General features: G+C 37.9%; 6 protein-coding genes across 8 annotated transcripts in view; 4 read left to right on the top strand and 2 right to left on the bottom strand.

The window, feature by feature from the left end:
* The window catches only part of LOC309504114 (uncharacterized protein), a 600,323-nt gene extending 590,830 nt beyond the window's left edge, over positions 1-9,493 (bottom strand). The window contains exons 1-5 of one of the 3 annotated variants that reach the window (XM_082177137.1): positions 9,200-9,493; positions 6,947-7,282; positions 6,272-6,391; positions 5,649-5,711; positions 2,498-3,993 (exon numbers count right to left, since the gene is read on the bottom strand). In XM_082177137.1, coding sequence (XP_082033263.1) covers positions 3,842-3,993; positions 5,649-5,711; positions 6,272-6,391; positions 6,947-7,282; positions 9,200-9,245 — 717 coding nt within the window. In that variant the 5' untranslated portion in view covers positions 9,246-9,493 and the 3' untranslated portion in view covers positions 2,498-3,841. Of the gene's footprint in view, positions 3,994-5,648; positions 5,721-6,271; positions 6,392-6,946; positions 7,283-9,199 lie in introns of those variants that run through there. The other 2 variants (XM_082177136.1, XM_082177135.1) reach the window with 2 other exon arrangements.
* A 3,924-nt stretch (positions 9,494-13,417) lies between these two features.
* ints10 (integrator complex subunit 10) lies at positions 13,418-27,589 on the top strand. Its single transcript, XM_082176987.1, has 17 exons — positions 13,418-13,670; positions 15,140-15,207; positions 15,292-15,395; positions 15,985-16,124; positions 16,536-16,617; positions 16,703-16,843; positions 17,073-17,244; positions 17,759-17,928; positions 18,805-18,935; positions 19,200-19,353; positions 20,772-20,854; positions 21,472-21,630; positions 22,300-22,408; positions 23,145-23,224; positions 23,607-23,769; positions 23,953-24,046; positions 27,103-27,589. The coding sequence occupies exons 1-17, from the start codon at positions 13,542-13,544 to the stop codon at positions 27,257-27,259; spliced, it is 2,136 nt and encodes a 711-aa protein (XP_082033113.1). The 5' UTR covers positions 13,418-13,541; the 3' UTR covers positions 27,260-27,589.
* A 497-nt stretch (positions 27,590-28,086) lies between these two features.
* Positions 28,087-33,092, bottom strand: tlr1 (toll-like receptor 1). Its single transcript, XM_082176977.1, has 2 exons — positions 32,675-33,092; positions 28,087-31,840 (listed from the first exon to the last, which is right to left on the bottom strand). Exon 2 carries the CDS (start codon positions 31,819-31,821, stop codon positions 29,443-29,445), a length of 2,379 nt encoding a protein of 792 aa, XP_082033103.1. The 5' UTR covers positions 31,822-31,840; positions 32,675-33,092; the 3' UTR covers positions 28,087-29,442.
* Positions 33,093-35,905: 2,813 nt separating this feature from the next.
* Positions 35,906-48,828, top strand: klb (klotho beta). The gene is made up of 5 exons (XM_082176886.1): positions 35,906-36,744; positions 38,386-38,893; positions 40,698-40,954; positions 41,818-42,937; positions 46,892-48,828. The coding sequence occupies exons 1-5, from the start codon at positions 36,058-36,060 to the stop codon at positions 47,323-47,325; spliced, it is 3,006 nt and encodes a 1,001-aa protein (XP_082033012.1). The 5' UTR covers positions 35,906-36,057; the 3' UTR covers positions 47,326-48,828.
* An 8,357-nt stretch (positions 48,829-57,185) lies between these two features.
* LOC309504281 (microfibril-associated glycoprotein 4-like) lies at positions 57,186-59,870 on the top strand. The gene is made up of 6 exons (XM_082177326.1): positions 57,186-57,411; positions 57,545-57,603; positions 57,673-57,876; positions 58,141-58,237; positions 58,623-58,790; positions 59,373-59,870. The coding sequence occupies exons 2-6, from the start codon at positions 57,598-57,600 to the stop codon at positions 59,627-59,629; spliced, it is 732 nt and encodes a 243-aa protein (XP_082033452.1). The 5' UTR covers positions 57,186-57,411; positions 57,545-57,597; the 3' UTR covers positions 59,630-59,870.
* Positions 59,871-61,406: 1,536 nt separating this feature from the next.
* Positions 61,407-69,401, top strand: ube2ka (ubiquitin-conjugating enzyme E2Ka). Its single transcript, XM_082177533.1, has 7 exons — positions 61,407-61,558; positions 62,968-63,061; positions 63,933-63,991; positions 65,507-65,589; positions 65,676-65,775; positions 67,116-67,244; positions 68,555-69,401. Exons 1-7 carry the CDS (start codon positions 61,487-61,489, stop codon positions 68,627-68,629), a joined length of 612 nt encoding a protein of 203 aa, XP_082033659.1. The 5' UTR covers positions 61,407-61,486; the 3' UTR covers positions 68,630-69,401.
* The last annotated feature ends 2,688 nt before the right edge of the window (positions 69,402-72,089 follow it).

Genomic DNA, 72,089 nt, shown 5'->3' with positions numbered 1-72,089 from the left:
CATTATTAACATTATGTTGCTTAACTGCAGGACTCAAAATGAGCATCACTGAGCATCGACCGCAAGTACAATGTCTTTGATGATGAGTAGATGAACAAACCGTCTAATAAAGAAAACATCTGTCACGATTTGCACGTCGTCTAACAACTTTTACCAAAGTTTGAAGAGACAGGTGTTTTTCTGTGGAGATAGGCAAGTTCTCTTCATCTTCTGCTCCTATTATTAGTGGAGTACCTCAGGGCTCTATTCTAGGTCCGCTTCTTTTAAACTTATAACTTAAAAGTATAACTTATACTTTTAACTTGCGTCCGCTGGGGGATATTATTAAGAAGCACAATGTTTTATTCCATTTTTATGCCGATGATACACAGCTGTATCTGCCATTGAAAGCTGGCGTTTCCATTCAGACCTTGATGGATTGCATCCGGGACATTAAGGAATGGTTATCAATTAACTTTCTCCAACTTAATTGGAGGACAAATCAGAAATTATTGTCTTTGGCCCTCCAAAACTGAGGAATAGTCTCATTAAGGAGCTGGGTAACCATTTCCCCTCAGTTTCCTCGCAGGTCAGGAACCTTGGTGTCATTCTTGATTCAGAATTATGTTTATCCAAAGAAGTTAATTATGTTGTAAAGAATAGTTTTTATCAATTGCGGTTAATTTCCAAACTTAAATATTTTTTGTCATTCTAAGACTTGGAGAAGGTTATTCATGCTTTTATTACCTCACGCTTGGACTACTGTAATTCATTGCTTACACGCCTCCAGATGGTGTTCAGTGCAGCTGCAAGGCTACTGACCGGGACAAAGAAATACGATCATGTCACCCCAATTTTAGCTTCGCTTCATGGGCTTACGATCCATTTTAGAATTCAGTTTAAAATTCTGTTGTTTGTGTTTAAAGCTCTTAATGATCAAGCTCCATCATAGAGCTCTTCTTACTCCTCTTGTCATCCACTAGATCTTGAAGAGCTTCAGACAGGGCTCTTTTATCTATCCCTCGCTCCCATCTGAAAACTAAGGGAGATTCCCTTATTCCCTGGCATTTTAATATTATCTTGCTTCTGTTTTCTGTCTGTTCTGTTTGGTTGTTTTCTGTTTAATTAGATTCTTTCTTTACTTTGTTCATCATTTTGGATAGTTCTGCTATGTTTAAAAGTGCTAAATATAAATCAAATTTACTTAGTAAAGCATTTCACTCAATGGAGACACAATTGAGGAACATGATGTCAAAGTTTAAATTTGTAAGTTGTTACATTTGCAACATTTCCTTTCAACTGACGTGTACATGTTTCTTGTGCACTGTTGGTAACAAGTCAGTCAATCAAACACTAAAACACAACTCGTGATCTTCTGCTTCAGCGCTCACTAAATCCTCAGTTTCTCTCAACCAAATGTATGAATCACACAGCGCTTCAAAACCAACACTGGATCCATTATTTGGTTCTTGTAATGTTTTGTGAAGGAAAAGACAGAACAAGCGTGCAGGAAAACCAGGTGTATTTTACTTGCATTGTTTGACAAAGAAAAACAATGAAGAACAAACGATTAGGGGAGACCGGTGGATGGTTGTAACATTTTTTACCTTTCCGTCTATATCTTGGAGTACTTTTAAAGGGGTGGTGTAATGCCCTTTTCACAAGATGTAAAATAAGTCTCTGATGTCCCCAGAGTGTGTGTGTGAAGTTTTAGCTCAAAATACCCCACAGATATTTTTATATAGCATGTTAAAATTGTCACTTTTTGAGGGTGAGCAAACACGCACCGTTTTGTGTGTGTCCCTTTAAATGCAAATGAGCTGCTGCTCCCGGCACAGAGGGCGGAGCTACAACAGCTTGTGTCCTGAAAATTTCAAAAACTTTTAGCCTTTTATGTTCAAACCGGAGTCAGACAATGATGGAGAGACTCAAGAAGAAGTGACAACATGTAGAAGCAACAGGACATTTCTGAATGGTTAGTTGATGAATTTATGAAGCTGATGTGTAGTTATCTTCTAGTCATTGATTAGCATATTCTGTCATGATAATCTATAAATCGTGTTCCGAGGGCGGGGTTTATGTAAATTCTAGGGTTGGTGATGTCACTAACCCGGGAGGAATGTGGTGTAGTCTCTACCAGCCGTTTGTTGTAGTCCTTAAAAAGTGATTTCTGTAAAAGCAAATATCTCCCTTTGCTTTGAACTTTGAGTGTCGTAACTTTGCAGATGTTGTTTATGATCAAACAGCAACATTACACACTAACTAAAGTTAGAGAAGTCAAATCATAATCAACCACCCCTTTAAGCCAGTGTGTTCAAAATGTGATTCAAACTAGTTACAAGTGTCTGCTATTAAATGACACAGCTATTATCTTTGCAACACAAACAGAAAATGCATGGTTTAGTTTCAAACACAAGGAGGGAAATGTTACAGTTCAGCCCATAGTCTGGGTTAGTTGTAACACACCCTGGGTGAGATGTAACATTATGAAATAAGGATTACGACAAAAAAAAAAAAAGATTTTGAAAGCTTTTTATTCAACACTGACTTTTCAGTATAACTGATGTGTGTGTGTGTGTGTGTGTGTGTGTGTGTGTGTGTGTGTGTGTGTGTGTGTGTGTCACTCTCAGTCATAGTTATTGACCATTATAAATTTAACTTGAACATAAACATTGTTTATGTGTAAGCATGTTTGTTACTGTCAGTCATTGTATTGGCCATAATAAAATTGAAATTGAACATTGTGTGTGTGTGTGTGTGTGTGTGTGTGTGTGTGTGTGTGTGTGTGTGTGTGTGTGTGTGTGTGTTGTGTGTGTGTGTGTGTGTGTGTGTGTGTGTGTGTGTGTGTGTGTGTGTGTGTGTGTGTGTGTGTGTGTGTGTGTGTGTACGTGTAAGTTTGTTACTCTCAGTCATAGTAATTGACCATAATAAATTGAAATTGAACACTGTCTTGAACATTAAATTAACTTGAACATTTAGCACTAAAAACTTGCATGAAAAATATCTACACAGACACACAATAAACATAATTTAAATTTGATGAGTTTAACTATAAAGCAGAACTCTAACATCTGCTGTGTTTGCTTTACTTGATCACATGTGAGCCCCTTTCACACAGCGCTTTGAACCCGGGAAATTGCCGGCAAATTGCCAGAGCGCCTTCTGTGTGAACGCAAACTCGACCCGGGATTTATGCTGGGATCGATGCCGGGTCGGGACCTAGTAACATTGCCGTGTTCAGTCCCGGAACGCGCGCTGTGTGAACAAAAGCCGTAATAATGCTGTGTCGTAGTGATGACGCTGAAGCCGGGATCGTTCTCCAGCTGTGAAACGGTACGTAATGCGCAAGTTTATGATCGAATCAGAGGAAAAAAATGCACAGGCGTGGTTTCTAGAGAGAGAGATCGCAGCTCATAAGCAAACTTAAGACGCTGCTGAGATTACAAGTCGATGTCACATCGATGTCACGTGTCTTTACGGCATTTTTACGGGTTGTGTGTGAACGCACTCTCTGATTCCAGAAAATCACTGGCAGTGTGAATGAACCAAAATCAAACGAACCCGGGTCAAATCCCGGGTCACTTTATCCGTGTATTTTCCGGGATCTCTGTGTGAAAGGGGCTGTGGAGAGAGGACTAAACTGAGCATGTGCGAAGGGAATCAGGGGATTTGTAACTAGTTCCTGATTGGACAGATTGGAATTGTTACAACTTTATTTGTTCACATCAGTCAGGGTTTGTCCAGTTATGTTTGTGGTCTGGATGCATCAGACACTCAATAACCGGAGCATTGCATCAGTCGGCTCATGACGGGGCCGTTGTGTGTTCAGACTCCCAGTCTGTGGGTTTGTGTTTGATACACACTAGCGTGTCTGAACCAGAGAATACACACACTCGTCCTGCGTCTGACGCGGCCACTGAGCGCTGGAGCTGGTGAACGTCACTTCTCCATAATGAATCTCTTCCTCCTTCCTCTTCCTCTTGTTCTGAGAGTTGACGGTGGCATATTGTACATCTGCAGACACAGAGGACAACGAACAGATGAGGTTATACACAAGATCTATGTTGCGCTAATGTTGAAAGTAAATGATGATGAAGTACCAGGAAAGACTTATCAACAGGGAAAACTACAAAACTACAAACATGGCCACAGGAAGAGGACACAGAAACAATAGGAACAAACTTCAACATAAAAGTCTCTACAAAACAAGCTCAACACTGGGATTGTGACAATAACTTATTTTAAATTATTTAACATATTTTTTATCCCTATGACAAATAAGTTACTGTATTTGTTTATTTATATATTTACTTTATTTGTATACTTATTTATACTGTATTTCATTTATTCAAACTATTCATTATTTATTCTTTCCTTTATTTATTTATATTGTATTTAAGTTGTTTATACTATTTATTTTATTTGCATATTTATTTATTTATTTATAGTCTTTATTTGATTTATTTATACTGAATTTTATTTATCCTATGTTTTATTTGCATATTATGTATACTGTATTTATTTACAGATTCATTTATTTGCTTATTTATACTGTATTTTATTTATTTTTACTATTTATTTTATTTGCATATTTATTTGTACTGTTTATTTATTTATACTGTATTTTATTTATTCATACTATTCATTTTATTTATTCTTTCCTTTATTTATTTATATTGTATTTAAGTTGTTTATACTATTTTTTTGTTTATACAGTATTTTATTTATTTTCACTATTTATTTTATTTGCATATTTCTTTATACTGTATTTGATTTGATTTGACTTTATATTTAATTTGCATATTTAATTACACTCTTTATTTATTTATTCATTTATCCTGTATTTGATTTATTTTTATGCCTATACCTATACTTATTTTATTTGCATATTTATACTCTATTTATTTTTTTACTGTATTTTTTTTACTATTTATTTATTCACATATTTATTAATATTCTTAATTTTATTTGCATATTTATATATAAATATATATGTATAAGTAAATATGCAAATGAAATAAATAGTAAAATGAAATAAAATACATTATACTGTTACCATTTATTTAATTTGCATATTTCTTTATACTCTTTATTTTATTTGCATATTTGTCCTCACACACTTTCCTCCTTGCGCTGGATTCTGTGACTCAGCGTCAGGACTGTGTGACAAATGGTGTTACAGCATTGACAGAAAATAAGCTTTCGGCTTCCTTGTTGGTGGAGTTTCTGCCGAGCCGGTCGTTTTCACTGAAGCCACAGATGCTGTTTTTATCACACAGTCTTTCACTCGACAGTTTTTGTTTTTATTAAAAGCATGCAGTTCAGCTCTGTAACTCAGATATAATATCACAAATCAGACTGTGACTTACAGATGTAGAGTCTGACCTCCAAAACCTCTCAAATCCTTCAATTATTATAATTTTTTCTGTAAAAGGTTTGCATAAAATGTGCCGTTGCTGATATTTCCTATAGTGTTGTTTAGCCTACAACAATGAAGGCAAGATTTACATTTTCACATTGCTACTGTAAACCATAATGCATTATGTTCAGTTCCTAAAACTGTGTGTTATTTACTCGTCAAAGCTCATTTTGAATATTTGTGTGAATATTCTTTCTGAATCTGTATTAGAGTCCAGACGCTCATTAAAGCCTCCCGATGTGAATCTCACCTTGTTTCTTCTGTTCTTCCTCTCTGAGGAGTTTCTTCTGAGCGACGTGTTCATTCACACGCTCTGAAACATCTGAGAAAATACTCACATTAAGCATCTTAAAAAAAATATTAAACACCAATATTAAACTATGAGGAAATGTCAGTCATTTAAAGCTAACCAATAAATAGCCAAACTGTTTCTGCTTTCACCTGTTTTCTATTAATAACTTGTAAGATGTTATATTTGATGTTTTTCATGCATAAATATAAATATTTGTCATTATTTACTCTATGAAAAATATAAACAGGTTTGGAGCAACATAAGAGTGAATAAATTATATTTACTGTAGCCTACATATGAAGAGGGCCATCTGAAATTTTCTTCTAGAATAGATCATTTTCATTGCCATTTAAGTGAAATCACTGAACTTAAATCTATGAACTTGATAAAAATGATCATTCTAGAAGAAAATTTCAGATGGCACTAAGAGGCTTTAGCATCTGAACTCTTCATATATTCATTTATCGGATTGTTTAATTTAAACAAATGTACAGAAAATAAGAGAATAAAGTGATGAAGCCAATAATTCAGCAGTGCTGTGATACTAAATTTCACAGATTGATGAACTCAACCGGACTCACTCGCTGTGGGTTTGAGCTGGTTCTTCTTCTTGTAAAAGAAATACGCCACGATGACCAGGATTATAAGAACTGCAGCGAGACATCCCAGAACAACCGGAAGGACTACAGGATCTACAGGATCTGTGGAAGGAAAACACAGGACGAGGTTATTGAGAGTTACACAAAAATAACAGCAAAATATTCATTCATAACAACACTATAAAAAAAAAGTTGCTGCCTTAAGTTTTTAAGTATAATCAACTTGAAGGATTAAGTTATTTCAACTTAAATTACATTGAACTGACTTAAAAAAATGCTTAACTTATTGTAATGAGTTAAAGCAATGTAAAAACATATGTTGTCATAACTTACTGATCATATAATATTCTACAGTGAACAGCGACTGAATTAAACAACTGTTTTAATAGAAATTAAAATCTGCTGTAAACACACATTGATCAAGCCGTTATCTGAATATGTTGGGCGGGCTGACACGTCGTTCTCTAAACTGGTTACGGCTCTGATTATAGTATCAGACTATAAATATTCCAATGAGAGTTTCTGAAGATATGTAGATGTTTCTGTTTTCTTATTATCATTCATCTGTTCTTTATGTGTTATTAGCACTGATTTGCATGAGAGTGAGATCTTTGAGAACATGAGATTGTAATGAGTCTGATGAGAGAGTTACTGTACCTTTAATAATCACTTGTAGATCTGCTTTAAATATTTCTGTGCCGCTTGAGTCAAAGGCTTGTAATCTGTAATTCCCTGAATCTGCTCTGATCACAGTGTTTATGATCAGAATCCCATTACTGACTGACACTTCATGTCTGTTATTAAAGAGATCACATTCTTTCTTATTTATACTGTCATTCTTTATTTTACAAACTGGATCCTTATCTTTGCTGCTTATATTCTTTTGTATCTTCAGGTCATTTTTACTAGCATCCACCATCATCAGACTGAGTCTGTCTCCGAGAGCAACGTAACAGGGATCAGACTGATTAAACCAGCAGTTAACCTCCAGACCTGAAGAACAAAACACACACACACACACACTGTAAAACTATCTGTAAAATATAAATATCATTTTTTAAATGCTGGACATTCAGAAGAATGCAAACATCATGTTATAAGGCAATAATCACCAGTGACTCTTTCAGCATAAATTAAACTCAGAAAAACAGTGACACAAATATTTTCACAAAATTAAACTTCTACAGTATAAATGTGAATAAACAGACACTTGATCTGATCTCAGTGAAACATCTCCGATCATCATCAACCTCAGACATCAGCGGACGATCAACGCTTTAGTCGGGTTTACACTTTTACTCACATATTACAATATTTAAGTGCATACTAATAATTCTACGGTGTTTTGTAGTGAAATAACACTGAAAATTCTTCAAAAAGATTATGCACTTAATTAACCCGAATAAAAAAATTAAACAAAACTTTATATAACCATCAATGCTAATAAACAACCTTTATTTTTCAGATGATGGCACTTATACTGTACACTTTATTTGTCTAATGTATAAATGTTATGTTAAGAAACATCCGAAAGCTAAGACCTGATCACTGAAAGGTTCTTGGGAAAACCAAAAATGTTTCTTCAATGCAAAAATCCCCTTTTGAAATCTTTATTTTTAAGATAGTGTGTCATTTGAGACACACCTACTATTACCAGTTACTGTCTGACAACTAAACTTGCTTTTGAAACCCGTAATGTTACAACACAAAGGTTCATTTGTCATCTCTGGGTGTCTCTTCAGTCTTTCTAGATTAAAAAGCTATTTTAAATGACTATGTTCACTCTCTCGCTGTTTAAATCGTCTGCTAAAACATACACACATCACAGGAGGATTATAATTTTAGGATTTGTTTTCTGAACCACATTTCACACTTGGTTTAGATCAGAATAGATTTTAAAGATAATAATTAACCTGTACTTTACCACTTCTACAAATAATAAACCACACCACAAACATTAAACCAAGAGACCTACCACCAAATCAATCCTATTTCTCTATTTCCTGCTGTCCACTTCTACTCTTACTTACGCTACGAACATGGTTGTGACAAATTGTTTATGTTCCTCATTTGTAAGTATAATGTAAATAATATAAATGTAAATATCATGTATTTTCATTGTTATTGCTATAAGTATAGGGCAAGTTTAAAGTCCCCCTGTAGTCAATCATTTTATCCCTTAAAACTCATCTTTGATCACCAAAATGACATATTTAAGCTTTTTTTACATTGAAAACAATTTCTTCATGCCTTAAAATATCTTGAGTGTAACTCGACACCCTTGCCTCATTTAGTATACGCGGTTCTATGAATATGCAAATGAGCCCAAACACTTTATTTTTACAGTGTCCTTGTTACATTACATGTCCTTATAACAGTTAATTACAGTACATTATTATTACTCAGTACTTAAATATATAATTACACTGTAACAATGACACCTTAAAATAAAGTGTAACCAAAGGTTATTTTAGAAATCTAGGGTTCTTGACTCAACGTTAAAGGCGATTTATGTCAAAAAGGTTCTATATAAGGAGAAATGTCATGATTGCGTGATACTTTCATGCTTAACAGGTTATTTCAGTTTTTATAGTGATAAAGTATGATAGCGAGCTGTTTAATTTTAATCAAAATTAAACAAAATTGACTAAATTACACCCGTGCCTCATTTAATGTAAGGTTCTATGAATATGCAAATTAGCCCCTTCATAAGGCCATAAAAGTGCTGGATTTTCACCACAGGGTGACTTTAAACAATAAAACACATATTTAAAAATAGATAAAAATAAAAGAAGTATTAAAAGCCAGGTAACCGATTCTAAGGCTGCTGTAAAGTGACCTTCATATAAGTTGGAAAAACAAGTCCTAGGCCTTAAAAGTGCTTTGAGTTTGAGCTGAAAGTCGACTCACATGCAGCAGTTTTCAGCATCAGCGTCAGTCCAAACATGAGCATCATTTCTAGAGTCCAGAAGAGCCAGTAATCCAGCAGAAGAGAGAAGATCCTGACTTCAGTCCGTCTGTGTTCTGGCTCTCACTGAAACACACCAGAAAAACATCTGACTTTTACAAAGAAAGAAAGAAGGAAGAGGAAGTTTCCTCATCTGGGGGGAAGACCGGGCAGACGCTGTGGGTCAGCAGTTTCCTCTAATACACTTTCAAACAATGGAGGCTAAAACAATAATAACAAACAAGCAACTCTATATCTTTATCGGCTCAAACGTGCAAATGCACCTTTTTTATGTTCAGAGATTATTCTTAGTCTGAAGAATCATATAAACGTTCATCTGTTCTAGTTCTAGTTACAGAAAAGCAATACTATTTCTGCCAGACGTTAAAAGCAGAAGCGCAGAACGGCAGAAGCTTCACCAACCACAAAATAACTCGTCTATAAAAACATGCATGTCACCAGCGTTTAGTTTAAAACCACTTAATCGGGTAAAATAGACCGAAGCAACAGACCAGAACCTATTACATCAGATGCGCAGAAAATAATGCACTCAATTCAAATTGGCATTGCATTTTTACAGAAACATATGCAGCAAATATGTTCTAGATATGACCTCACACGAACCTAAGAACAAGTAGCCTATTAATAGACGCTTTACAACGGCATTAAATTGTAAAATTATATCTTCCTGTCGACATCAACGTTCATGCTGATTTTTTTTTAGTCCCTAGTTTTGAAACTGGAAGTGGGCAGCGGTGGCGCTCACAAATACACCTACAAGTTTGTTATTGGCATAATATGTATTTATTTACGCATTTCTCACATGATGCAGCACAAGTGTGTGGACTAGTGTTATTGCACTGTATTGTTAAAAGGCAGTATTTCAGATACATGCATTCACAGTAAAATACGTATTTGAAATAATAATTTAGATACATTTTAGTTTTGTTGTTGTTGTATTTAGTATTTATTTGTATCGCAGCTTTTAGTGGGCAGGAATTATTGACTCAGAGTGATAAAGAAACATGGACGAATGAGTAATAAAGAGTGGGACGTGCTTGATGTTAAAAAAAGTTATTAAAAGTGCAATATTCTTGAAAAGAGAACTCAAATTCAGTATTTGCACACTGGAAAACAGCTTTCTGTGCTGGTTAAACGATCAAATACACACACAAATATGTAAAAATCAGAGTTTTATTGTAAACAGTCGGGTTATGTCTTGAATGTAAACTGGTGGGAGGACCGGATAAACTCTTAAAGGGGTGGTTGATTATGATTTCACTTTTCTAATTTTAGTTAGTGTGTAATGTTGCTGTTTGATCATAAACAACATCTGCAAAGTTACGACACTCAAAGTTCAAAGCAAAGGGAGATATTTGCTTTTACAGAAATCACTTTTTAAGGACTACAACAAATGGCTGGTTAGTGACATCATTAAAGGAACACTCCACCGTTTTTTGAAATAGGGCTTATTCACCTTCTTTCCCACATTTAGATAGGTGGGCAAATGCATTTTTGTCTCAGTGCATGCATTGTTTTAGTTTGACAGGGTCGGCGTGAGCTTAGCTTAGCATAATGAATGGAATCCTTTGTTGCCAGCTAGCATGTCCTGAGTAAAAGTGATATAAAAAATAAAAAAAAACCACCTAATTACTTCTTGTGGCCTGCGTATTCACAACAAGTACAAATAGCGATGCAGATTAACACTAGGCGATTTCCTAGGCAGATATTAGGGGGAAGCACAGGCGAAGCACTGCTACTTGGGCGTGATATCTCTGCGCCCAAGTAGCAGTGCTTCGCCTGTGCTTCCCCCTAATATAGTCCCAAGTCAAAATCTGCACAGGAAATCGCCTAGTGTTAATCTGCATCGCTATTTGTACTCGTTGTGAATACGCAGGCCACAAGAAGTAATTAGGTGGGGTTTTTTTTTTTTTTATATCACTTTTACTCAGGACATGCTAGCTGGCAACAAAGGATTCCATTCATTATGCTAAGCTAAGCTAGCGCCAACCCTGTCAAACTAAAACAATGCATGCACTGAGACAAAAATGCATTTGCCCACCTATCTAAATGTAGGAAAGAAGGTGAATAAGCCCTATTTCAAAAAACGGTGGAGTGTTCCTTTAACCCTAGAATTTACATAAACTCCGCCCCCGGGAACGCGATTTATAGATTATCAAGACAGAATATGCTAATCAATGACTAGAAGATAACTACACATCAGCTGCATAAATTCATCAACTAACCATTCAGAAATGTCCTGTTGCTTCTACATGTTGTCACTTCTTCTTGAGTCTCTCCATCATTGTCTGACTCCAGTTTGAACATAAAAGGTTAAAAGTTTTGACATTTTCAGTGTGTGTGTGTGTGTGTGTGAGGTAAAAGGACACGAGCTCTTGAAGCTCCGCCCACTGTGGCGGTTACAGCAGCATATTTGCATTTAAAGGAACAGACACAAAACTGTGTGTTTTTGCTCACCCTCAAAAAGTGACAATTTTAATATGCTATATAAAAATATCTGTGGAGTATTTTGAGCTAAAACTTCACATACACACTCTGCGGACATCAGAGACTTATTTTACATCTTGTGAAAAGGGCATTATACCACCCCTTTAAAGTGACAGCAGCCTAATAAACCTGCGGCCTTAATCTGTGTCATTAATGTTAATCAAACGACAAGAGACAAAGAGAAAATCACTCACTCTCGACTTAATAACCTTTGTAGCTTTAATAAATATCAGTGTGTGTTTAATTCGTACAGTGAGGACTATGCACTGTTTCATTTTAAAGTTTTTCAACTGATTACTTTATTCAGTTTCTGTATTTCTTCCTTCTGTTAGGTAGACCTGAAAAACTTAGCACTCTTTATTTAATTTTATATCTTTTGTTCTATTTTATTTATTTGTCCTATTGCTTGTCATTTGTATAGCATACAGTATTAGTATTAGCTAAGTGTATTAGCATAATTAAAGTCATGTTGAAAAGGCTTATTTGTTCTGCTTCTAAAGTGTTAAAACCGCAATGTTTGTGCGACACCAAGAAGCCAGAGCTGATTCTAAGAAAAGATAGTTTTTGACATGATTAACAAACACAGGCTACTATGATATATAAAATATTGGCAAAGCTCATATACATTGCTTTTTCTCGCTCATAGGGTCCTTCTCTGCTTTCTTTACTCTCCTGGCAATATTACTTTACTCAGAGATATTTGATTAAAGACTTGTTTACTGTAACTTTGTTACTTATACTGTTAAAAGCTGATTATAACTTACACATTTATCTAAATATTCATTGTTTTATTCTTTTTTATTATTCATTTTAAAAATAATCCATCACTTTTCATTCTGACCGGATCTCACTAAATACATAAAAAGTATGTTCTTGCAATAAAACATTTGCAATTGGTTTGTACTGTAAAATTAAGTAAAAATATATATTTTTCTATTTCTGATTCTTGATCAGTAATGTAAAAGGTGTTTATGCATGTTTGATGATCAGCGCCTGGCGATTGTAACACCAATAAAAAATAAAGAAATAAAAATCGTCTCCTGTGGCCTCATAGTAAAGTAATAATCATTGTATTACACTTCATAATCTCGTCGGAAGTAGTACTAGTGCTAGAAGTAGTAGGCTAGTACAGGTACTAGGCTACTTTAGGTACTTTTTACCTATACTCTTTTATGAGTACTGTGAATTCAGACATACTTCTTTTGTCACATAGGCCTACTGTTTTTGCCTACTATAAAAACCCTGGATCACAAAACCAGTCACAAGTAGCACAGGTATTCGTGGCAAAAGCCAACAATACATTGTATGGGTACATTTTTCTGATTTTTTATTATTAAAATAAATTTTATATATTAATAAAACATTTATTTTTGCGAGTGAATATATAAATGGACAACTTTAAAGGCGATTTTCTCAATGTTTCGATATTTCTGCACCCTCAGATTCCAGATTTTCTAATAGTTGAATGTCGTCCAAATATTGTCCTATCCTAACAAATTAAAATCCCATACATCAACTGAAAACTTATTTATTCAGCTTTCAGATGATGTATAAAAATCAATTTCAGAAAAGTCCCTCATGTCACTGGTTTTGTGGTGCGATTTCGGATACAGTCTGTGCGTTTCACTGAGTTGGGAAAAGAGACTTTTATTTTGAAACAAAGGAGCGGACCCGGTTCCACCCGGAAGTTAAACACTCGGCGGTCGCCCCGGTGTTTTCTAGTCTGTGCTTTAGTCTTTGAACATCTGAGGGGTTTTATCTTTATTTTACTTATTTGTCCCCCGTTAACGGGAACAAATGTCCGCGCAGGGCGACTGTGAGTTCCTGGTGAAGCGCGCGCGCGAGCTCGTGCCACAGGACCCGTATGCAGCGAAAGCCTGGCTGATCACCGCGCGCACCCTCTATCCCACAGACTTCAACATACAGGTGATGACACACGCACACACACACACACACACACACACACACACACACACACACACACACACACACACACACACACACACACACACACACACACACACACACACACACACACACACACACACACACACACACGAGATCATATACAATAACAACCCCACTGCACACATAATTCAGTGCTCTAGCTCAGGGAGTTTCAATCTTCTAGATGTCACGGACCATCCTCATCCTATAGTGTCATGTGTGTTTGAACTGAGAAAATAATAAAGAGCTCTTTTCTCACAGTGTCTGAAACGGTTCGATTAAAGGTACAATATGTAAGTTTCTCGCCACCAGAGGTCGCATTTTCATAACAATAACAAAGACGAAGCTTGATGACTATGAAGGAGAGTGGAACTATGGGAGAATGTGTTTTCACCATCCAGACATGAATAGAATTCACAAATCATATAAATTATAAAACAGCTAATAAATTAGTTTTTGTATTACCTGTACGTTTGATCACACTATGTTATGTCATCATAATGAATTAGCTGCAAGGAACGTGAAATGTAATGCTATATTAGCCTGTTACTAATATGTGATTATTTGTCAACTGATTTGGAGGGCTAATTACACATTTAAAACAATCGTACTAAAAGTACATTTGAACGAACCCACAGTATTTGCAAGTAATGGCGTTACTGAAGTGCAATATAACTGTGTGTGTACAATAAATAATATATTTTTGCTTACCTGTCCATTAAAACACATGCGAGAGCGGTGTCCAAGTTTGTCGCGAAGCTTTCCATCTCGAAAACGCCACGCCGATATTGATCCTTGTTTTATTCTCTGTTTTTCCCAAAGCCTGCTTGCCTAAGTTGATCTGTGTTTACGTTATTTGGGATTTTCTGTACTCGCCAATCTATAATCGTGAACCATGATGACTGAACGACACAACAGCGATGTGCGAGATATTGTGTCATAGATATGTATATAGATCCCTCATTAGCAGCTTACGAATAGCGGCCCATTGAAACGTCCGCTAATGAGGCATCTATGTGTTATATCTATGGTCTCTACAAGCGGAAACCGAGGATAACGCGGATATTACGTCATTGATAGGCGACAATGATCAGGGACGAGCCATTATTAAAAACTGGAATTTCTCTGGATTTACAAATCCTTGGGAACTTTTGGGAGTGTAAGTACATATTTTAAGTGAATATTTTATCACAAAAATCTTACATATTGCACCTTTAAGGATTCCGTTTCTCTAAACCCCGCCTTTCCGAGAGCTGCTCTGCTCTGATTGGTCAGATGTCGCAGTCTGTTGGGATTGGCCAACCGCTATATTATAAATAAATGTAAAATATTATCTGATTAGTCTTGAATGACTCGTAAGTTCATATGTATATCTGAATGTGAGTATGTGCAGTGTGTTTGCAGGCAGTTTGGTGTCTGATGTGTGTGTTATGTTCATGTGTGTGCAGTATGAGATGTACAGCATCGAGCGCAACGCCGAGAGGACGGCCTCCGCCGGCAGACTCCTGTACGACATGTGAGTCCACACTACACACTATCACTGTGGATGAGTTCATGATTGCAGGCTTCTGGCGTTTAAAGATGTTTTTCTGGTGCACAGATTCGTGAACTTCCCCGAGCAGCCGGTGGTCTGGCGTGAGATCGCAGTGATCACAGCGGCGTTACGAAACGACAGCCAAGACAAACACGCACAGTTTCTCAAAGGTGTGACACACACCAAAATGTGTTATTTATATATTTATATTTTGTGCTGTTTCTGAGTCTCCTACAACAGGTTTACATTCATCCAAGATCAAAAACACTTTATTTCCTCATAATATCCAGTGCAGCGTCAGCTCTTTTCTCTCAGTGTCTGAAACGCTTCCATCAAAGATTCAGTCTCTCTAAGCTCCGCCTCTCTGAGAGCTGCTCTGCTCTGATTGGTCTGACGGCTCAGTCTCCTGTGATTGGTCAGAAACCAAAACACTCATTATCATATCTGAATCTCAGCTCTTGATACACAGTGATACGAACAGTAACAATAGAGTTGGTTATTGTCTCTTTTAGGACAAAATAGCTTTGTTTGTGATGTACTTTGCAGACCTTTTACATTCACAAACAGCTTTAATATTTACACACTACATGAAAGGTAATTTTTGAAAAGGCATAATAGAGGAACTTTAATAATAATAATAACAACCGTAGTGTGTTTAATAACATGTAGTTATAACTAGTTAATAACTATTGTACTGTTGTTGAATAACATGCATGTGATAATGTGTGCGTGTGCGTGTGTGTGTGTGTGTGTGTGCAGGTGTTTTTGAGACTCTTCCAGGTCCAGTTCAGTGTAAGATGCTCTTGAAGGCCACAGAACAGTGTTTCAACACGCTGGAGAAAGCAGAGATGCTGCTGCTGTTACTCAAGAGATTCCCGGAGTCCGTCGTTCAGCATGGAGTGAGTGCAGTCATCACACACACACCGATCCTTCTTTATGACATCAATATATTTCATTTATTTGACAGGAACAGTGCTCATTAATGAACACAAACAATACTGTAAATGAGCCAGAGTTATAATAGGCTAATATTCACCTGGTCATTTCTTAAGAAGGCAACCTGAACTTAAATAAAACTCTGATTTAAGTCCTTTTTATGTAAAGCACTGAATTACCATGGTATAAAATGTGTTATATAAATACGCTTGCTTTGAAGGCTCTCACACATATGTTTAAAACATGTTAAACACACAAACTAATAATGCTTTTGTTGGTCGATGCATAAACGTTATTATTTTTCAACCTAATACAAACCCTGCATGACCTCTGACCTAGGGCTGTCACGATGTGACCCTTGACCTCTCTTCCAGGTGAGTTTGGGAGAGTCCCTGTTAGAGGCGGAGACTGTCGAGGACCTGGACACGCCCGTCAACTGCTTCAGAAAGTTGTTCGGTACAAGTTTATCATCTCTTCATTATTTTATTTTCGTGTTTTTGTGCTTATTTTCCCTGAGCAATTGTGTTGGTCTCGTTCTCAGTGTGTGACGTCCTGCCGCTGATTCTGAATAATCCAGAAATGTGTCTCCCCGTCAGTCTGCTGTATAAGTACATGCACAAAGCAGCAGAGTTTTACATTTGCTACGTCACAAAGGAGCCGTCGGCGGACGGACAGATTCAGGGTAAACGCATGCAATTGCATTTCATTCTGCAACTGCTCTATTAATTTGCATATGGCAGAAATAGTAAAGTAGTGCACATTTTAATTTATTTAATTTATTTAAAAGATTTTTACATAGCAGCTTCATAGAAGTAAACAGGAAAATAACAGCATTAATGGTGCAAAGTTCATCAATTATGAAACAGGCAACACTGTCTATTCCAATAACATTCTATTTTGTAATTGGTCAGGCTCACAGGAAGTGGGTGGTCTGAAGTCTCCGGGAAGGGGGCGGAGTCAGCGTGTTGTGATTGGCGGGCTGTCGGAGAAGTCGTCAGTGGTGACGGAGCCGTGGGAGCGGATGCTGGAGATGGTGTGTGTCGTCGGCTCGCTCTGTGATTGGCAGGGAGAGAAAGGAAGCCGGTGAGAATCTGTGAAACGATGTCATAGGGCCCTATTGCAGGGTCTAAAGCACAAGGCTCTAGTGTACTTAGCGCGTTGTGTACGCGCGTTGTGACCCATTACTATGTGTTACTGACCCATTACTATGTACTAATGTGTGGCTCACATTACTAACGCGCTCTTTAAATAAATAAATAAATATTGCACCAACCATTGACTTTAGACCAGGGATCAGTCGGTCAATGGCTCAGTCTATTTCAGTTCCTCAAAATTAAAAACAATTCGCCTGAACACACACTCGTTCTCAGACCAGCAGCTAATGGACGCACTAATGGGCGCACAAATGCATTTGCTATTTAAACAACGTGACGCTGGACGTGAAAATTATAACTGCGTCGGGCTGAAACTAGCAAAACACACTTGTGTCGCGCCTGGAGCTGCATTGCACCGGATGTATGATAGAGCCCATAATGATTGATGCATATGATCAGCTCTTATTACTCTCTCTCTCTCTCTCTTTGTGTGTGTATTGCAGGTCGTACTCAGAGCTCCTGCAGCGTGTAACAGAGTTGTGTCGGTACATGTCTGCTGCGGATAGTGAAGGTTTTTCCCGCTGCTGTGGTCAGATCGTCACCTGCTGCTCACTGGTGCTGTTTCACTGCGCGTTTCACTACGTCTCTGCCGTGCAGCCGTCACTGTTCCAGGGTCAGTGTGAGAGTGTGAGTGAGAGAGTGTGTGAGTGAGAGAGTGTGTGAGTGAAAGAGTGAGAGAGTATCAGAGTGTGTGAGAGTGTGAGAGTGTGAGAGAGTGTGAGAGAGTGTGAGAGAGTGAGTGAGTGAGTGAGTGAGTGAGTGTGAGATTGTCAGATAGTGAGAAAGAGTGAGAGAGTGTGTGTGAGTGAGTGTGAGTGAGTGTGATTGAGTGTGAGATTGTCAGATAGTCAGATAGTGAGAAAGAGTGAGAGAGTGTGTGTGTGTGAGTGAGTGTGATTGAGAGTGAGTGAGTGAGTGAGTGAGTGTGAGATTGTCAGATAGTGAGAAAGAGTGAGAGAGTGTGTGTTTGTGTGCAAACATTGACATTCACTTGTATGACTTTAAAAAATGCAAACTGATCAAACACAAGTAACATCTACATTTTGTGGTATTGTCATTTTTTTAGTGGTACCGTGCAACAGACATCTATTGTTTTTTGTTATATTTTGTTACAATATCATCATCATTTAATATTCCACATTATCTACTCAACAATGTGTATAAGGGAGAAAAAGTAGATGTATTTAACAACATATGGAATCATATATATATATATATACATACATACAGTATATTTACATATTCACATAGAAAATAGTTCTTTTAAATTGTAATAAAACTTAACAATGTTTTTACTGTATTTGTGATGATGATATATATACAGCCTTGCTGAGCAGAAGAGACTTCTTTCCAAAAAATCCAGACTTTTGACCACCAGTGTGTGTATATATATATATATATATATATATATATATATTCTTTAGTTGTGATTCATTAATCTGTCTATCTCTGTAAGCTGTAGATATGTAATGGTCAGATGTTGTTACAGGCCACGGTTCTCTGAGCTCGAGTCCCTGGGTTCTGCTGGAGGATCTGTCGAGTGTTTACACTGATGTGGAAGTGGAGCGCAAGCACGCGCATAAGAAACGCAAGCTGGCCGACGGACGAGAGAAAACCATGGTGAGTCTCAGAGGTCAAAGTTTATTGGTCATTATTACACAGGTGTGTGTGTGTGTGTGTGTGTGTGTGTGTGTGTGTGTGTGTGTGTGTGTGTGTGTGATCTCAGAATAAACCCCTTCAGGCTGATGAAGATCTGATCCTGATCTCCCTGTCGGGTTTATTCTGAGATAACAACCGGCTGGATCTACATTATCCCTTACTTATTGTTAAGGTTAGTTCTGTGTGAATGTATGTGGTGTACATCAGTTCTGACTGTGTGTGTAGAGCTCTGATGATGAGGACGTGTTGGCCAAAGGCAGAGGGCGGCACATCGTGGTGAATAACACAGAGATGTCGAGTTGGGCCGAGACCTTGGAACACTTCCGTACAGCCAGAGAAAGCTGGGATCTGCTGCACTCACACCAGAGCCTGGAGACAGGTATATCTGTCTGTCTGTCTGTCTGTCTGTCTGTCTGTCTATACAAATATTCAAAGTTCATTATTAAAGGGATAGTTCACCCAAAAATGAAAATTAGCCCATGATTTACTCACCCTGAACTCATCCTAGGAGACATTCACTGCCATTATAAAGCTTGGAAGAGCCAGGACATTTTTTTAATATAACTCTGATTGTGTTCGTCTGAAAGAAGAATGTCAAACACCTAGGATGAGTTCAGGGTGAGTAAATCATGGGCTAATTTTCATTTTTGGGTGAACTATCCCTTTAATCAGCAAGACAAATATAAAATTTTGCCTTCCTAGGGATGTCAAAATGTCTGAAAAGCTAAATTCAAATTTCTTTCTTAAATATGAGCAAAATTTTGAATTATACTCTAATTCTAAAGGCAATATTTAATGTTAGAGGAAAAAAGTACTGTATTGTCTCCTATGCCCACTAGAGGACACAAGCGAGCGACATAAGCAGATATAAACCTATTAAATCAAAGCATCTTTTATTGAAATGAAATGACATACATTTTTAAAAGTGCATTAACTTTTCAAACAATTGTTCTTAAATTAAATAGAATTTCCTTAATGTGCATCCAAGGAAAATGAGGTTACTTACAATAGTGCATGAAACTGTGTCTGTTCATCAGTAACCTGAGAAAACACACTTCAACAGAAGCGTAATGAACTACATGAACACAAAATAGACATTCAGAAACACTCACTTCTACTCACTCATCTATCTGATCTGTTCATCAAAAACACCAGACGCTCAACTCGATCTGAGCGAGTGCTGAGCGCTTTTTGTTGACAATGTTTTCAACACACACACACACACACACACACACACACACACACACACACACACACACACACACACACACACACACACACACACACACACACACACACACACTCACACATTCACACACTCACTCTCACACATACACATGCTATGTGCTTTTAGTTGACAGTGTATCCAGCTGATGAAAACACACACTCAGCTCTGACCGATGTGCAGGTTTGGTCGAGTGTGTCGTTGTGTCGACACGAGTGTGTCACCAACTGAGAGGGCTTTCATTAGCAGGGTTTTTATTCCCGCCACTTTTCAAATGAACAACGCAGCCACACCTGCTGTATACTGGATAAGCTAACACAAACACACCGCGTCAGTTTCCTCATTATCACGTCTCGTGCGCCTCTCGACACACCAAACATTCAAATGCACTGTTTTTGCATTTGAATGTGCAGATTTTTTTTTTTGATTTTTTTTTATGCAACGAAAATTCAACATTCTAACATTTTACTTTTTTACTTAGTAATTTTATTAACAGCTGCTAATATATTCCACGAGTCATTATTTGTTTTAAACCGTAAATGAGGACTTCTTGTGTCATTGGTTTCTTCCAGAGTTCGCTAAGATCTGCTCAGCGTGGAAGACTGAGATGTGGTTGTGGTTTCGGATCTTTCTCACAGATATGCTCATTTATCAGGTATGATTTGGGTTTGATGATTTGTTGTTTGTTGCTTGATTGATTGATAATAGAGATCATATCTTAAGTCATATATTCATGTTTAACCTCTTAAGTGTCTTGCCCATATATTTTTAGACCAATAATATCTTAGTAAAAACCTAAAGTAACCTAAAAAATGTCTGAAAATGTTTTGAATATAAAGAAAAATATCATTGATTCTCGATTTGTGATGCGGCAGCGGGCTATAACGCACATGTGCTCTTTTTATGTGTTTATTCGAGGTTGAAATCAAATCAAATTGGAGGGTTGTGACAGTTAACGGTTAACTCTTTATATTCCTGTTTCTAGTTAAATATTATTAACAGCTTGATCTTGCTCTTTTGTGGAGAAAACGCTGCTCACAAACTTATGTTAGTTCAAAGCAAATTAGTTAATTCGGTCAAACTGATTCACAAATCAATCTGAATGAATCTGAATATTATTTTATTCCAGCTTTAGATTAATTAACAACAATATTTGTAATAGTTTAATTTTAGTTAATGAAAATAACCCATAGGAATAGACATTTTAAGGGAATTTCTGTGGCAAAAACTTTGTTAAAGTTATTCTTCATTGGTTTGTATGTGTGTGTTCAGGGTCAGTACCGGAAGTCTCTGTCCAGTCTAGCTCTGATGTCATCACTGCAGAACCAGCAGAACCAGAACCAGAACTCCCTCTCGACCTCCTCAAACCTGGAGACACACAGAGCGATTATACAGCAGGCCTCCTGTCACTACGCCCTGGGAGAGTACAGGGTAACACACACTCTCTCTCTCTCTCTCTCTGACACACACACACACACTCTCTCTCTCTCTCTCTCTCTCTCTCTGACACACACACACGCACTCTCTCTCTCTCTCTCTCTGACACACACACACACACACACTCTCTCTCTCTCTCTCTCTCTGACACACACACACACTCTCTCTCTCTCTCTCTGACACACACACACGCACTCTCTCTCTCTCTCTCTCTCTCTCTGACACACACACACACACACTCTCTCTCTCTCTCTCTCTCTCTGACACACACACACGCACTCTCTCTCTCTGACACACACACACACACACACGCACTCTCTCTCTCTCTGACACACACACACACACGCACTCTCTCTCTCTCTGACACACACACACACACACGCACTCAGACACACTCTCTCTCACACACACATTCTCTCTCTCTCTCTGACACACACATACACACTCACACACACACTCACACACACACACACACACACACACACACACACACACACACACACACACACACACACACACACACACACACACACACACACTCTCTCTCTCACACACACACACACACACACACACACACACACACACACACACACACACACACACACACTCATCAGCCCGCCTGTTCTCAGTGTGTCTCGTCTCCTTCCCGCTGTGATTGGTCAGATGGCGTGTGAGAAGCTTCTAGAAGTGGTCGCTGGTCTGACGCCCCAGAATCAGGACGCAGTGAAGAGCATCGAGGAGCAGCGCAAACCCCGGAGCAAAACCAGGAAAGGTGTGTGTGTGTGTGTGAGAGTGAGTGTCTCTGCGGCGACAGACCGTCATACGGCATTTACTGTATATGTAAAACTCAAGCCTGTAGCAGCGAAACTTCTGCACACAGTTCCGCACTTAATCCAAGTTAAATGGATTAAGATATGGATTAAAAAAGCATGTTAAATTTGTCACTTTTTGAGGGTGAGCAAAAACGCACCACTTTTGTGTCTGTCCCTTTAAATGCAAATGAGCTGCTGCTCCTGGTACAGAGGGCGGAGCTTCAAGAGCTTGTGTGTGTGTGTGTGTGTGTGTGTGTGTTAGCAGCTCTGATTACCTAACAAAGACATGCACTGAACATTTCAAAAACTTTTAGCCTTTTATGTTCAAACTGAAGTCAGACAAAGATGGAGAGACTCAAGAAGAAGTGACAACATGTAGAAGCAACAGGACATTTCTGAATGGTTAGTTGATGAGTTTATGAAGCTGATGTGTAGTTATCTTCTAGTCATTGATTAGCATATTCTGTCATGATAATCTATAAATCGCGTTCCTGGGGGCGGGGTTTATGTAAATTATAGGGTTAGTGATGTCACTAACCCGGGAAGAAACTCATTGTAGTTCCAGCCGTTTGTTGTAGTCCTTGAAAAGCGATTTCTGTAAAAAAAATATATCTCCTTTTGCTTTGAACTTTGAGCGTCGTAACTTTACAGAAGTTGTTTATGCTCTAACAGCAACATTACACACTCTATCGACAGGTAATGATCTGAGGCTCGTCCCCTGCACCAGTAAATCCATCCTTCCTTTCTGTCTTCAGCTGATGCTGGCGTGTTTCAAGGTACCAGATCTGCATATCTCACCTCACAGCTCAACATTTCAACTCAAGATTCAGTTCATAATGCGTTTTGATTCAACATTCAAGATTAAAACAGCTTTATTGGCATGGTGAAAGAAATCTTTACAGTGGCAAAGCATTAATAACACTATACAATAATAAAAAAAACATATATATTAATAATACAATAATAATAATGAAGAAAACATTTAAATTCAGCATGAAAATGAACACAGCAATAAAAATGTTTAATCTTCTAATATTTATATCAGTCTCTAGTATATCTTCTAATATATATATATATATATATGTGTCTCTAGGCATATAGTGAGTGTGTTGGTAGCACACGATAATAATTGTGTGTTACGTTTTGTCTCTCTCTAAGCTGAGGGCTTTCACAGACAACAGAGATGACCTCGCTCTTGGTCATGTGATCGTTCTCCTGCAACATGATTGGCCACAGGGTGAGAACCTCTTCCTGAAGGCGGTGGATAAGATCTGTCAGCAGGGCAGTTTCCAATACGAGAACTTCTTCAACTATGTCACCAGTATCCTTCACGTTAAACAATCTTCCTAGGGCTTGTATTGCGCGCACAGATTTTATATTCTCATATTAAAGACTTCTGAAAATTAACATTGTAAGGCCTGACATATGAAACAACAGTCCAATAATTCCAGTCATAATTGTATTTTCATGCGAATGTTTGTCCTTGACCAGCTTTCTCCACTAGATATTGACATGTTAGAAGAGTTTGCTTACCTCCGTACAACAGAAGGTGGGCGTGTCCAGCTGGAGCTGCTGCCCAATCAGGGGATGCTTATCAAGTAAGTCCCGCCCACATCACACACACACACACACATCAGCCGTTAGAACTGGAAATGATGACAGATCATCTGAGGTCTCTCCCTCCTTTCTGCTTCCTCTCTCCTTTTGTTTTGGACATAGTGAATCGGCTGCGGTTACGATGAACAACCATTAGCGAGTTTTCCTTACCCTGCTTTCTGATTGGCTCATTAGAAGTGTTTATGTTCTCCAGACGCTTTTTATTTTATTTTTTAAGGCATTTATGATCAGTTTTATGGGCTGTGTCTGAGCTGAGGTCTGTTTAGGGTCGGGAATCGAGAGCATAGTGTTAAAAATGAATCAAACAAAACGACTTACAGATATAAATCATAAAGTATTACTTTCATCATGTCCAATTTGAAATGAAGCAAAAGCGAATCTCTTTTTATAATTTTTTTGTCATTAAGATACTATTATCATTTTTATTAATAATTTGAATTGGGTTTTATTTTTATATTTTTCATTTTATTTTGTTTTACCTAAATGTTGTCTCATTTTTATTCGTTATGTCTATATTTGTATTAATTAATTGTAAAAAAATTGTATTATCGTTTTAGCAAAAAAGTTCAATGTTTAAGGTTTTTTATGGTTTATTATTATTTTAAATACAGTAAATAATTAGAAACGAAAAATTGGGGGATAATGTATCACTCTTCATATAATGGCTTTTCACCACATAAATAGTGAAATATTGATTTGAGAAGAAACCGTTTTAAAATCATATACACTAATCAAATCTCAACTTCTCAAATAAATATTTCATTACTGATCATGTGATTATTTATGTGGTGAAAAGCCAATTATACGAAAAGCGAAAAGTTGGCAGATTGTCGTTCTGGCAACAAGACGAACACTTCAACACTGTTACCGTAGGCCTATTAATAATACTGATGTCCTAAGGTTTGATTTTACAGTAAATATAGTCGATAACTGAGGCTGCGTTTAATTAAACGAGAGAGAGAGAGTGTGTTTATCTGCGGTGTATAGAAGCCATTATACGGCATTGCTGTTGACATCATTATCGGCCAATAGCTGGCCTCGGAATGTTGCGACTGACCAATCAGAACCAAGCATTTCAGAGAGGCGTGTGGTATCTCCTGACGAGGCGTTTGTTCCGCTGTGGGAGTGTGTGAGCTGTGGTAGAGCTGGCGGTGCGTTTGAGGTCAGCCCCGTCACTCGAGGTGCTGATGAAATGGTGTTTGCTGTCCGTAGGAACCCCAGCCCCGCCCTAGGGGTGGAGTTAAACACCCTGATGCTTCCAGGGGCTCAGAAGGCTGACAGGTACCCCGCCCCCTTCATCGAAACCCCGCCCCCATCATCGAAACCCCGCCCCCAAACTCCTCCCAGCCTGCTCATGCGTTTACATTCTCCTCCTTTTCGTTCTTCTCACTGGGTTTTCATTCTGTTCAAGCATTTTCATTTTGCAAGATTGTTCCTGTTCTCATACGGCTCCTTTTCTTTTGTGTTTTACTCAAATGGCTGTGAAGTCTTTGAAGAGCGTTCTTTTGTTTGTTTGACGACATTGTGTTTGTTGTTTTCATTGAATATCAGCGTTTTACATTTTACGAGTGAATCTCACAGGAAACGTCAAGAAACGTCCGGGTCATATTTCACCAAGAGGATCAAAAGACATTTATAATGCATAATGAAGAACAACCCATTTGCATTATTGACTGAATGTGGAAAAAGTCTGATTCTCATTATTGAAATGCAAAATATATTTTTATATAAATTGTAAACGTGTTTGTGAAGAACAAGTGAAAGTAGAGCTGCACGATTCTGGATAAATTGAGATCACGATTCTCCCACGATTCTAAACAACTAAACAAAATAAAAAGCTAAAATGTTTAGTTAATCTAAATAAATAATTTAAAAAATCTGTTTGAAGGAATGATTCAATGACTCACTCAAATATCTCACTTGTTTCAGAACTGGACGAATCCGCGTTTTTGAACGAATCTCTTGAGTGAATGATTCAATGACTCACTCATAAATACTTCACTTGTTTCAGTACTGGACGAATCCGCGTTTTTGAACGAATCTCTTGAGTGAATGATTCAATGACTCACTCATAAATACTTCACTTGTTTCAGTACTGGACGAATCCGTGTTTTGGAACGAATATCTTGAGTGAATGATTCAATGACTCACTCAAATATCTCACTTGTTTCAGAACTATATGAATCTGCGTTTTTGAACGAATCTCTTGAGTGAATGATTCAATGACTCACTCATAAATACTTCACTTGTTTCAGTACTGGACGAATCTGCGTTTTTGAACGAATCTCTTGAGTGAATGATTCAATGACTCACTCATAAATATTTCACTTGTTTCAGTACTGGACGAATTCGCGTTTTTGAACGAATCTCTTGAGTGAATGATTCAATGACTCACTCAAATATCTCACTTGTTTCAGAACTATACGAATCTGCGTTTTTGAACGAATCTCTTGAGTGAATGATTCAACAACTCACTCAAATATTTCACTTGTTTCAGTACTGGACGAATCCACGTTTTTGAACGAATCTCTTGAATGAATGATTCAATGACTCACTCATAAATACTTCACTTGTTTCAGTACTGGACGAGTCAGCGTTTTTAACAAATCTCCTGAGTGAATGATTCAATGACTCACTCATAAATACTTCACTTGTTTCAGTACTGGACGAATCCGCGTTTTTAACAAATCTCCTGAGTGAATGATTCAATGAACAATACATTTTTAACAGTCACTTGTCGCCACCTACTGGTGTAACGATGCAATCAATACAATTGTTATTTGACCTCCAAATTAGGCTTTATTTGGCATGGAATATGATCCAGACTTTCTTTGTGAGGTTCACCCTTATATGTATTTGTGTGTGTGTGTGTGTGTGTGTGTGTGTGTGTGTGTCCAGTGTTTTGTTGGACGGGCTGTGTACAGCTCTTATCGCTCTGAATGTGGAGAAACTGCTGTTTTGTTTGTTTAATTTCAGTTCTTTCTGTACTTTGAGACTCAGCTCTGTGTCTTCACATGCCGTGTGTCTGTTTTCATAGACATCACACCGTAACTCGAGGAATCACCAAAGGCGTGAAGGAGGATTTTCGGCTGGCGATGGAGCGTCAGGTGTCGCGGTGTGGAGAGAACCTGTTCACGGTGCTTCATCGTTTCTGCATTAATGAAAAGATCATCCTCATCCAGTCATTACCCTGAGCGACTCGTGTTTCAGTCGGATCTATCAGGTCTGCTTTACATTCTTATGATGTAAGAGGACATGATAAAGGACATGTTTTTTTTAAACATCAAGCTTTAGACATGTTTAAAGCAGAACCATCCAGCAGAACTCATTGTTTTATTTGAGGTATTAATTAAACAATAAAAAAAGATTCAGCATTTCCATATTTTTGTCTGTAAATGGAGATTGCACTGTTAAATTTATGTTTTTTTACATTGCGTTGTTGTACAATACATCATGAACTCGACTGTGTTTTGTGTGATATGTTTGCTGGCAGCTCATAATAAATAAGTGTTTCTCTAGTTGTATACTGAGATTTTTCATTAATGCTCTGCTCGTTTTATCACTTAAAATCATCTTTAATCACCAAAATTACATATTTAAATGATTTTTCCTTGAAAAAAAGTCTTCATGCCTTAAAATATCTTGAATGTAACTCGACACCCTTGCCTCATTTAGTATGCATGGTTCTATGAATATGCAAATGAGCCCCGCCTCCACTCACTCACTCAGCTCAGAGATCCACTGGTTGACGATCACACGTTGATCTGATTGGTTACAAGGTAGTTTGTGACGTCAGAAACACCAGCGATTTCAAAGCGTGTGTTTGAGACTGTCTTTGGTTCACTGCAGTTTTAAGGAGGAAATACTCAGCAATGCTGTCGACTTATGAACTTACACATGGTTTAAGTGTATTAAAAACACCACATAGACATATAAACAACATTAAAAGATGGATTTCACCACAGGGGGACTTTAACCAATGTCTTCTCCAGTTGTTTGTGATTCAATGCAAAAGGATTAAAGATAAGGATTTGTAAAAAATATTTTGTTCTCTCAAATTCCACCTGATAAAATATTTTAGAGCTTGGCGTGATCAGGAAAATGTATATTCATATAAAAAAATGCCCATTCTTTTTTTTTAAAGATTTTATTAATGCACATGACTTTTCTAGTACGTGATGACTATACAGAGTTACAGACTAAATTAAATGATTAAATGCATAATGGCATGTTGCATCATAAATTGCATAAATACATATGCTTTATAAATAAATTTTGCTTTTCATATTACATGAAAAAGGATATGAAATATGCCTTAAAATCATGAAATATGAAGTACACCTTGATGCAGATGATATAAAACTAATCAATATATCACAAATTAATTAAATGCATAGTGAAATGTTGCAATAAATACATTTTTGCATGAAATGTAACAAAAAGTGACCAGAGATATGACATTATATATGACCTTGAAATGAAAATAGAAACAACAACATGAAATTTGCGTTGAAATTAGTATTTTTACGTTCACATATCGAAGTCTAGAGGACGAGGTCTAAATAATTGCTTTGTTTTTTGAGTATAGAAATTGAGCTGAATTATTACGTATTGCAAGCTTTATTAATGTTAAATATTTATTGCAACATTCCATGGCTTATTTAATAATTCCATTATATATTTATTTAGTTTGTTAAACCCCTCCATATACAAGGTCACGCTTTAAAATTAGGTTACCTCTTGTGTCCAGGTTGATGGGTGAATTAAAGTCAGAAATACAGTCAAACCAAAAATTATTTTTTATATTTTCTTACTAGTGTGTGCAGGACACTATAGTCCATTAATGTAAGCGAGGAGAGCAAAATAAAGTAAACTGTGACATATTATACCCAAAAATAAAATTCTTCAAACAGCGACAACCAGTAAAATGTATACAAATTGGGGAGCAAATATTATTCAGACACTTTGAGCTGATCATGTTTTGCTGAAGTGTTTTGTCTTTAATTGCTAATGCTCTTTTTACACACAGACTGAACAAAATGAAGCATTGCTTGGTGATTGGTTGAGCTAAACTGGTATTATCTAATTGTGTAGTTAAATTTAACAGCTGACAGATATTCAACATAATTCATGTGTGAGACAGAAGGATGGACAAAACCAGTGAAATATCAACTGAGTTCTTGTCATATTTCATTACCATTTTCAAAACTATAGTGAATAAACTGTGATAACGTGAGAAATGTTGAAGGTGTCTGAATAAATGTTGGTTTGACTGTATCTTGATTTTAGACTTGTTTTGCTGAGCGGACCCCTGGTTGAGAACCACTGCTCTAAATGAATATCCGCTTGACAATCTCTATGAAACACATTAGTTAAATCACTCTTCGCCTCTCTCTGACTGAACGGGAAGGTTGGCCTGCAGAGACGCTCTAAGATTTGCCCAGAACAGCTTCTGTTTGGCTCCCTCTTGTGGCCACTCGAGATACGTGCGTCTGGACATCATGGCCTTGAGCTGGTAATACTTTGAGGGAATGAGATACGACGGCAGAGGTTCGAGCAGAATGAGGATGATGCTGTCCATCCCTCGCATCACCCGTTGGTGATTGGCGAAGTAGAGCTCGTAGTGGCACCATTCGCTCTGGACGAAGTGCGACGAGAGAACGAACACGCACTTTCTGCTCAGCTCGATGCATCGGAGGATGTTCTGAACGATCGTTTTCCCCGGGATGAAGTCCCGCTCGTGGTGACACACTCGCATCCCACAATCATCTTCGAGTTTGGGAAGAAATTGAGCTTTGACCCAGTCCGCGTTCCTTTGGCTGTACGATACGAATGCGTGAAAGTGCAACGCCTTCATATCCTCCGCCTTCTTTTTGGAGGTTATTGCGTGTTTCTTGGCGCTTGTCCATTTCCAAATCATCTTGAGGTACCAGGGCACGTCCAGACGGTGGCAAAGAAGGCTTACGGCAACTAGCAAAGTGATTGTCGGGATTAGAATAGTAATAGCAAGAATCAAGCCGTCGCATGCTATCTCTGGAAGGTAGAAGTCTTTTAGCATGGTGTTGCTTCGGGATTCTGGGTAACTGCATCGATATCCTTCCGGCCAGTGGTCAAGAGTCACGTTGTTATTTTGAGTCGCTCTGTCATTGATAAGAGCCGCAAATTCACGCAAAGCACATGTGCAGATGAAGGGGTTACGGCTCAAGTCGAGATCTTTAAGATGTCGGCAGGTCTCCAGGGCTCCCGGGAAAGGCGAATGAAGGGAGTTTGATCTTAACAGGAGCTTGTGGAGGTTTGGGAATGCTTGACATGTGGGGAGGTCGAGCAAACGGTTATACATGAGGTCTAAAACGCTCAAGTTTTCTAACACCCGAACGTCTCCCGGGACGAAGGTCACTCGGTTATTCCGGAGGTTTAAGATCTGTATGGAATCGGGCAAACACTTGAAGATGCTCTGGTCAAACCCATTGGAAGAGAAGTCAACGTGGACGACTTTGCGAGGCCAAACGCACTTGCCTTGCTCCTCGGAGTAGCTAAGCGTGTTCTGGCTGAGATCGATGTAGTTCAGCGAGTTCATGAGATTGATTCTCGAGGTCAGCGGTCCGAGATGTTTCAGGTTGTTACCTCTTAGAATCAGCGTTTCCAGGTTTGTAAGTGTATCGCATTCCTTGTCCGGACTAATCGAGAAGATTTTTTCCGTAAGAGCGCAATCGGACAAGTCCAACGCCTCGATCTTGCTAACAGTCAAAGGACAGGTCATAAAGATGATGGGCGTTTGGGTTAAACTGACGTTTCTCGCTGGCATGTTTATGAAGAAGTCGTAGAGCATTGTTTGGTCGAAGAGGAACTGGGTTACAGACGCTTGTCTCGTAGAGAAGGAGTCCAACACTCGGCTTGAGGACACATTGCTGCCGTTTTCCATTTTTGTCATGGTTAGCTCAGAAAAGGAAAGCCGTCGAATGACAGATGCAAATATAGTGTTTATACAGCTTGTCAGAACTTCCCATGTGGTTTCAACCTTGGAGATTTCCAGGCTAACGGTGTGGACGGTTCCTCGACGGCGGACCTCCTGGAGGACCTTCATCTCACGGTCCACCTTTGTGAATTCGACCTCTTTAAACGATGCAAAAACATCACCAGCGATTGCGATATCAGGGTTTCCGTTGGAAAGGGCGATGATGGCTTTCTCCGCACGTACATCCATTAAACTCCTCTCTTCGTACATCTGGAGTTTGTCGGTGTTAATAAAGAGCGTTTTCAAGGTAAGATTGGAAATGTGAGTGAAGTCGTCGTTGCTGATTGATTTTGCACTCAGGCCGAGCCATTGCAGGCGTTTCAAGGTGGAAAACTCCTTCCCTAGTGCCATGTCGGAAAACATGTTGGATGACAAGTCTAAGAAGTGAAGATTTCCCGTGTTAAACAGGTACGGTTGATCGGAGAGATTCTGGAGTTTGTTGTGCGACAGATCCAAGATTTCCAAAGCCGGTGTTGAGGTAAATGTGTCCTTGTCTATGTTTTCCAGTATATTCCAGGACAGATTGAGGAAATGGAGGCGTGGTGTTGCGTGGAAGTCTTTGCCGCTCAGCGTCTGGATGTGGTTCAGGGACAGATCCAAGTCTTCTGTAGACGGTTTCAGGCCGGGAGGAACCGAGGACAGGTTTTGAGACGAGTAATTCACTGTGATCCTCTTAATGGCCAGATTGAGAGGGAAACACGTGACATAAACGGACACCAGCAACCAGTCCGACGGCGTCATCTTTCTGACATGAGTCAATCTGAGGGAGAAAAAGATTAAACTTTCATTTCCTATTTTAAGTCAACCGCATTTTTGACTTCCCACAGTTTTCACTTTTACTAAAGTCCCTAGCATTAGTTTGCACTGTGGTTGCATATAATTTACTGGAAAAAAATAGTTTTTCAATGTAAATTTAGGCTTTTCTGCACTTTCTGCATTTTATTAACTGTATATCAGTTGTATGTTTAAAGCTCCTGTTCAGTTAGCATGTCATTGTTTTGCTGATACTTGTATTGTTTTTCACAGATTAAGCTGATTTTTGTTCATTAAATGAGATGTAATCTGAACTAAACAAATGCTTCTATTGGCATCAGATGGATAGATAGATAGATAGATAGATAGATAGATAGATAGATAGATAGATAGATAGATAGATAGATAGATAGAATGATAGACAGACAGACAGACAGACAGACAGATAGATAGATAGACAGACAGACAGACAGACAGATAGATAGATAGATAGATAGATAGATAGAATGATAGACAGACAGATGACAGACAGACAGATAGATAGATAGAATGATAGACAGATAGATAGATAGATAGATAGACAGATAGACAGATAAATAGATAGACAGACACACAGACAGACAGATAGATAGATAGACAGATAGACAGATAAATAGATAGACAGACACACAGACAGACAGATAGATAGATAGATAGAATGATAGACAGATAGATAGATAGATAGATAGATAGATAGATAGATAGAATGATAGACAGACAGATAGATAGATAGATAGATAGATAGATAGATAGATAGATAGATAGATAGATAGACAGACAGACAGACAGATAGTCCTCTTACCCGTCCGCTGTGGAGGTTAGCTTACACTTGGCTGATCAGCGTTCACCGTCTTATGAAACTGTTGATCATATTTAAATGATGTTGCTGAACTTCTGCTTTTCCTGCCGTTTCACTTCTCTAAACGTCACACATTTACTGACAGTCACAGTTATTCACTCTGAGAGATGGAGCTTCATATGGATGTGATCATTTGAATAGGCAGACGTCTTACAGTTTCTCCATCACAGAGAGCGTTCATGTCACAGTGAGTTTGTTCGAGTGCATGTTGTGTTGCATGAAGGCTCTGACCCGTCTGGCTTACGTTCACATATATGAATATGAATAAATCAAAATAGCTTACTGAACCTACAAGTCTTTTTTCCGCCCATGGTTGTGCAACTACTGTTTGTATGTGCGCACACATCCGAAGCCATGTCTCAGACAGCGCGCAAATACTAAACTGAACTCTCTTTCACGTCTTCTTGCACTTGAGTGGACAAATTCACACAAAATTATGTAAAAAAAATAGTGAATATCTTAGTTAACATAGTCAGTTATGTCTTAAGTGAACATAAACAGTTGAGAAAGTAAATGCATGTGTAACAGTATCAGTATATTAGATCGGTGCATTCGCTCTTAAAGTGACAGCAGCCTAATATCCCTGCTAATATCCCTGCTAATATCCCCGCTAATATTCCCGCTAATATTCCTGCCAATATTCCTGCTAATATTCCTGCTGTCTGTGTTTCTAATGTTAATCAAACAACAAAAGGACAAAGAAATATCACTCGCTGCTCTTGACTGAATAACTGTTGCAACTTTAATAAGGATTAATTAATAAGGATGTTTAATTTATACAGTGAAGACTGTACAGTGTTATTTTATATTTGCTTGCTTTATAACATTTCTGTTCCTGAAAAACCTGAAAAGCACTGTTTATTTCATTTGTGTCTTTATTATATTTCATTTAATTGTGCTTTTGCTTGTAATTAGATTTTTATTGGAGTTTTATTTTATTACTGACTGTTTACTTGTCTTTAATAATGTTTTTAATTAATATTAGTTAGGCTAGTAGTTTTTGCTGTGGTATCGAAATTGGAATAGAGAATTGTGAATTTTCACAGCTCAAATGTTGGTGTCATTACTGCCTATTTCTATTTTTCCATAAACAGTTTCATGGCAGGTAAAAAATATTTGTAGATTTTCTTAAGTCACCGGCCATTGACAGGTGTGGCAAAAAGTTCGTTTTCGTCCCTGTAAATGCCTATTGTTTGATATATATATATATTAAGAAAGCTGATATCTTTTTTAAGAGAAATCATCTTTGAACAAACGTGAAGACTGCCGTCTGGAGGACTGATAATGTTGTGAGGTTCAGAAATATGAAGCACTTTATTTACCTCAGACTCAGCAAATACTGTTAAGTGTTAATTATTCACCAACACCATCGAAGGCTGTGTGTGTGTGTGTGTGTGTGTGTGTGTGTGTGTGTGTGTGTGTGAGTGTGAGTGACTAAGTAACCATAATATTTTATTGGAGCGGCTTTTATCGAATAATTTGAAGTATTTTAATGCACGAGGCGACGGCTTGCTCCTGACGTTAATAATCTGTGATTACGGCAAATAGTTTTTGTGCTCAGTGAATAAATACATTAAAGATTGACTATTTTAACCAGTGTTTATATTTAGAACTAATGCTGTTGTATCTCTGCTTGTTTTCTGTGTTCGTGTTGCTGTTACTGTGTTGTTTTCCACTGGTTTCTGTTCACGTCCGGTATTATCAGTCACCTGATCTAATCAAACGTTCCTTTGGGCATCAGATCGTGTCTCCAAACTCAATCACACGCACCGTCGAGGCTTTTCTGCCCTCATAAAACTACAGTCACCTGTCCTGAAACTGCCATCGACTTCAATTGAGTTTGATCTTCAACCCTGCATGTAAAGCAAAGGTTTATTGAGGCCTTGTTTTGATCGTCTTCACTCCGGCCTGATGTTGAAGGTACATGACGTCTTTCGCGGATATTAAAGCTGTTCTTCAGATTCAGTGACAGGATGAAATGAAAGCATTGCTCGTGATGATGGAGAGATTGAGAGTTATTCTTAGTAAACATCTCTTGCTCATAACTAGGTGTGTTTTTTAAGCACATGCACTTTTATGTCCCACATTTGTTTGAAAACCAACATATTTCAACACGAGATTTGGATCACATCATTTATTTTCAAATGCTTTGCATGATTTTCTTCATCCCTGAACTAAATTTTCAATTACATTTTTGATTCTATAAAATAATAATAATAATATTTTAAAATAAATAATAATCTAGCTATTTCAATATTTATTGTGTCATTATTTTCACAAATGATGTCTGTTTCCATCATTATTAACAATTTCCCCCTTTATAAACTTTAGTTTTGGTTAATGAAGAGTTTGAGATGAAATATGGCCCGTGATGTGTGAAGAAAACGAAGAAAAATAAAGGTAAATATCACTTTTTTTATTGTTTGATGTGAATTTTTATTGTGCATACTTTTTAACCAATCTATAATTTTGTGAAGTTTATGCAAAAAGATGCAAATATTGTTTAATTGCATGCATTTAGGATGCATAATGAATAAAATGCTTGCTATGAAATTAGTCGTAGCAAGATTGGGCTTTAAAATTAAATTTCCACTTCTGAAAATGTTCAGAAAAAAAGATGATATTTATTTATTGTACTCATTATCAAATATTGTTTAATCGTAATGATGGATGTTGTTAGTAGAAAAATGTAATCAATGAAAAGTGTGTTTTAAGAGAGTTTACGCCAGATAAAACATCCTTCTTTCTCCTTTCTTTCAGTCTTTAAAATGAAATTTCAGGATGTTCAGAAAAAAAGAAAGTATTCATTTATTGGATCATTTTATTTTTGTTATTATTAAATATTGTTTAATCGTAATGATGGATATTATTAGTAGAAAATGAAAAGTGTGTTTTCAGTGTTTACAGGAACACACATCAGTTTCAGTAAAAGCCAAATTAAATCAACATCAGATCAAACATCTTTCTTTCTCCTCTCTCTGTTTCTCTCTCTCTGTTTCTCTCTCTCCGTTTCTCTCTCTCCGTTTCTCCTCCGTCTGTTTCTCTCTCTCCGTTTCTCCTCCGTCAGTTTCTCTCTCTCCGTTTCTCCTCTGTCAGTTTCTCTCGCTCTTTCGTTTTCTCTCTCTCTCTCGTTTCTCCGGCTCTCAGACGCTGTAAGTCATGAGAGGATCAGAGTTCATGTTAATCATTGATCCGAGGTCCGTCTTCCTGCACTCCGAGATCTCCAGTGTTTACGCACGGATCTCAATGCGCTTCACCTTTTCTTTCCCCAATGATGCCTTTCTCCAGTTTTCCGGTTGCATTCATGCTCCGATAGTTCGCTCAGGATGCTGCGAGTCTCATCCGTGTGTCTCTCCTTAATCCCAGCGCTGGTTTTATGTGGTTTGGATTATAAAGCATCCAAGCTGTGGCTCCAGCCTCTGAACGAGACGTTCCTGCAGACGGGAACGTTTCCCAGCGAGTTTCTCTGGGGCGTCGGGACCTCTGCGTTCCCGACTGAAGGCTCCTGGGATGCGGATGGGAAGGGTGAGTCCGTGTGGGATCGTTTCACACATCATCCCCGCACCAGTGACAGTTATCTCCGATGGGAAGAGGATTTGAAATCAGTTCAGTATTTGGGTGTGAAGTCCTACTCCTTTTCTCTCTCCTGGACTCGTCTTTTCCCGAATGGAGACGCCACGGAGAATCCCAACCCGGCTGGAGTGGAACATTACCTGCGTTTGATCAGAAAGTTAAAGGAGCTTCAGGTTGAGCCTGTGGTGACTCTGTTCCACTGGGATTTTCCGCAGGTCCTGCAGGAGCGTTTGGGAGGCTGGTTGAACGGGAGCATGGAGGACGTTTTCGCCGATTACGCCTCGTTTTGTTTCCGAACGTTTGGCGGGGAGGTTCGCTACTGGATCACGATGCATAACCCGTTCCTCCTGGCCATTCAGGGATACGGGACGGGGGCTCACGCTCCAGGGGTCGCCGGGGGTCACGCCGAGCCCTTCATCGCGGCACACAACCTCATCAGGGTGAGTTCGGGCTCAGAGGTCAGAGGTCACCCCAGCTGTGAGAAACAGAGCTGTGTGTCACGGGACGGTTGGGAGCCTCCGATAGCCACAAGTGTGGGATACATCACTGTTAAAAATATCACATTTCAACCCAAAATCAATATGGCTAATTTGATTTTATTTTGCATGAAGAAGATGCAAAATTACTTCTTTATTTATGTTTTTTTTTTTTTTTACAGCCTACAGAGGCCATGCATTAATTTCTCTGATAATTTTAACATTTAACCAAATCTTTTTTTTGGGCAAAAAATCTTAAAGCAAGTGCGCGCACACACACACACACACACACTCACTCACTCACTCACTCACACACTCACAAACACACACACTCACTCACTCACTCACTCACTCACACACTCACAAACACACACACACACTCACTCACTCACTCTCTCTCTCTCATACACACACACACACACACACACACACACACACACACACACACACACACACACACACACACACACACACACACACACACACACACACACACACTCACTCACTCACTCACTCACTCACTCACTCACTCACACACTCACTCACTCACACACTCACTCACTCACTCACTCACTCACTCACACAGACACACACTCACTTACACTCTCACACACACACACACACACACACACACACACACACACACACACACACACACACACACACACTCACACAGATACTCTCTCTCACACACACACACACACACACACACACACACACACACACTCATCAGGGTGAGTTTGGGGTCAGAGGTCAGGCTCGTTCTTCACCTCAGCTGTGAGAGAGTGCATGCAGAGATGATGAGATCTTCTCTCTGAGGAACAGAGCTGTGTGTCACCAGACGTCAGCCAAATGTTTCAGTATTTCAGTCAAAAATGTCCTGGTCACATTTCAACCCAAAATCAATAAAATAAAATAAAAATTATTTTGCATGAAGATAAAGCCACTTTATTATTATTTTATTGTTTTGCATTGACATTATTATTGCATGGCGATTAAGCCCATTTTATTTCCTTTCCCCTTAATTAAAAAATGTATAACTAATGTCAAGATTTGTTGAGGGTTTAAAAAAAAAAAAAACTTTAAAAGTGATTTAAAATTTGATATAATTTTTTTTTCTCCCTTATTTATTTAAAGCCTGCAGAGGCCGTGCATTATTACTCTGATCATTTTAATATTTAACAGAAGTAAATTTTTTGGGCAAAAATCTCAAAGCAAGTACACACTCTCTCTCTCACACACACACACACACACACATACATATTGAGGCCATGCATTATTTTCTGTCTTGTTTATTACTGTCTTTTATTGTCTACAACGATATACATTTTCCAGGCGTTATCTACCGTCAGATAACTTATGCATTTTATTTATTTCTATGTTCTTACTTGCAAGCTCTTCAAAATGAATGTACGAAATGTGTTAAATAGTGTAATGTAGAAATGAACTGTTATGCATTAAGTGTTTTTTATATCTACATATCTCTACATATGTGGTGATTCTGCTCAGATCTGACCGGTAGAAATAGGTTTTTACTGCATAAGATTATGAGTTATGGAGAACATGACTGATTTGTGCAGTGATGATGGTGTTGTGTGTCTGCAGGCTCATGCTAAAGCGTGGCACGTTTACGACCAACACTTCAGACCTCATCAGAACGGTAAAGTCTCCATCACTCTCGGCTCTCATTGGGTGGAGCCTCATCAAGGCAAGGCCTCCGATCTGGAGCTCTGTCAGAAGTCCATGGAGGCTGTGATTGGCTGGTTCGCAGAGCCCATATATGGAAGTGGAGATTACCCAGAGTCCCTGAAGGCCTCGAACCGCGGCGCGATCCCAGAGTTCACTCCACAACAGAAGCTCTCAGTGAAGGGAACCGCTGACTTCTTCTCTCTGGCCTTCGAGCGGGAGACCCTGCGGGTGGCCCGAGGACTGGCCCTGTTCGGGCAGACGCTGACCTTTGACCTCAGGAGTGTTCTGGTGTGGGTTCGGCACATGTACGGTGACCCGCAGGTGCTGGTGGCCGAGAACGGGTGGTTCTCTGACGCTTCTGTCGGAGTCGAGGACACATGGGCCATTTATAACATGAAGAGGTTCATCATGCAAGTCATGCAAGGTGTGTGTGTGTGTGTGTGTGTGTGTTTTAAACCCTGTTCACACCTAGTATTGACATGCATCACAAATGCATCTCATGTGAAATTGTACAAATTAATTTGGGATTCACAAAAAACTATTTTATTCATTCATTCATTCTAAATGCATAAAACACATATTTATTTGTTTCTAAATAATTATTTATTTATAATAAATAAACTGCATTTACTTATTTTTAATAAATACATAAGTATACAAGTATATATAATTTTTTTTCTAAATTTTGTTTTACATTCCCTTTTTTAATTAAATATTTATTAATACAAAAATATATAAATACATACATTTTATTTAATGATTATTATTTATACAATATAAACAATTTATATATTACATTTATTTATAATATATACATACATAAAGTATTTTAGTTATAATTAAATGTATTCATTTATAATAAATAAAATGTATTTAATTACTGTATATTTAATAAATACATAAATAAAAAGTATATATTTATTAATTATTTTATTTCTAAATATGTTTATTTTAAATTATCTTTTAATTATTTATACACTATTAATAAATGCATACATTTCCTTTATTTCTTCATTTTTATAAATTGTATTTATAGTATATAGAAGAAATATTTCATGACAAATCCTCATTTGTTCATTAATGTCTCAGTGTTTTATGATGCCTAGAGAATTTTGAAAGATGGGGTGAAATTTAAATCTGCTAAATGAACAAATGGATCACAACACATCTCCATAACACACCGGGTAATGATTAAAACATAGATGCGTTTATCTAATCTTTATATACTCAGCAGTGTGAGATTGTGACAATGAAAAAATGCTGAATATGACACTTATATATGACAAGAAGTACCTTGAGATCAACAACTCAAAATTTGCTTAAGATTTTAAAAAAAATACAAAAATAATTGGTAACACTTTATTTTACAGTATACATAATTACATGCAATTAAGTCAAGTCAAGTCAAGTTTATTTGTATAGCGCTTTTCACAATACAGATTGTATCAAAGCAGCTTCACAGTATTAAATTAAAATAATACAACAAAGTTAGTTTCAAGAGGAATTTATTGATAAAATTAAATTAAATATCCCCAAAATATCCCCAACTGAGCAAGCCAAAGGCAACAGTGGCAAGGAACCGAAAAACTCCATCAGGTGACCTAATGGTGTCCTAAAACTCCATCAGGTGACCTAATGGAGAAAAAAAAACCTTGGGAGAACCCAGGCTCAGTCGGGGGCCAGTTCTCCTCTGGCATTTATGAGCTAGAGGCCGGATTGTAGTTTGAACTGTAGGATTATATGAATGCCTGGCTGAAGAGATGCGACTTTAATCTAGTTTTAAACTGGGAGAGCGAGTCTGAGCAACGAACAGTATCAGGAAGACTATTCCAGAGTTTTGGAGCCAAATGTGAAAATGCTCTTTATTAACCCTCAACCAAACCCTAACCCTATAGTAAGTACATGTAGTTACTTAATATTACTCGGTTCTTGAATATATAATTACATTGTAACAATGACACCTTAAAATAAAGTGTAATTAAATTTCTAAAAAAACAACTCAAGACACATTTCTTTGCCATGGCCTATTCTTCCTTTTCATGATAATTTTTATAATTTTTATTCTATTACTATTGTACTCTTTTGTCTATCTCACTGAGATGATGTAAAGCACATTGATCAACATGTGTTGTTTTAATAGTGCTATACAGATAAAAGTGACATTGACTTATATGGCATACGAAAGGCGCTATCTTTGCTTGTGTGTGTGTGTGTGTGTGTTCCCTCAGCCATGACCGTGGACGGAGTGAGTGTGTTCGGATACACCGCCTGGAGTCTGGTGGACGGCTTCGAGTGGAATCACGGATACAGCATGAGGAGGGGCTTGTTCTACGTCGACTTCAGTCAAGCCGAGCGCCACAGGGTCCCGAAGACCAGCGCGCACTTCTACAGACGCCTGGTGCGGGACAACGGGTTCCCGGACGACAACATCGAGGGCCGATTCCCCTGCGACTTCCAGTTCGGTGTGTCGGAATCAGTATTACAGGTGATTTTGCATTGATTTATAGGGTTAGTTCACCTTAAAATGAAGATTCTGTCAGTAATTACTCTCCCTCATGTTGTTCAACCCCGTTAGACTGTCGTTCATCTTCAGAACACAAATGAAGATATTTCTGATGAAATCTGAGAGCTGTCTCACTCCTCCATATAGGCTTCTAGGTAATCGAGATCTGCCATCCCAGAAAAGTTAGTAAAGACATTGTTAAAATAGTCCAAGTGACTACAGTGACTCAACCTGAAGTTTATCTGACGGGGTTGAACAACATGAGGGAGAGTAATTACTGACAAAATCTTCATGTTTGGGTGAACTAACCCTTTAAAATTTTGAAAACTCTTTACGGTACTTTGTCAAAATCTCCATCTTGGCGAGTATTTACATAATGAACAATAAATGGAATTAACAGTTGGGAAAGAAATCGGATGCGTATCATTATATTAGATCCATGCATTCAGTCTTAAACCCTAATACCTGCCGCTGTCTGTCATTAACGTTCAGCACAACAAGACAACATCACTCTCTGCTCTTGACTGAATAACTTTAGTAGGTTTAATAGTAACATTTCATTCATACAGTGAAGACTATGCAGTGTTTTAAACTTTAACTCAGGGTTTAATGACTATCTTGACAACAGATTGTTTAATGCAATACTGTGTTTTAAATGGTGCATATAGATAAATCCATAGGCTTCTTCCAGTCTGGAGACCGATCTCAAGATCGCCCACTTTTACTTGTACTCTATTGTCGCTCTATTGTTTGAGCTACAGGAATGCAGTTGTATGTAAACTGTTTGTGTATACTACTATTGTGTTTACTATTTGTGAACGTTTGATACTAATGTGTTCTCCCAGGTTCATCTGCACCCGTTCTCGCCCCAGTTCACGGATCCGCACCTGTACCGCTGGAACTACTCCGGCGACGGCGCTCTCAAACCCGTGACGGGGATCGAGCTTCACAACCGGGCCGCCCAGTGCACTGACTTCCTCTACATCAAGCGCCACCTGTTTCTCCTCGGGGTCACGGGGTCGTCACACTACCGGTTCGCCCTGGACTGGACCCAGCTCATGCCCAGCGCCGACCCGTCGTCTGTGGACGCGGAGAAGGTTCGGTTCTACAGGTGTGTGTTGAGCGAGCTCATCAGTAGAGGAATCCAGCCGGTTGTGACGCTGTATCAGCCCAGCAACCAGTCGCATTCGCTGGGAATGCCTGAAACGCTACATGCTAACGGCGGATGGAGGAACCACAGCGCTGTCGAGGCCTTCGTTAACTACGCTACGTTCTGTTACCAGGAATTCGGTGCGTTTGTACCGACGTGGATCACTATTAATGAGCCGAACCGGTTAACGGAACTGTACGGCGGGACGGTGGAGGACATGCGGATGGTAGCGCGTCACTTGCTTCTAGCACACGCTAAAGCGTGGCGCGTTTACGATACACGGTTTCGCCGCCAGCAGGGGGCGACGGTTAGTTTCGCGCTTCATGCTGATTGGGTTGAACCAGCCAATCCGTTCGTAGAATCGCATGAAGCTGCACGGCAAGATTTTTTGTCGTTCGAACTAGCCCGTTTTCTCGACCCCTTGTTTGAGGGGCGTGGCAACGCTCTGATTGGCTTCACCGACGACGAGAGGGAGGAGCTTAAAGGAGCGCTGGATTTCATCGCTCTGAATCACTTCACGACACATCTGGTGTCACCGTTACACAAACCTTCACCACGAAACCCAAACCCACCCAAACCGGCGAACCAGGACCACGGCTACCTGGTGATGCCACCTGACGTCACCTGGCCGAAGTCACTCCGCGGACAGGCGCTCGTGCCCTGGGGTCTCCGCAGGGTGCTGGGATGGGTGAAGGATCGCTATGGTGACGGCCTGCCCATCATCATCACAGCGTCAGGGGTGGATGATCAAGCATCCCATAATGACCAGCTGAGACAACGCTATATCAGGGACTACCTGCAGGAGGCGCTGAAAGGTGAGCTGAATCTGAATATAATGATTGAAGAATTTCAGAAGCACATTTTTGGCTGTTTTTTAATTATCATTATTTTAATTTTGTTCTTCATTAATTTTATTTTATCATTACTTTAATTTTATTTTTTATTTGTAGTTTATTTTCTTATTTTATTTTAATATTGATTTATTTTATCTTTTTTTTTTGTTTTAGTTTTAGTTTTTTTATATCTTTTTTTATATTATTTGATCACTAGTTTAGTTTATTTTTTGCTTTTAATTTTAGTTTAGTTTACTATTTTATTTTATCATCATTTTTTGTTTATTTTTATTTTTATCTTATTTTTAGTGTATTTTATTTTAACAATATTTTATCACAATTTTATTTTATTTATTTTTATTTTATTTCATTCGTTTTTTGTTTATTTATTTTTTATTTTTGTGTATTTTATTATTTTATTTTAATATTTTATCATTATTTTATTATTATTATTATTTTTATTATTAATTTTATTTTATCATAATTATTATAATTTTTTTATATTTATATTCTTGGTGATCAGATTTATCAGACATCATTTTACTGCATGTCGCAATGTCTTGTTAAATTCTTTAAAATATTAACTAAATCATACATTTTATATATAAAATTTTTTCATTCCTTAAACCAAATCAACCAGTTTTAAATCAGAAAAATACAATTATATAAAAAAAAGTGGAAGTCAAGCCTCTGATATTTTGGCCATCATGATAATATGAGGTGTTGCCTCAGCAAACATCACTAATGAGCTGTGATTATGAAACATGTTCCTATTATATAATAACAACATCAGAGATTAGCCGTATTGCAGAATGCTAGAGCTGCAGTGTGTGTTATCTAGTGTTATCTGTTCTAACACAAGAACACTGCGTAATCAGCCTCTTCCTCTGAGGTTTGACATCATGGGGTCAAAGGTCAACCTGCTGTTTATGAGTGACCTTTGAGATGGAGTGACACACAGGGTCACATGGACATCATGAGGAGACTGTCTGATCCTTGAGCCCAATGAGGGTTTTTTTACAGTGTTTGTGCGGATGTGAGTCACAGTCGCTTCCTCTCGTGTGTGTGTGTGTGTGTGTGTGTCCCGACAGAGTAGTCCATGTGATTAATGTGTGAGCAGAGAGTCCTGTTTTTACCTGTGTACATATTTGAGAAACAGTGCTGTGTGTGTTATATCTGGGTTTCCCACAGTGCTGTTCATGAACCCTGGCTCATAAAATGGTAAATAAAAAATAAAATTGTGGCGAGCAGGACGAGGCCGGTGGTGTGACTGACGATGAGCGACTCCTGTGCGTATCTCTCGTATCTCTCACGGAGGAGCGGAGGCCTAAAGGAGGAGCGGCGGCAGTGAAGAGAGAGAGAGGACCAGACCTGGACTTTATGTTGTGTTTTGTTTATGTTTTATTATATCGTCCGTGAGGGGGTGCCGTCTTTACTTTCATTTTGTTGTTTATTTTATGATTATTAAAGTTTTTGAACGTTCGCCGGTTCCCCCTCCTCCTTCCCAGAACAACTAAATAAAATACATTTTTTAAATCCAAAAATTAAAGATAAAAAAACTTTTTTTTAAACTTTTATTTATTTTGATTACCTGTATGTCCACGTGACCATTAACCGAAATCAGAGAACCATGAACTACATAAATATAGAATTGTGAATGCATTGATAAATTATTGAAATATTATTGAAAATTTAAATATTATTGTTAACTCAAAGTTGCATGCAAACTGTACTTTTTTGCATAGCAATATGAGCTCTAGTTCTAGTGTCTACTAACCTCTCTCTCAATTCAATTCAATTCAATTCAATTCAATTCAATTCAATTTAATGTGTGCTTTATTGGCATGACAATTATTTCATTGTATTGCCAAAGCATTTCCAATCATCATACATGTACATATACATACATACATAAACAAATTAAAAAAGGTAAGTAGAACAATTAATCAACATTTCAGAATTCTATGAACAATTTAGAATTCAGTGTGTGTGTGTGTGTGTGTGTCTGTGTGTGTGTGTGTGTGTGTGAGAGAGTGCATCACTGATTAGTCGACTGCTCTCTTTTTGTGACAGGCATCAGTATATCTTGCTCTTTTTCCACCTAATAAATGTTGAAGTTGTATAAATTATGTTTATTGGGGGAATGAAAGAAAGTTTTTCAATGAGAAGGACAATATGTTTATTAAATTATTTGATGGGAACAGCTAAACTTGCAATTTGGACAACAAGAAAGAGCAAAGGTCTACAACAGATCCTGAAACGATGAGACGGCTGGCGGAGGGAAGACTGAAAACCGAATTTGCTCATTACAGACTTACGAATAACGTGGTTTTCTTTTACATTTACATTTAGTCATTTAGCAGACGCTTTTATCCAAAGCGACTTACAGATTAGGACTAAATTAAGCGAGTCATCATGAAGAGGCAAAAACAACGCAAGTAGTGATCAAAAAACAAAGTTCAGGCATTATTCAGAGTAGCATAAGTGAGGTTTTAAAGGGAAGGGGAAGGATTTTTTTATTTTATTTATTTTTTATAAGGTTAAGTGCTCACGGAAGAGAAGGGTTTTCAGCTGTCTTTTGAATGTCGTCAGGGATTCTGCATTCCGGATGAGGGTGGGGAGAGCGTTCCACCAGCATGGAACTGTGAATGAGAATGTTCTGGAAAGTGATTTTGTGGCTTTCTGTGATGGAACCACGAGACGTCGCTCGTTGACCGATCGTAGGCTTCTGGTAGGGATGTAGACTCGTAGGAGTGAGTGAAAGTAGGAGGGAGCTGAGCCTGTGATAGTTCTGTAAGCAAGCGTCAGTGCCTTGAACTTGATGCGAGCAGCGAGAGGTAGCCAGTGCAGAGAGATGAACAGAGGAGTGACGTGGGCCCTCTTGGCCTCGTTGAAGACAAGACGAGCTGCAGCATTCTGGATCATCTGTAGAGGTTTAGTTGCACATGAAGGAAGTCCGGCCAGAAGAGCATTGCAGTGATCAAGCCTAGAGATGACCAGGGCCTGGACGAGAGGTTGTGTTGCATGCTCAGTTAGGAAAGGCCTGATCTTCCTGATGTTGTGCAGTGCATGATCGAGCTGTCTTTGAAATGTGATCTGTGAAGGTCAGCTGGTCATCCAGTATTACTCCAAGATTTCTGACCGACCTTGATGGGGTGATTGATGATGAGTCTAGCTGGATGGTGAAGTCGTGCTGTAGAGACGGATTGGCAGGGAGGACGAGAAGCTCAGTCTTTGCCAGGTTGAGCTGCAGGTGATGTTCCTTCATCCATGTCGAGATGTCCGCCAGACAGCTTGAGATCCGTGCAGCTACTGTGGGATCATCTGGTTGAAATGAGAGGAAGAGCTGTGTGTCATCAGCATAGCAGTGGTAGGAGAAACCATGTGCCTGTATGATGTGTCCCAGTGATGTGGTGTAGATGGAGAAGAGGAGGGGTCCCAGCACTGAACCCTGAGGAACCCCTGTGGTCAGTTGATGTGCTTTGGATACCTCGCCTCTCCATGCGACCCTGAAGGACCTACCTGTGAGATAGCCCTCGAACCAGCGGTTCCTGTGATGCCCAGAGATGAGAGGGTGGACAGAAGGATCTGATGATTCACAGTGTCGAAGGCGGCAGACAGATCCAGGAGAATGAGGACTGAAGATTTGGAAGCAGCTTTTGCGATCCGTAGGGCTTCAGTGACCGACAGTAATGCAGTCTCAGTTTTTTTTGTGATGTGTGGTGTTTTAATGAGGGACTATAGTACAAAATGATCAGCCCATTGTGAATTTTTTTATTATAAAGTAATTCATTTTTTTATTATTATTTTTTAATAACTGCCAGTAATGTAACGTGATGTAAGGTTCATTGAATAATAAAGTGCTTGTTAAACTTCTCTCTCTCTCTTTCTCTCTCTCTCTCCCTCTCTCTCCCCCCCTCTCTCTCTCTCTCTCAGCTCGTGAGTTGGACGGGGTCAATCTCAGAGGTTTTTATGTCTGGAAGCTTCAGGATCATCACGATCTTCGGTTTGGTCTCTTCACCTCCGCCGCTCGTCACTCTCGACCCAAAGCGTCCGTCGAACTTTACCGTGACATCATCACCCACCGCGGCTTTCCGTCCGCCGCTGACCTCCGACCTTTCACCTGCCAGGTCACGGTCAAGCGGACGACCTGTGAACTCTGCACACACATCGCAGAGAACAAACCGCTGCTGTTCTTCAGCGTGTGTGTGTCCGTCAGCGTGTCGATGCTCAGCGCGCTCATCATCATCTCTGTGGTGAGGAAGAGGAGGATGAGGAGAGCGGTTAACGTCCGGCGGCAGAGACTCGCTGTCCCGCAGAGGTTCCCCATGATGAGGGTCGCACTCAGACCCGGGCGCTTACACTATTAAACCGGCTAAATGAGACAATTAAACACAGAAAATGTGCATAAACACACTGGGATCTCACCGCACACACTTAACCTCACCCTTCCCTTGGGTCAGTTTAACCCGGAACTAGGACTTTTGTCGCACTTGAACCACGAAACCACGAAAAAAAATGAATGGATGGATTCGAGGAGTTTTGTGGTTGAAATTTAAGAAAAGTAACAAATCCTTCTTTCATTGGGCAATTTGACCCCCATAGGAATGAATGGAATGCATGCTTTAATACACATAGAAAAACCTAAAAATGCTCAAAATTCTAACTAAAAATGCTAAAATGTTGCCAAAATTTTTTTTTTTATAATGTGTGTCTGAATGCATACTGAAGCGACCTGACTTTAGGAGCAGAACTAGACCCAGCTCCAGATAGAGATATAAGGCCATCTAGAGGTCAGCTAGAGGTCATCTAGTGGTCGGCTAGAGATCATCTAGAGGTCGGCTAGAGGTCGGCAAAGACGCCCAATGTAGGATATTTTTAATTTAAGTGGAAAGAATGTAAGGAATGTGCTTCAGTTATTATTTATTATTTATTGATCAAATCTGGTGATGTAAAGGTAAATCAAATTAAAAATAACAAAAAATCTCTAAAAAAAAAGTTTATTAAAAAATTGAAAAAAAGTATCAAAATGAAATAAGCTTTCTGAAAAAAAAAAGAAGAAAAGATTAAAGTCTAATTTTAGTGCTTCTGGTCATTTTGACCAGCGAAGGGAAAGATTTGTTACAAAGTGCGAGGGAAAGATGAAGGTTCAAAATCTAATATCTCCAGATTGGCTGTGAACCGACACACACGATACACTTTAAAACACACACATGTGAGTCCAGCCCAAAGACCTGAACATTACATGTGTTAACATGAGCCGTGTGTGATTAAAACCCTGTGAACTTTACACGCAAGGATACAAGAAAAGCACTTTTTATACATTTAGAAATATACACACAGGAATTATATCAGTATCACCAGAAGTTCATCTGGCTTAAATAGTAGTCTGAACTCAATGATGATTTAGACATTACACGGCTCAAAAAGTGCACGTTAGTGCATGTTTTAGGGAATAATTAATGTAAGTGCTTTAACAAAAATACAAGAATCACATTTCTGTTTTAAACCCTCAAGAATGATTCCTTTATTTACATCATTGTAAGTTCTCGACTGTTAAGCTATTGAACTGTCAGGAAGGATTGTGTTGTTGTTGTTGTTGTTTTGTGAGCAGAACTGTAATATTTCTGGAGGAACTGTATGATATCTGTCCATTAGATGGCGCTGCTGCATCTGAGTTCTCCTCACACTGGCTGGCATCAGTTCTAATGATTAATTGTTCACTTTTTTGTAAATTTTGATGAGTAGAGGGATTGCTGAAGGAAAACAGAAACAATTTGACGATGAATCTGTGATGTTGTAAATTATAACAATAAATAATATAGTTTGAGAACTGCTGCAGACCCACTTGTAATAAATCACCATTATGTGAAGCTGCTGAAGCATTCCTGTCAAACTCTCATTTATGATGGCGAAGGCATCTTTAACACTAAAAAGCACAAGACATCCAATTTAAAGAGACATCAATAAATGTATTGCTGTGATGTATCTATTCAAAAGAGTACACGTGAGACGGAATGACCACAACTTTACTCTGTATTTTTAATCTGCGCAAAAACGCGCGCACCCGAACATTTCCCAACATTCCCAGCACTACAGCTACGGACTCTCAACTGTCTCAAATGCAAAACATGCAAGCATACAATCAAGGGGGTAATGTTTCAGAAAACACTGAAGCTTCCCCGGGCGCCGCCATTGATTAGCGGACCATCACCTGCTGTTAGCACTCCATTGACTCCCATTCATTTTGGCGTCACTTTGCCAGCGAGTAACTTTACATCTGAGGCGTTTACAGACTCCATTTGTCCATTATTTATTTCTAAAGAAACACGCAAATGTATAAAAGGCTCCATTACCTTGTATCTTACGTTATGGCCCCGTAGAAGCAGTTTTTGTAAGAATAGGCTAACGATTGCGTCATAACCACGCGACTCTCTGTCGCACAGTAGAGAGATTACCGTATAGACAGGAGGAGAAGCTCACGGGCAATCGGGGGGACGTGGAGGCAAAATGACAAAATAATTAATCAGAATACATAGCAAAAGTTTCTCCTGCTCCTAGCTCATGGACACCTCCTACTCACACTCTCTGTCTCTGCAAGTTTCGGAAGGGAATGATTCAGATTTCTCTTGGCACAGCTACTTGAAGACAGACGGGTTGCTCACGTCACATCTACGTCGTCAAGCTCAGTTTGAGTCTGCGCAGTACGCTCGACCATCAGGAAGTGAGAGCTTCTAATTGACTTCACTTGTCTCCGTTGAATCCAATGGGGTCGCTGTGTCCATTTCTTTTACTGTCTATGCGTACAATACATCACATTTTTTCCCAGACACACAATACAGAAATGTCTCGTCTCACGTCATATTTAACGGCTCTGGTCTCACGGTCATTCAAAAATACTACCGGGTTTCTACTGATACAAAGCTTAATGCTAATCGGTGAAGTGTCCCTTTAAGAAAAAGATCTGCTGGCGATTGGCCTGTAGTGCAGTTTGGAGAAGTGCGACACTACATTAGGAAAACAGAGATCTTATCTTCCAAGTCCATTGTTAAGTGTGCAAGTTTCTTTATTGCGCTTTTAAATGTCTGCACATACCTTTCTGCAAGGCCGTTGGTTGCAGGATGACCTGGCGCACTCGTTGAATGAAACTGCATGAAGTTTTTGAACTCCTCAGACGTAAATTGTGTTCCATTGTCTGTGACAATTGGCTCAGGAAGTCCGTATGCCGCAAAAAACCTCCTCAGTCTTGCGATGGTAGCTTGTGCAGCCACTTCGAGTATGCATCCACAAGTATCATAAATGTGTGTCCTAAGCCCTATTTGGACGGGATTAACTTTACAAGGGTAGATGGAGTAATGTAATTTTACCACAGGACTTCTGTAATAGTAATGGCCAATTCGCAATTAAATCTTTTCTCAAAAGAATAGGCTTTAAACGTGCAATAGTCCTAATCTGGAACAAAGCAACTCTTAACCACGGCATTAATCTGCTTATCAAATTTCAGCTCTGGGTCAAACACAACACCTACATTTTTTACTTGGTCATGGCAATAGTCTGACCATGTGCCAAAATATGTTGCAATATCGAAGCATCCTCTGGCAGGGCAAAAAAGCATAATCTCAGTTTTACTTTGGTTTAACTGAACCAAAGTATGGGTCATCCAGCTCTTAACCTCCTCCAGACCTGCCAACAGTGAGTTAGACCACAATTCTCTCCTGATTTCAAAGGGAGATCAATTTGTGTATCGTCGGTGTACAAATGGTAAGACATGCCATATTTAAATAAAAAATTTAACTCATGGGCAACATGTACAAATAAAATAAAATTGGGCCCATAACAGAACCCTGAGGAACCCCACAAGTGACAGGCACTGTTGTTGAAACAAAGTTACCATACTTCACTGAGAATGCTCTATCAGTAAGATAAGACTTGAACCACTTTAAAACTGTCCCACGTATTCCAACCAATTGGGATAACCACTTTATGAGAATCTGCAGCAGAGCTGCAGCATTACAGATCAGATTAAACAAAGGTCATTAACAACTCTCAAGAGTGCAGATTCTGTACTATAACCTGTCCTAAAACCGGACTGAAATTAAACATGTTTACTTAAAAATGACATCAGCTGTGCATAAACTACTTTCTCTAAAACCTTTGATAGACATGGAAGTTTTGAGATGGGCCGGTAATTCTTTAATTCAAATGGGCTTTTTAAGAAGCGGCTGAATATCTGCTTGCTTGAGGGCCGTTGGAAATATCCCATTATGAAGACTGCTGTTAATAATAGAGGCGATACTTGGCCTAACAACATCCACCAATTCCTTGAGAAGGCGTGAAGGAGTCACATTACAATCCTCAAATGTAGGCTTCAAACGAATAATGATGTCCTTAACTTCACCACTGACACCTGCTCAAAGAGGTCAGAACTCTTGACACTAGCTGTCAACAACACAGTCTCAACCAGCAATATAGGAAGACGAGGTCTAATCTTCTCCACTTTTTCCATAAAAAATGCCTGAAACATTTCACATGTTTCCAACGAGGGAGTCAAAGCAGAGCAGCCAATTGGTTTTAGAAGTCTATTAATCGTTCCGAAAAGGGCTGTAGGGGCATTACATTTCTGTGCAGTGACACTGGAGAAATAATTTTACCTCGCAGTTCTCACAGCAGCCTGATAGTCTGAAAACACTAATACACTATGTGCTTATACACTTAAACACTATGCACTTATACACTTAAACACTATGCACTTACTGTATACACTTTGCACTTTTACACTATGCACTTATACACTATGCGCTTATACACTATGCACTTATACACTATACACTATGCACTTTTACACTATGCACTTTTACACTATGCACTTATACACTGTGCACTTAAACACTATGCACTTATACACTTATTCACTATGCACTTATACACTATGCACTTATACACTATACACTATGCACTTTTACACTATGCACTTTTACACTATACACTATGCACTTATACACTATGCACTTTTACACTATGCACTTTTACACTATGCACTTATACACTGTGCACTTAAACACTATGCACTTATACACTTATTCACTATGCACTTATACACTATGCACTTATACACTATGCACTTATACACTATACACTATGCACTTTTACACTATGCACTTTTACACTATACACTATGCACTTATACACTATGCACTTTTACACTATGCACTTATACACTGTGCACTTACACACTATGCACTTATACACTTATTCACTATGCACTTATACACTATGCACTTTTACACTATGCACTTATACACTTATTCACTATGCACTTATACACTGCACTTATACACTATGCACTTAAACACTATGTACTTATAGACTATGCACTTATACACTATACACTATGCACTTATACACTGTGCACTTAAACACTATGCACTTATACACTTATTCACTATGCACTTATACACTGTGCACTTAAACACTATGCACTTATACACTTATTCACTATGCACTTATACACTATGCACTTATACACTGTGCACTTAAACACAATGCTCTTATACACTCATTCACTATGCACTTATACACTGTGCACTTAAACACTATGCACTTTTACACTATGCACTTAAACACTATACACTATGCACTTATACACTATGCACTTTTACACTATGCACTTATACACTGTGCACTTAAACACTATGCACTTATACACTATACACTATACACTATACACTATGCACTTATACACGATGCACTTATACACTATGCACTTATACACTATACACTATGCACTTATACACTTATTCACTATGCACTTATACACTATGCACTTATACACTATACACTATGCACTTATACACTATGCACTTTTACACTATGCACTTATACACTGTGCACTTAAACACTATGCACTTATACACTTATTCACTATGCACTTATACACTGTGCACTTAAACACTATGCACTTTTACACTATGCACTTTTACACTATGCACTTTTACACTATGCACTTATACACTATGCACTTTTACACTATGCACTTTTACACTATGCACTTATACACTATGCACTTATACACTATGCACTTATACACTATACACTATGCACTTTTACACTATGCACTTTTACACTATACACTATGCACTTATACACTGCACTTTTACACTATGCACTTTTACACTATGCACTTATACACTGTGCACTTAAACACTATGCACTTATACACTTATTCACTATGCACTTATACACTATGCACTTATACACTATGCACTTATACACTATACACTATGCACTTTTACACTATGCACTTATACACTTATTCACTATGCACTTATACACTATGCACTTATACACTGTGCACTTAAACACTATGCACTTATACACTATACACTATTCACTATACACTATGCACTTATACACGATGCACTTATACACTATGCACTTATACACTATACACTATGCACTTATACACTTATTCACTATGCACTTATACACTATGCACTTATACACTATACACTATGCACTTATACACTATGCACTTTTACACTATGCACTTATACACTGTGCACTTAAACACTATGCACTTATACACTTATTCACTATGCACTTATACACTGTGCACTTAAACACTATGCACTTTTACACTATGCACTTATACACTATACACTATGCACTTATACACTATGCACTTTTACACTGTTCTTATACTTTTAGCTTCTGACCAAGGCTGTATCTCAATACTAGTTTTACTTGATCTTAGTGCTGCGTTCGATACTATAGATCATACATTACTCTTAGATCGACTACAAAATTATACTGGTGTTCAAGGACAAGCACTAAGCTGGTTCAAATCATACCTATCTGACCGCTACCATTTTGTCAATTTAAATGGAGAAAAATCGATCATAACTCCAGTAAACTATGGAGTGCCGCAGGGATCTGTATTAGGCCCTCTGTTATTTTCCATATATATGATGCCACTTGGAAATATTATAAGGAAACATGGAATTAGTTTCCATTGTTATGCAGATGACACTCAAATATATATTTCATCACGGCCGGATGAAAACGCTAAATTTTCCAAATTGACAGAGTGTGTTAAAGATATAAAAGATTGGATGACGCGTAATTTTCTTTTATTAAATCCAGACAAGACAGAGGTAATACTTATCGGTTCAAAAAACCGCCCACAAAACCTCGCACAATACAACTTTAACATCATAGGATGTCCTGTTACTTTATCCTCTACAGTAAAAGACCTGGGTGTTATACTCGATTGCAACCTGTCTTTTGAAAATCATATTTCATATGTTACAAAAACAGCCTTTTTCCACCTTAGAAACATTGCTAAGCTACGTAATATGCTATCAGTTTCTGATGCAGAAAAGTTAGTTCAAGCATTCATGACCTCGAGACTGGATTACTGTAATGCTTTATTAGCTGATTGTCCTGCATCCTCAATAAACAAGCTACAGTTAGTCCAAAATGCCGCCACTAGAGTTCTTACGAGATCAAGAAAATATGATCATATAACACCGATTTTATCATCACTGCATTGGTTACCTATAAAGCTCTGTATTAATTATAAGATATTGCTACTGACTTATAAAGCCCTAAACGGCTTAGCTCCAGTCTATTTAACGGATCTTCTATCGCCCTATAATCCATCGCGCTCTTTAAGATCACTAAATTCAAGGCTTTTGGTCATACCTAGGATATCCAGAACCACCAAAGGAGGGAGAGCATTTTCACATTTGGCTCCAAAACTCTGGAATAGTCTTCCTGATACTGTTCGTTGCTCAGACTCGCTCTCCCAGTTTAAAACTAGATTAAAGTCGCATCTCTTCAGCCAGGCATTCATATAATCCTACAGTTCAAACTACAATCCGGCCTCTAGCTCATAAATGCCAGAGGAGAACTGGCCCCCGACTGAGCCTGGGTTCTCCCAAGGTTTTTTTTCTCCATTAGGTCACCTGATGGAGTTTTAGGACACCATTAAATCAAATCAAATCAAATCAAATCAAAGTTTATTTATAAAGCACAGTAAAAACAACAATAGTTGACCACTGTGCTGTACAATGTCATACTAAAAAAGGTATAAAATAAGTGATATACACATATGCATATATACACATATACATGTACACATGCACAAATATACATACATGCGTATATACACAGTACACACCTATACACAAAAACATGCATAACACATACATACATACATACATAAATATAATAAAGACCGCAATGCAAAAAAAAGAGAGAATGAGTAAATCAGAACACTGATAAATGGTCTAAAAAGTCTAGGAACAGTTATATGCCTGAGAAAAAAGGTATGTTTTTAGCTTAGATTTAAATTCAGCTTCTGATGAAACTGATCTGAGGGAGACCGGGAGACTGTTCCACAACTTTGGCCCAACAACAGAAAAAGCCCGGTCACCTCGCAGCTTTAATCTAGATCTAGGGACCATCAGTAATTTTTGTTCAGAGGATCTCAGAGATCTAACAGAGGTTTTTGGGTTCACAAGGTCGCAAAGATAAGTAGGGGCTGAACCATTCAAAGCTTTAAAAACAAAAAGTAAAATTTTAAAATCAATTCTGTAGTGGACCGGCAACCAGTGCAAGGAGCGCAGTACAGGGGTAATATGTTCGAACTTGCGAGTACCAGTCAAAAGTCTGGCAGCTGCGTTCATTAGGTCACTTGATGGAGTTTTTCGGTTCCTTGCCACTGTTGCCTTTGGCTTGCTCAGTTGGGGATATTTTGGGGATATTTAATTTAATTTTATCAATCAATAAATTCCTCTTGAAACAAACTTTGTTGTATTATTTTAATTTAATACTGTGAAGCTGCTTTGATACAATATTGTATCAAATATCTGTATTGTGAAAAGCGCTATACAAATAAACTTGACTTGACTTGACTGTGCACTTAAACACTATGCACTTATACACTTATTCACTATGCACTTATACACTATGCACTTAAACACTATGCACTTATACACTTGTTCACTATGCACTTATACACTATGCACTTATACACTATACACTATGCACGCACTTTTACACTATGCACTTATACACTGTGCACTTAAACACTATGCACTTTTACACTATGCACTTATACACTTTTACACTATGCACTTATACACTGTGCACTTAAACACTATGCACTTATACACTTATTCACTATGCACTTATACACTATGCACTTATACACTATGCACTTAAACACTATGCACTTTTACACTATGCACTTATACACTATGCACTTAAACACTATGCACTTATACACTTATTCACTATGCACTTATACACTATGCACTTATACACTATGCACTTAAACACTATGCACTTTTACACTATGCACTTATACACTATGCACTTAAACACTATGCACTTATACACTTATACACTATGCACTTATACACTATGCACTTATACACTATGCACTTAAACACTATGCACTTTTACACTATGCACTTATACACTATGCACTTAAACACTATGCACTTATACACTTATTCACTATGCACTTATACACTATACACTATGCACTTACACACTGTGCACTTAAACACTATGCACTTATACACTTATTCACTATGCACTTATACACTGTGCACTTAAACACTATACACTTTTACACTATGCACTTATACACTATGCACTTATACACTATGCACTTATACACTATGCACTTTTACACTATGCACTTATACACTGTGCACTTATACACTTATTCACTATACACTTATTCACTATGCACTTATACACTATGCACTTATACACTATGCACTTATACACTATGCACTTATACACTATACACTATGCACTTATACACTATGCACTTATACACTATGCACTTATTCACTATGCACTTATACACTATGCACTTATACACTATGCACTTATACACTATGCACTTATACACTGTGCACTTATTCACTATGCACTTTTACACTATGCACTTATACACTGTGCACTTAAACACTATGCACTTATACACTTATTCACTATGCGCTATAAAACGCATCATAATAAGGGTAGGAAAGAACAAAACAATAATTTAACACTTACAATCAAGTCATTTGAATTTGTTGGTTTTAATAATAGTTTTAACTTGGTTATGAATGTTGAGGTTCTGGAGGTTTGACTCGTGTAAAGAGCTGCAGGGCAGGGCCCTTTCTACTTTATCGTCACTTTCAGATTAATCAATTCCTCTTTTGACTTCTTCTGAAGATGATAAAGCAGGTTGCCAAAAAAGGGCTAAAAACTTCTCCATTTATGGCATCTAACCCATGACTGTCCAATAAAGATTTGAAGGTAAAAGCTTTAGTGTTTTGTGTGTGTGTGTGTGTAAATGTGTCAGATACAGAGGAGGATCCTGACAACTGGAGAGATATTTAAAGACACATCTCTCGTCTGTCTGAACATTCACAAGATTCTCAACCCATACGGTGAGTTTAATTTCTGGTCGTTTTGAAAACGATGCAGGTCTCAGCAAATTATACGTTTTATTCTTCAGGAAATGACTGAATACGTGTTCACGTTCAAGCAAAGGTGATTTTATTTGTCTGAGCTGTATTTCAGGTGCAAACCCCACCTAATCCTCTGAGCTGGACCTCTGAAGCAACTCCGCAAACATGAGTGTGAGTTTTTGTGTGTAAGAATGTCAGATTCAGTCAGACAGCAGATCTTGAGTTGTGTGTCTCTCTCAGGTGTTGCTGTGTTTGTCTGCGCTGTTTCCAGTGTTGATGGCGACTGAAGTGCCCAAAATGGATTGCTTTGCCACTGACTGCTCTGATATTTATTCGAGTGGGAAAACTGACAGTGGCGTTTACACCGTCTCCTCAATAGATGGACCGGTGCAGGTCTACTGTCAGATGGTCCCCACCGGACAACATGAAAGAGGCCACTGGACGGTATTTGCATATTTTATTGTAATATATACTATTGTCACCTAGTGCTTTTATTTGTGCTCTTTTATTTTACTTATACAGCATCTAAGTGTGAAATAGTTCATAAAAGACTGTCATGCATTTGGCGGCTTAGGAATCACACAACAAAATTTACATTTGTTGCTAAAGAAAGCCTGTGAACTTTAAAAAAAAAAAAACTTTTTTAATGCTTTACACCCTTAAAAGATCAATGATGTAAAACCGATGAATGATTTATGAATGTTTCAGGTGATTCTCAGGCGAATGGACGGCAAGGTGAATTTCTTCAGGTCATGGGACAGCTATAAACGGGGTTTTGGTAATAAAGAAGACGAATACTGGCTGGGTGAGTGTTTTTGGGACATTTTGTGCAAAAAAAAAGCAAACAAAGAGAAAAATATGCAATCAGACACATGGAAATGGGCCGTTTACACAACACTGTTTTCAACGTAAAAATAATAATAAAAAATGATGTGTTTTGAAAACGGATTTCAAAGTGCACGTTTTTTAAAAGCGACACTGAACTAAAAAAAGAAACGTGAGTTTGTGAATACAGCGTTTTTAGTGATTTCAGCGGATCCGCCCGAACGCAAAAAAATACAGTGGATAAACTTTTCTATCGTTGATGTGTAAATCTTCCCTAATCTGGACCACAGCCTATAAATGCAGATTTATTTGGACATTTCTTTGAGTTAGCCTGCTAAACCGGTTTCATTTCATGTTTTCAACAGGTTTGGAGTTTATTCACCTGCTGACACGCAGGAATCAGTATAAACTCAGAGTAGATCTGGAGGATTTTGATGGGTCAACGGCTTACGCTGTGTACGAGTCCTTCTCTGTGGATTCTGAGGCTGATGGGTACAAACTGCACATCAGCGGCTTCGTAAATGGAGGAGCAGGTCAAATATCCACAAATGTTTTCAGGTTTTCACTTGTGTGACCCTAATGATGAATTTACACAAGCTGGATCGTTCAATTAAGGAGGAAGAAAATGCTTTTTAAAAGTCCCTCTGTGGTGAAATCCAGCTTTAAATGTTGTTTATGTGTCTATGTGGTGTTTTTAATACGCTTTAAGACAAACCATGTGTAAATTCATGACAACACCATTGCTGAGTATTTTTACTCTTTGAAATCGCTGGTGTTTCTGACATCACAACCAATCAGATCAACGTGTGATCGTCAACCAGTGGATCTCTGAGCTGAGTGAGTGAGTGAGTGGAGGCGGTGCTCATTTGCATATTCACAGAACCACGTATACTTAATGAGGCAAGGGTGTCGGGTTACATTCAAGATATTTAAAGGCATGAAGATTTTTTTTTTCAATGAAAAAAAAAAACGTTTAAATATGTCATTTTGGTGATCAAAGATGAGTTTTAAGGGATAGAATTTTTGACTACAGGGGGACTTTAAATAATTGTATTTTAGATGAATGAAAAGATAAATAAAAGTGTGTCTATAATGAAAGTTTCTCCTTTTTGCAGGTGACTCTTTGAGTACCCACAATGGAATGAAGTTCTCCACCTTTGACAAAGACCAAGACAACTGGAACGGTGGCTCCTGTGCTTTAAGTAAATCAGGAGGGTTTTGGTACAATAATTGTTATAGCACAAACCCCACTGGTCAGTATTTGTGGGGGAAAGATAATGTGGATATAAATGCTTCGGCCAACTGGTACCACTGGAAGAAAAGCTGGAGATCTCTGAAGTCCATCACCATGAAGATCAGACGCGTGATGTAGACCAGGGGTTAAAAATGCTTTGCATATCCACAACTATAATGCATTCATGTGGATCTTTCTTAAAATATGGCGACCAGCATATTCCCATCAGAAAAAAATGCACATAAAAAATTTATTATAATTTGACATTCGTTGTCCTTTTAAATAAAAATGTTAAAAATTGGGTCCATGACTTCAAGCTTTTCAATGCTTTGTTTGCTTTGATTTTTAAGCAATAAAAGTGTATGCTCAATGCAAGCCATATGTTGTTTTTGTGTGTTTTATGTATTAATCAACTAAATAGACAATAGCAATACTCATGTGGGCTTCATATATGAATTAGGAAAATAGTGTATTCAGCGTTTCAAGTAAATAATAGGGGACACAATATGTCAATGTGTTCTCGAAACATAAATGTCTATGGAGCAAATGAGTTGTTTTAGCAACAGGTTGAAAATGCAACTTCCAACATTATGTTTTAATTCATTTGACAAAAAAGCTAGAATATAACTTCTATAATATGTATATATATATAGAATAGAACTTCTACTGCAAAAAAAGTGCTGTTCTTCCTCAGTATTTTTGTCTTTGCAATCATAGTCCTCAAAGATCAATCTCTACCATATAATGGCATATTAAGAAATATAATATCAAGTAAGAGAGGTCAGATGTCAAGTAAGAGAGTTCCCGGTTTGTGTGTTTGTGTGTGTGTGTGTGTGTGTGTGTGTGTGTGTGTGTGTGTGTGTGTGTGTGTGTGTGTGTGTGTGTGTGTGTGTGTGTAAGTGTGTCCAAGGCCTTGTTTTGTCAGGGTGTGTCCATGATGTGCACATAAGAAGTTACACACAGACGGTCTTACACAAGAATAGTCAAAAGTGGAGCCTAAGAAATAAGAAAATAAAAACATGATTATATTTAGATGTAATCAGAATAATAATAATAATGTACAGTGATTTGAGCAGGTAGAAATGAACCAACTTCGTCTTCTGTGACAGCAGACTCACTGAAACATATTCAAGGTCGGCTATACGTTAAAGCACAACGAAGTTGCAAAATAAAGCAACTTCACCAGCATGATGAACTTGAAGAACAACAATGACTCTGACAATGAGTCGACTTTTCCATATAGAAGATGTTTTGAATTTTTTTTTTTTTTTTGCCCTATTAGGCTATCTCTCCAAGCAGCCTTGGGTGAACTTCTGATGAATTAACTAGATAAACACACACACACACACACACACACACACACACACACACACACACACACACACACACACACACACACACATGTATTTATTTAATGTAGGCTATTTATTTCAAAATGTATTTCAAATGTTTATGTAAGGCTGGAAGCTTACACTGCTATTTTGAACTATAGCAGTTGAAGGATGAAGTGCATAATTCTTATGATCTTATTTACTTATAAATTAATTTTATTATTTAACTTTGTATTTGTCCATTACACAGTTTTTATGTTGTTTTGCACTACTTTCCAAATGCTTTGGAAATACGAATGTAAAAACATTCGTCATGCCAATAAAGCACCTTAAAACTAAAACTTCTTACTCTGATATAGAGACACAACATTCGCTCTGAATGCAGTATAGGAAAAAAACTGAAGGTTGTGCAAAAGGTACTGTGGTGGTTATTACTGGTATCAGGAGTCAATACTGGTACTTCGATATCATTACCATATTCATGTAGCCAAGGCACATCAAAAATACCATGGTACATGAGCATAAACTGTACTGTTATTGCACTTTTGCACATTTTATTGTATACATCTGCAAATGAGGAGAGAGAGAGAGAGAGAGAGAGAGAGAGAGAGAGGTGTGTGTGTATGTGTGTGTGTGTGTGTGTGTGTGTTGTTGGTGGTGGTGTATGAACAGCATGGCCAACATCGCGGTCCAGCGGATCAAACGGGAGTTTAAAGAGGTTCTGAAAAGCGAAGAGGTTCGTTTAACACTTACACACATGTGTGTATTTCGCTTGACAGCTGTCAATCATGCCTTATGACTGACACATGTGCATTTAATCATGTGAGATGATGGACGGATCAATTGTGACTCTCTCTGATCCGGACCGAGTCCGCTACAGCTGTGATTTGTCTCTTTCATTGAGACAATGCAGTTTTATGTGTGTTTGTGGTGTCAGATACGCGATTTGGGGGAATATTATGGGATGTTTGTCCCGTCCAGGCCGAACCGCATTTAAACGAGTCCAAACCCGCCGAAACGAGCCACAACACATTTCTCTGACATTCAAATGGCTTATTTAATCGATTCTGCGGTGTCTATTGGGTTTATGCAGTGGTTTGATGTGTATTTATGTGTGTTTATAGTGTTTTTTAAGAAAGGCCTGTGTGTGTGTGATTAGCCGCATGCTAACTGAAGGCCAGCTAGTGCTACGTAAACACACATATTACGCTTACGTTTGACGTTAAAACAACATTTTTAGACGCACAACAATGAATATTTGGGTTAATTTATGTGGGCTGACAGGTTTGTAAACTTTTTATTGTAGTTTTGTCATGGATTTGATAATAGTTTCGACAGAATCACAACAATGATTATTATAATTGTATTACGGGTGCGAAATTTCATTAAAACCTTCATTTGTGACTCGTGATTAAAGTTTATTCTTTAAATAATTTGTGTTATGATGTACTAATGTGTGTATTGAATGTTGTGTGACACTTTTAACACGAGTATAAACGAAAACTTAAGAAACAATGAACTGAATTTACCATCTAAATCTCTGATCCTTCATTTAGTATTAATCTAACTTAAATTACAGGTTTAGTTGGGTATAACCAATTCTAGTGAGTTGTCACAACTGTCAGTCACAAATGGAGTGCCAAAAATACCATAGTATTACCATAGTACAAAAACGATCACATTTTTTATTACATTTAGTTGCATTTTACCTTCTTATATCATCACGGTACTACAGTATCCCAGTTAACAAAAGTATGTTTTGCCAAGAACGTTTGTTCATAACTTTGAGAGAGCCTTGTCGGAACTTTCTGGGATGTTTTTGCTAGAGTTAGTCCTTTTGAATTCTGGCGAGTTGGGCATTATTGGGTTTGAATTTTGGATTTAGTTGCGAAGTTTAGGGGTTTTGACTTTGGATTTAGCCATTTAAATGTCGAGCTTTGACTTTAAATTTTGGAGTCTGTGTTTATTTTTGAGTACATCAAGAAAACTAATAGCTACCATACAAAGTTGGAAACCTAATCCATACTTTCCTAGGCATTTTCGGCTCTAATTTTGGGGACAAAAGTGGCCAATTTTGTGGAATGGATGTTATTTAAAAAATAATTTGTTGACTAATTTTCCTGACATTTCTTTTTATTTTCACAGACGAGTAAAAACCAGATCAAGGTTGATTTAGTGGATGAGAATTTCACAGAACTGAGGGGGGAAATCGCAGGACCGCCAGATACACCTTATGAAGGCGAGAGCAAAGGAATTATTCTGATCTATTAACTGTGTTTCTGTCTTACCTGATCAACCACATACATCTCAAGATATCTGCACTATTTGATGCCACGCCCGCCAATGGCACCTAAATAATCTTCTTTCTCCTTTTCTATCCGGTTTTTGAATGCAGAATAGCACAGTTACAGCTGTTATCAAAGTGTTTAGCAACATTATTAATGCCTTCATTGCAGGCAAATTTGCTCTTTTTCTTGATTTATCGAAGGCTTTTGACACAGTTGATCATGACATTCTTTTAAAGAGACAAGCCATCGTTGTTCTGTCTCTAAAGGAGTCCCTCAGGGGTCTGTACTGGGACCCATTTTATTTTTCTTGTTTATAAATAATATCTGTGATAACATTCTCAATGCTAGGTCTTTATAAAGATGATTCTGCCATTTATTGTCATGCATCATCTGCTTCACAAGCTCTTTAATACTAGCAATCAGCGTTCGATATTGTACAGTCTTGTCTGTGTTGACTTAAAATGATTTTAAATACAGATAAAACCAAATTAATGTTATTTTCAAATTCCAAAGCTCTACAAGGAATCGAATGAAATGACAGTGTGTAGTTATTTAGCCACTATTTAGCCGTCTTGTACATTAGTGTCTCATTTCTAAAACCTTCCCTTTCTAACATTGGAACGTCAATCAATTTTCTAAATGCACGCACTTGTTTATGTTGATGTTTCTAAACGTTTCAGATTATGTTTTTTAACATATGCCTTGATGACACATGTATGCATGCTTACTGGAATATATATTTACACTAAAATGTTGATTTCATAAATTGTTTTGATTTTGTCTCTACTTTTATGTGACTTTCTGTCTTTTCCATTTTTGTAGGTGGCAGATTTCAACTAGAAATTAAAATTCCAGAGACGTATCCATTTAATCCACCAAAGGTGAGTAAACACTGGGTTAAACGCTGGGTTAAACACTGGGTTAAACGCTGGGTTAAACGCTGGGTTAAACACTGGGTTATACACTGGGTTATACACTGGGTTATACACTGGGTTAAATGCTGGGTTAAACGCTGGGTTAAACACTGGGTTATACACTGGGTTATACACTGGGTTAAACGCTGGGTTAAACGCTGGGTTAAACGCTGGGTTAAACGCTGGGTTAAACACTGGGTTAAACACTGGGTTATACACTGGGTTATACACTGGGTTATACACTGGGTTAAACGCTGGGTTAAACACTGGGTTATACACTGGGTTATACACTGGGTTATACGCTGGGTTAAATGCTGGGTTAAATGCTGGGTTAAACACTGGGTTATACACTGGGTTAAACGCTGGGTTAAACGCTGGGTTAAACACTGGGTTAAACGCTGGGTTAAACACTGGGTTAAACACTGGGTTAAACACTGGGTTATACACTGGGTTATACACTGGGTTAAACACTGGGTTAAATGCTGGGTTAAACACTGGGTTATACGCTGGGTTAAACGCTGGGTTAAACGCTGGGTTAAACACTGGGTTAAACACTGGGTTAAACACTGGGTTATACACTGGGTTATACACTGGGTTAAATGCTGGGTTAAACGCTGGCTAATCTAGTTTAACTGTTGGTATCATATGGTAGATCAGGAGTGCTGTGAAGTTTGTGCAAACAATTTTATGCAGGAGCCTTCATACAAGTACAATAAAAACAAAGTTCAATGTTCTTCATAAGTCTTGTTTTATGAACAAATGATCAAAAACTAATACTTAAAACAAGAACAAATATCTACCAATGGAGTCAGAAAAACAAACTTAATTCTTAAAAAGTTAAGAATCAAACTTAAAAATTTGTTTGGCATTGCCAGATATTTGTTCTTGTTTTAAGCATAAAGTCAATTAATTTTTAATATATTTTACTTAATATCTGAAGTCATTTTGCTTCTCAAGTAAATTAATATTTAATATTTCGACTGGAAAACAAGATGGAAATACTGTGGAATATTTTACTGTAAAACAAGAGAAAAATATGTTTAGATATGGCATGTCTTTGCACAGGAACACGTGCATCACACACTTAAACGTTGAATGTTCCCGCGCACAACCACAGAAAACAAGACGCATGCCGACTGACAACAGCAACGTTTGAGGCGGCTCTGATTCATAATCTCATTTACAGCATAAAAACTGCTGAGTCGCATCTATAAGAAGCTTATTTACCTTCTTATTCTTCTACTTCTGTTGTCTGTGCACACGAACAATCATCTTTAGAGTGTGTTGTAGATTGTAGTGCAGATTTTTATTGCAACAAGATGCATTAATCCGCCAAATATTAGCGCTTTAGATGCATTTTGTATTTGCATTGTGATTCACTGAATTTAAACTGAGTCACATTGTGAGCTGCGTGCTCTGCTATTGACTGATGTTTTTTACTTTAGGTACTAATAATTCCACTTGTCCGCTGATGTTTTTCAGGTTCGGTTTATAACGAAGATCTGGCATCCCAACATCAGCTCAGTAACAGGTGCCATTTGCTTGGACATCCTGAAGGACCAGTGGTAAGATCTTACTGAACGCACTATATAGCTGTGAAGCAGCAGTGAACACTGAAACTGATGAACTCTCTGCTGTGTGTGTGTTTCAGGGCGGCAGCCATGACCCTCCGAACAGTGTTACTGTCACTACAGGCTCTTCTGGCCGCTGCTGAACCAGATGATCCACAGGACGCTGTGGTCGCCAATCAGGTATATAGAGAATTATGTATTTATTAGGATTAACCCCTTGAGATGAATCATCTTGTTTTCGGGGGGGTCCCACCATATAACAGTCACTACATATCAAAAACAAATGAACAATACATCTACAAACAACAAAACACAAACATTCATTGAAAAATAACACCACAAAGTTGAAATAATAACAAATAATACATGTATATGTGAGCTTGTGTTGGGAATGAGCAACAAAAAGTGGGCGTGCAAATAGTAAAGCAAAATCTCTAGTGGTTTTAAGAGTTTCTGTAGTGTTCAGAGTCCCCATGTGTGCTTAAAGTGGGCATGAAACAGAAGTTGTGCTCATCTTTTCTTCTCTATTGTGTCGTATATCCGAGTGAAACGCTTCAGGAACGAGAACAAATGTGGGTGGGGCTTGAGTTTGTCTGTGTGGAATTGATTGGATGGTTGTGGTTTGCTATTGGCTGATCTCATGTGAGTGACAGGTTGCCCCGCCCACATCATCAGAGAAGAGAAGAGATGCTGCGAGAGGAACTTATTCTCATTCAAGATTACGAGACATGAATTTAAAATAATAATGATGTGCACGGATAAATCATAAAAATAAATAAATAAAATATTTTTAAGGCCATACATTTTTTTAAATATCTTCAATGGTATTATCATACTCTTAATTATCATGATGTATTAAATTTGGCGACAGAAAGACAGGAATCATGATGCGTCCTAATGTGATTATTAAACTTCGAAAGACAATCTTTTTTTATTTAAATTTTTATTAATATTGAGCAAGGACGCATTAAATTGATTAAAAGTGACAGTAAAGACATTTATAATGTTACAAATGATCACTGTTACAAATAAATGCTGCTTTTTTGACTTTCTATTCATCATAATATAATCATAAGTGTTTCTTGATCATCAACTCATATTAGAGTGATTTGTGGAGGATCATGTGACACTGAAGACTGGAGTAATGATGCTGAACATCCAGCTTTGATCACAGGAATAAATTACAGTTTACTATATATTCACATAGAACACAGCTGATTTACATTGGAATAATATTACAGTATTTTACTGTATTTTAATCAAATAAATGCAGCTTTTGTGAGCAGAAGAGACTCTTTCAGAAACATTAAAAAAACCTCAAACTTTTTTGTACCATCGTAGTTTTACTATTGTTTATGACTGCAAACGTGTAATTCAGAAAGTTATGTTCTAGAATAAGAGATACTAATAACTCTACCATAATTACTAGCTAATATAAGGAAACAAGATTCTGCTTCATTTGGGTGTCAGGCTGATGTGGTCACTTCCTGTTTTCACTGTGTTTACTTCCTGTCTGCCAGTATAAACAGAACCCAGAGATGTTCAAACAGACGGCTCGACTCTGGTCACATGTTTACGCAGGAGCTCCCGTCTCCAGCCCAGACTACACACGCAAAATAGACAAGCTCTGCGCCATGGGCTTTGAGAAGGTGAGTAGCGAAACACACGCTTACTAAAAAAACACACTTATGAAAACAAAATGTTATTTTTGAATGTTCAGAATGTTTCAAAAAATATTTTTCTTGGTTATACGAATGTTAAGGGAACATTTCATTTTATCATTCTTCAAACATTATGCAAACGTTACTTTTGAACGTTCTGAAACAAGTAGAAACATTTAAAAAACGTCAGACGAACGTCCAATTTATGGATTTCAAAAAATGTATGCAAGATGTATAAATAATGTTATTGTGCTAACGTTCTGAGAACATAATTAAAAACCAGATAACATTGAATGATCTTTCTATTAATGTTACTGGAAGAAGGTTTGTCAGCTGAGCTTCTTCTGTTGCACTTTTATGCAAAATATTTGTTCAAAAAGCATGTACAAAAATCAGGGCCCTATGAACTCCTTTATATTTTCCCCCAAATTCCATTTTATTATTTTTGGACTCCTTTTTATTGGTTAAATTAAATTTTAGGAATCAGACAGCATGTCTAATTAATTGAAACCATGCAACTTAATCAATTTAAGAACAATTTATTAAAAGTTTAACAAAAAAGTATGTGTAGGTTTGAAATAGGTTTTATTAATTTTTCTCAAATTCCATTTGATGTTTATTTAAAAAATTTTAAACCAAATTCTGTGTTAAGGTTTCTGGATTCCATTTTATTGGTTTAAGTTTTAATAATCAAAAATCATGTATATTTAATTGAATTAATAAAAACAACAATTTATAAAATAACTAATTTTTATTTAAAAACAAATTGAAAAAATATTATAAATCATTTTTATTATTTATAAATTCCCCCTATAAATTCTGTTATGTATTTACATTTTTCTTGCAATCAAATAAAGGCATAAAACATTAATTTTAACCATATGATTAAACCAATATTACTTTTAATCATATAAATCATACAGAGTTTACATCTGTAAAATATTTCTGTCACAATTTCTTCAAGTTAAACTGAACTTTTATTTTGAGGTGTTGCTGTGAAGAGAGTTTCTGTGTGTTTGTGACAGTAGTTGTTCTTAAATGAAACAGTAAATGCTGATGAAGTGACTCAGAGCGGCTCTGGAGCTGAAGTTCATGCGTTCTCATCCTCATAGAGCTATACAGTAAATCCTGTTCCTGTTTTATGACTGGATTCAGTCCACGTTTTCCCGCATTGTGGGATCCATAGGGCCCTAACAAGTGCACATGCTCTGCTTTAGAAGCCACTAATGTGATTCTGCACACTATTTAGTCTGTGTAGTATTTCCTCCCGTCAGAATGCCGTGTGTTCCTCTGTGCAGAACGCAGTCATAGTGGCGCTGTCGTCGAAGTCCTGGGACGTGGAGACGGCGACAGAACTATTGCTCAGCAACTGAGTCCGACACGAGGAGCCAAAGCACCTGATCTGACACAATCACACTCTTTCTCTTCATCCTCCTGTTCTCTCTCCATCTTTTCCATTCCTTTACTCAACATAGTTCATCCCAAACTGAAAACGTCATGTTTATGTTGTTCTGAACCCGTATTTGTTCAGCAGGAGACGTTTAGCCGAATGTTCACGCCGCTCTTTCTGTATGAAGAGAGTGGCTGGTGATTTTGCAGTACAAATGCCGGTTTTTGAACAACATGAGGGCGAGGAAAAGATACGTTTACTTTCATTTTTGGGTGAACTGACTGTGAACTTTTCTATCTCTTTCTTTTGTTTACTTATTTTGGTTTGGATGTGCCTTTTTTCTTTCTCTCTTATAATCTTCATCATCATCATTTCCCTCAGAACGGTGCAGCAATCTGACTCCAGCCCGACTGTAGCCCCGCCCCCTCTCTCACACACACACACACACACACAATCAGCACTGCAGTCTTTCTCCCTGCCGCACAATCATTGGCTCTTTTATCTGGAAAACATTTTTAAAACTACAGTGTCAAACAGAACGACTTGAAATGGTACATTCACTCATAGATGTTAATCTCAAACATTCAAGACTGGAAAACACAAACACACACACACACACACAAGCAAATATATGAAAGACGAGTTCATCTGTAAATAAAGCTATTAAAGTCTGTATAAATTAAAGCAATGTGGCAATGCCTTTATTTATTATTGCTTTGTGGAATAGTGAAATAAACACTAGTTTCATGGCTGAGCATGTGATGTTTGGATGATCTGTGTTTGCATTGACTGCAGGTTCTGAGAGCACAAAATCATCACACAGATGTCTTTCTCTGAATATATGATCATGGAGACAGATCTTGGCATATATATATAGAGAGAGAGACTGCCGTTCAAAAGTTTTGGATTGATACGATTTTTAATGTTTTTAAAAGAAGTCTCTTCTGCTCCTTCAAGGCTGCATTTATTTGATTATAGAAAATACACACACAAAAAAACAGTAATATTGTGAAATATTATGACAATTTAAAATAACTTATTTATATTTTGATATATTTTAATATTTTCAGCATCATTACTCCAGTCTTCAGTGTCACATGATCCTTCAGAAATCATTCTAATATGATTTGATGATTAAGAAACATTTATTATTATTATCAGTGTTGAAAACAGTTGTGGACACTTTTTTTCTGGATTTTTTGTTGAATAGAAAGATCAAAAGAACAGCATTTATTTGAAATAGAATCTTTTGTAACATTATAAATGTCTTTACTGTCACTTTTGATCAATTTAATTAATTCTTGATGAATTAATGTATTCATTTATTTTATTTCTTTCCCCCAAAAAATAACATAAAAATTCTGACTGACCACAAACTTGTGAACGGTCGTGTTTAATGTTACGGAAGCTTTCTATTTCAGATAAATGCTGTTCTTTTGATCTTTCTATTCATCAAAGAATCCTGAAATAAAAATGTAAATAACTGATTTCAACACTGATAATAATCATAAGTGTTTCTTGATCATCAACTCATCATATTAGAGTGATTTGTGGAGGATCATGTGACACTGAAGACTGGAGTAATGATGCTGAAAATTCAGCTTTGATCACAGGAATAAATTACACTTTACTGTATATTCACATAGAAAACTGATGATTTACATTGGAATAATATTTAACAATATTACTGTTTTTCATTTTATTTTCATACAAATCATTTTTTCTCTCTAAAATCATCATTTCATCTGTTCACTTGTATTTCCGTTAATCAGCATCAGAGAACACATGCGACTGTGTCGTTGAATTATTGAACTGTTCACTTAAAGCGCAATGCTAGGCCTACTTCGTGTTACACGAATCGTGTACATCATGTGTGTGTGTGTGAGGGGTTCGGCTGACAGAAGAGTTTAGGAAGCTCTGGTCTAGTGGAGTTGAGGAGAGAGAGAGAGAAACTCGATCGCCTCCTGGAGGAGAGAGGAGGAATGACGAGGCTGAGCTGTGCTTTTCCTTTCTGCACTCATAGCGGACATAAGCCAAAGAGAACGATAAATGTAAGAAAATAAATAGAATTTGAGAAGATAAAGGAAAAAGCAACAGAGCTGAGCCTCGGTGAAGTGGATTATGTGAGTAATGAGGATGAAGCAAAAGCTTACAGCACCTGGTATTCCCAGGCGGTCTCCCATCCAAGTACTGACCAGGCCCGACCCTGCTTAGCTTCCGAGATCGGACGAGATCGGGCGTGTTCAGGGTGGTGTGGCCGTAAGCGGGAGACTTCGCCGAGAGAGGGGATTTAAAGAAGGACACCAGCACCTCTACACGTGACGTGGAGTAACTAAGAATAAATAAGGCCGTTGACTCGTCCCTTTTTCTTAAAAGAAAGAAAGAAAAAGCGCAAAAAGTGGTAATGATACCTTAATTGTTATGCATCCTAATGATATTGAATACAAATTTGTTAGTTGCCAAACATTAGTGAATATAGGCTATTACAGTCCAATTAAATATGAGTCAATATCATTTGTTTGTTTATATATTTAATAATTTTTAATAATTGATTTATATGCACGCGTTTGATCTTGAACTCGTATAAAAACTATACATTAAAATAATTAAATAAACAAAATATTATATTGACATATTTAATTGGACTGCAATATATTCATGGAACTGACACATTTGTATATCATTAGGATGCACTCATAATCTCCACTCTCAGTCCCTCACTGTAACCGCGCTTTTGCCTTTTTCATTCTTTCTTTTTTTAAGAAAACGGGACGAGTCAACTTTTCTTCTTAGTTACTCACCGTTATGGCACAGATGTTGTGAACGGAGTTGTCATTTGATATCTGTGTGTGTCACGTGTAGAGGTGCTGGTGTCCTTCTTTAAATCCCCTCTCTCTGCGGAGTCTCCCGCTTACGGCCACACCACCCTGAACACGCCCGATCTCGTCCGATCTCGGAAGCTAAGCAGGGTCGGGCCTGGTCAGTACTTGGATGGGAGACCGCCTGGGAATACCAGGTGCTGTAAGCTTTTGCTTCATCCTCATTACTCACATAATCCACTTCACCTTTGGGGATATTTAATTTTATTTTATCAATCAATAAATTTCTCTTGAAACAAACTTTGTTGTATTATTTTAATTTAATACTGTGAAGCTACTTTGATACAATCTGTATTGTGAAAAGCGCTATACAAATAAACTTGACTTGACTTGACCGAGGCTCAACTCTGTTACTTTTTCCTTTATCTTCTCAAATGTGATTTATTTTCTTACATTTATCTTTCTCTCTGGCTTTTGTCTGCTATGAGTGCAGAAAGGAAAAGCACAGCTCAGCCTCGTCATTCCTCCTCTCTCCTCCAGGAGGCGATCGAGTTTCTCTCTCTCTATCTCTCTCTCTCTCTCTCTCTCTTCTGGAGCCGCTCCTCTCCTCAACTCCACTAGACC

This window comes from Leuciscus leuciscus, assembly GCF_965113295.1.
Source record: "Leuciscus leuciscus genome assembly, chromosome: 8".
Classification (NCBI taxonomy): domain Eukaryota; kingdom Metazoa; phylum Chordata; class Actinopteri; order Cypriniformes; family Leuciscidae; genus Leuciscus; species Leuciscus leuciscus.
Note: the sequence above shows the minus strand (reverse complement) of the source record. Positions and strands in the feature narration are given on the sequence as shown.

Coding starts and splice junctions, on each gene's coding strand:
- ints10 (XM_082176987.1), top strand. CDS start 13,542: ATGTCCGCGCAGGGCGACTGTGAGTTCCTGGTGAAGCGCGCGCGCGAG. Junction 17,245..17,758: donor CAGGGAGAGAAAGGAAGCCG/GTGAGAATCTGT, acceptor TGTGTATTGCAG/GTCGTACTCAGAGCTCCTGC. Junction 18,936..19,199: donor ACGGACGAGAGAAAACCATG/GTGAGTCTCAGA, acceptor CTGTGTGTGTAG/AGCTCTGATGATGAGGACGT.
- tlr1 (XM_082176977.1), bottom strand. CDS start 31,821: ATGACGCCGTCGGACTGGTTGCTGGTGTCCGTTTATGTCACGTGTTTC.
- klb (XM_082176886.1), top strand. CDS start 36,058: ATGCTGCGAGTCTCATCCGTGTGTCTCTCCTTAATCCCAGCGCTGGTT. Junction 38,894..40,697: donor CATCATGCAAGTCATGCAAG/GTGTGTGTGTGT, acceptor GTGTTCCCTCAG/CCATGACCGTGGACGGAGTG. Junction 40,955..41,817: donor TGTCGGAATCAGTATTACAG/GTGATTTTGCAT, acceptor GTGTTCTCCCAG/GTTCATCTGCACCCGTTCTC.
- LOC309504281 (XM_082177326.1), top strand. Junction 57,877..58,140: donor ATGAAAGAGGCCACTGGACG/GTATTTGCATAT, acceptor TGAATGTTTCAG/GTGATTCTCAGGCGAATGGA. Junction 58,238..58,622: donor AGAAGACGAATACTGGCTGG/GTGAGTGTTTTT, acceptor TGTTTTCAACAG/GTTTGGAGTTTATTCACCTG.
- ube2ka (XM_082177533.1), top strand. CDS start 61,487: ATGAACAGCATGGCCAACATCGCGGTCCAGCGGATCAAACGGGAGTTT. Junction 61,559..62,967: donor AGGTTCTGAAAAGCGAAGAG/GTTCGTTTAACA, acceptor TTATTTTCACAG/ACGAGTAAAAACCAGATCAA. Junction 63,062..63,932: donor GCCAGATACACCTTATGAAG/GCGAGAGCAAAG, acceptor CCATTTTTGTAG/GTGGCAGATTTCAACTAGAA.